Source organism: Drosophila hydei, unplaced genomic scaffold (assembly GCF_003285905.1).
Source record: "Drosophila hydei strain 15085-1641.00,03,60 unplaced genomic scaffold, DhydRS2 tig00000152-arrow-arrow-pilon, whole genome shotgun sequence".
Classification (NCBI taxonomy): domain Eukaryota; kingdom Metazoa; phylum Arthropoda; class Insecta; order Diptera; family Drosophilidae; genus Drosophila; species Drosophila hydei.
The window spans coordinates 1-56,506 of record NW_022045679.1 but is presented as its reverse complement, the minus strand read 5'-3'; the positions used below and the strand labels follow the sequence as shown (position 1 = coordinate 56,506).

At 37.0% G+C, this 56,506-nt stretch overlaps 2 protein-coding genes and 1 long non-coding RNA gene across 3 annotated transcripts; all 3 read left to right on the top strand.

Annotated features, from left to right (window-relative positions):
- The first annotated feature begins 769 nt into the window (after positions 1 to 769).
- Positions 770 to 15,830, top strand: LOC115482938 (apolipophorins-like). Its single transcript, XM_030223308.1, is given in 30 exon segments — positions 770 to 848; positions 1,548 to 1,592; positions 1,595 to 2,283; positions 2,285 to 2,299; positions 2,423 to 2,589; positions 2,653 to 2,674; positions 2,676 to 2,890; positions 2,948 to 3,443; positions 3,445 to 3,781; positions 3,839 to 3,910; positions 3,913 to 4,164; positions 4,167 to 4,973; positions 4,976 to 5,047; positions 5,050 to 5,142; positions 5,145 to 5,536; positions 5,628 to 5,971; positions 6,032 to 6,242; positions 6,297 to 6,655; positions 6,716 to 8,684; positions 8,755 to 8,913; positions 8,979 to 9,506; positions 9,508 to 10,523; positions 10,585 to 11,203; positions 11,311 to 13,576; positions 13,640 to 13,809; positions 13,877 to 13,975; positions 14,034 to 14,593; positions 14,658 to 14,858; positions 14,917 to 15,607; positions 15,668 to 15,830. Coding segments are annotated over 30 exon segments (12,993 nt in total). The 5' UTR covers positions 770 to 772; the 3' UTR covers positions 15,719 to 15,830.
- An 868-nt stretch (positions 15,831 to 16,698) lies between these two features.
- LOC111598799 (titin) lies at positions 16,699 to 17,437 on the top strand. The gene is made up of 3 exons (XM_023314216.2): positions 16,699 to 16,754; positions 16,817 to 17,038; positions 17,105 to 17,437. The coding sequence occupies exons 1-3, from the start codon at positions 16,743 to 16,745 to the stop codon at positions 17,369 to 17,371; spliced, it is 501 nt and encodes a 166-aa protein (XP_023169984.2). The 5' UTR covers positions 16,699 to 16,742; the 3' UTR covers positions 17,372 to 17,437.
- A 23,196-nt stretch (positions 17,438 to 40,633) lies between these two features.
- On the top strand, positions 40,634 to 41,063 carry LOC115482937. Its single transcript, XR_003944173.1, has 3 exons — positions 40,634 to 40,658; positions 40,752 to 40,800; positions 41,031 to 41,063. It is a non-coding gene; the product is annotated as an uncharacterized LOC115482937 (long non-coding RNA).
- The last annotated feature ends 15,443 nt before the right edge of the window (positions 41,064 to 56,506 follow it).

The following is a 56,506-nucleotide window of genomic DNA, read 5'->3' as shown; positions in this document are numbered from 1 at the left end:
TTCTCTTAGCTATGCTCCGATTTGTGCCCACTTATTGCTGGAATTAATGATGGAAGGGCTGCAGCTGTGTTTGCAGTGAGAGGATTTTGCTTGTTTTTATTTTTGCTGAGCTTTCTTTTATTTATTTTTTTATTTCGTGTGTTTTATGTTGAATCAAGTAGAAATTCAATTGATTTGCTTTGGCTTCAGCTTTGACTATGGCAAAGGCGAAATACGCAAAGGGTTGTTTAATAGTGGGCGTCTCTTTCTGCTACGCCCACATGCATATGTTGAGCTTCAAAGGAAACGAACTGCTTAACCAACAAGTGTGAAAGCGCATAAATAATTTTGCAAAATTATTTGAAATAAAATAACCGCTTTTCCAATTATGAATGCGTTGCACAAGACATGCTTCCAGCAATGTTGATTGCCCCTTCCAGTTGAACAATCTAAATAATTAAATGAAGTCAAAATCTTCATTTTACCTAATGAACTTTACAATGAGAAATTCGATTTGTTCGTGTGAAGGGGTCAATCAGTTGTAAAAGCCAAAGAACAAACCGCAAATTTTATTATGCACAAATGCAATTTGCATTGTAAATCAAATTTTAATTGAAATAATCACATACATAGCCAAAGTCTGTCAATATTTCAATATTTTAATATTTATGTTAATAAAATTTGTTTGCCTTGCAGATTACAATTTTACTGCAGCTGTCCCATGTGCGTGCTAAGCATTTCGCCAATATATAGAGCTTAAGGCAACGTTGGTACACAACCAGCCACGCCCATAATGGGCGCAACCAATTACATGACGGCTATATGGCTGCTGTTGCTGATCATAGCAGAAAGTCAAGCAGCAAGAGAAAGTAAGTATGAATTTATTAATATAAAAAGGCAATAGCTTAAAAAATTAATAAAATGTAGCTAATTACATTTTGTTAATTAAAATAATTGAGAAAATAAAATTATATTTACAATTAAAATTAAAATGAAGTTAATTAAAATTACATGAAATATCACTCAAAATAAATAACGATTAATTCAAATATCTAATTTTATACATTTAATTATTTCAAGTAACAAATTTAATAAATAACGATCCGAATTATCAAAATAAATGTTAAATAGTTTGAATTACTCTAACTCTCAATCAAAATATATATGCATAAATATCTAGTAATCACATTTAAGTAAGCTATTCGTAATTACTGCAAATTAAAATTAAACTAATTATAAAAAATATTTTTTTTTAAGTACATAAATTTATTTGTACAAGTCAATTTATTTAATAAATGACTCGTCAAAAAATTTAAATTTTATTATTTTGTATAACTTATTACATTTAAGTAATGTTATATTATTTGATAACAGTTTTCAAATAATATGAGGTATTTTAATATATCGATTAAAGATATTTACAATTTATTATTTATTTACAGTAATAAATGTAAGTAATTAAATTAAATCAAATAAATAACTATTAAACATTAATATCATAACTATTTTATATTAACATTACAAAATTTGCAAATATTTCAAAAATATATTTGATCTGTCACTCATAGATCCCCTTAAGGATCCGCGAATCTGTGGTCGCCCCCAATGTGAGACGATAATCCGAAATTTGGCTATGGAGAAAAGCTCTATAAATATGACTATACGGTTTCCGTGCGCACGGAATTTGCCGGATCCGGCGACAACAGCTCCGATCTATATTTGAAAGCGAATCTGGAGATATTCTTCCCTAAGGACTGCGAAGGCTACCTACGTATCAATACAGTTAATCTGTATGATTCGCTGCAGGAGGCGAGCAATGAGAGTGGCGCCACGGAGGAGAAACCTGCCAAAGATGTTTACGACTACTATGACAACTTGAGCGCCGAGTCCTCGTCCGATGAACATGCGTCAAACGAGTTTGAACATCTACATCCCAAGAGCAGTGAATTGTCTGTTGATCTAAGCAGGAATCTGTTGCGCTTCGCCTTCCACGATGGTCTCATAAGCGAAGTGTGTCCCACCGATGATGAATCGCCTTGGGTGCTCAACTTTAAGAAGGGCATCCTGTCAAGCTTTCAAAATACCATGTTACGTTTCGATGTGGACTTCAATACCACCGAAACGGATATATCGGGCGAATGTCAGGTACAATATTCATTGGAGTCCACCGACGACGTCTATGTAACCATACGTAAGACAAAGGATATATCCACATGTCGGCGACGCTATGCTACCCACTCGGTGCTGCAAACTACGCCGTACACATTCCGAGACGATAAAACCATATGGCCCATACTGAATTCCACAGAGCTATTGTAATGTAAGTATATAAAAATATTCAAATGTAGAAAAACAAATTTGTTAATAACACTATAAGCTAAATGAATCATGAGAATCGCAAAGAAAGGTCTTATTTAATCATGTTTTTATCTATTAATTTCAGTTGACCATTGATAACAGCGTTTACCGCGATATCAACTGCTTGGAGAGCCATTTGTTGGTGCCCTTTTCGAATGGCAGCTCTGGCGCATTGACCACGACACGAAGCTCACTGCGGCTGAGTAGTGAAGACTCTTACGGCTTAAGCGAATTTCTGGATAAGAGTAAGTTGTGTGTTGTATACAAATTTTTAAATGTAATCTCAACTATTTTCTTCAATTCATAGATGTCGAGTTTTGTTGAGCGGCGTTCTGCGTTTGATCTTCGATCACACACCACCTGTGAAGCCCAGCCATGATGAGATCAAAGCGGCACGCGACCATCTAATGCAAATGTGCGTTGTGGGCTTTCCTAACATTCAACGCGAGTTTATAGATGTTTTCACAAACTTTCTGCAAACGTCGAAGAGTCTGGACTATAAAACGTTGACTGTGCTGCTGGAGCGTTCAGCGAGCATTTGCGATCAGGGCAAGTAAGTAGCACCCAAAAACACAGTAAGATCAGACTCTAATTGATTTATTGATTACAGAAAACACGTACTGGAGTCTCTGCCCTATATTGGAAGTACTGCATCGTATCAAGTAATGCGCGATCAAATAGTAAATGAGAAATTAACTAAGGAGATGGCGCACAGCTGGATGAGCTCGCTATCATTTATCACGCGACCGGACGAAGAGACATTGGAAACCTTTTATACCATACTCGACTATGCTAGAAACAAACTGGATCCGGAGTATACACTGGGTGCAACAGCTGTGGTGCACAGCTATTGCAAACATCACGATAATTGCGACGAGGATCTCAAGGTGGCACAAATTATCAATCTGCTGGAAACCGAGTTCCTTAGCCAATTCAAGAGATATCGCGGTGATCGCAAGCAACGCGAACGTTTAATTATACTGTTGAAGGGTCTCGGAAATATTGGAGTTATATCCCCTGGATTTGCAGAGCAATTGCAGTTGATCATTGACAATAATGGGGTACCAGTAGACATACGCTTGCAGAGCATACTTGCCTTCAGGCGCCGTCGACTGCTTCAAGTATCGCAGCTATTTCATGGATAAGTATGCCGACTACATGTTCAATTCAGAGCTGCGTATCTACAGCTATCTGCAGACGATGCGTTGTCCGGATTATATATCTATTGGCTCCATCAAATCCATACTGGATAATGAGCAAATTAATCAAGTTGGCTCATTCGTTTGGTCACATCTCACCAATTTGGCCAAATCCAATTCACCGGTGCGTATTGAAGCGCAGGGCTTGCTCCTAAACGATGAGCTTGCTGACAAGTTTAAGATGGATATACGCAAGTTCTCCCGAAACTATGAGCACAGCCTGTTCTTTGATGAGTACAATTTTGGTAAGCGAATGTGCTCTAATCGTATTCAATCAATATTTAATTTATCCATATTTTTAGGCACCACAACCGATGCAAATCTCATATTCGGCATCGATTCCTATCTACCTCGAATGGCCAGTGTCAATTTTACCGCGATCTGTTTGGCCAATCTGTTAACTTCTTTGAGTTTAGCGCACGTGCCGAAGGCTTCGAGGAGTTAGTTGCAAATGCCTTTGGCCCGCAAGGCCCGTTGAATGGTAAACTGCTGCGCAAGAAGCTCGCCTTTCTAAATCGCTGGCTGGGCAATGAGAGCGCCGAGGATGATGATACTTTAGATAATCTGCTCAATTTGGATAGTTTGCGGCTTAAGCGTAAGGCAGCACAAAGCTCAGAGTCCGTAGAAGATGTGACTACAATTTCGAAGATGAAATTGCTGATGCTCCTCGATCAAAACGCGATGCAGATGCTACTGCAACGGCACGAAAACAGGGCATTGTGCGCAATGTTGACCAATTGGGCTATAAGCTGAAGTACGACTACAACAATCCGCGAGCACAATTTGGGCTGCGCGTTTTCGGCAACGATCTGCGCTACTATAACATCGAGTCCATGTCGGAAGTGGCGAAGCTAATTACGGAGTTCAATCCGTTCTATCAGGCGCAAAAAGTACTCTCCGGCAAGACCCTCAATTACAGAAAATCGCGCGTATTTCTCGATGCCTCATATACCGTTCCGTTAGCGGTGGGCATGCCTCTGGCTATACATGCATTTGGTGCCTCTTCTATTGATTTGAGCATATCGGGTAATTTGGATAAATTGGACGTTGATTGGCATTTCGATGTCCAGGGTCACTTCAAGCCCTCTGTCTCTGTGGATGTGATAACCACAATGCAAACGGACATGTTCTGGGGCCAGTCAGGCATCAAGGTCAAGAGCAATTTGTACTCCAACTCGGAGGTGGAGGCCAATCTGAAGATGCGCGGCCGAAATCTTGTTTCCTTTTCTTTCAACCTGCCGCAGGATAAGAATGAAATCTTCAGTGCACGCTCTGAGCTGCTGGTGGTTAAGCGTGATCAAGAGATGCCACAGGCGGGCATCGCGAAACGCAGCTCCAATACCACATGCACCTGGCCCGTGCTGGACAAAGCAATTGGACTGCAAATGTGCTCTCACTACAGTGTACCAGATCTGAGCAATACAACAGAAGCTTTGCCCAGTTATTGTTGGCGGGACCGCTCAACTTTAGTGTTATACTCAAAAAGTCCGATTTGACGGCCAAAAAATATGTATTGAATACAACTGGGATCAGCAGGACGACGACAATAACATTACGTTGGTATTCAGCACGCCTGGCTCCCAAATTCCTCGCATTCTAGTGGCTAATTAACAAGTGTACCACATGCCCTAAATGCATCTGTTGCCTTTGTCAATGGCAAAAACCACGCATCTGCTGGATGCAGATATAATAGCAATCCAGATTACAGACGTCTCGATGTCTATCTGGACACTAATGGCAATCGCTCACTGGATCTTGGCATGGAGCTGCGACGCTATCAAGACTTTACTGCCTGGATCTATAAGCCACGCATGCTTTTGACCATCAATGGTGTGAACATAACGGGCCTGGTCGGCTCCATCAAGATCAATGAGAAGAATGGCATCAAGCAGCACGACATTGATCTCTCCTTTGAGACAAAGAAGCTGCAAGCTCTGGTCAGCGGTAACATTGTGCAAAGCGAGGTGACGACCTCAACGAATATGACTGTGAACTATAGGGTAAGTGCGTCTGAAGGAACCCGCAACAGGAAGAGCTTAATTACCTTTTAGGAACTGCCTTCGTAATACTAACCACCAATTCCTTTTGTAGTTCCAAGCCTCCAAGATCGAAACCATCAACTTTGCTGGACGTCTAGTCAACAACGGCGATAAGTCGAAGACAGAGTATCGTGGAAATGTGAAGCTACGCACCACAGCATATCCAAAGCTTAACTTTGCCTCAAATGCTACCTGGCTGAGCCTGCAAGGACATACCGAAGGCTTCTTAACTTACAACAATGCGCCCGACTATGTCAATCCTAACTACACCAGCATGATTAGAGTTATTTTTGCACGCTCCAGCTCAGAGAATATTACAATTGAAGGCTCACGAACGCGTGCCAGCTTGGAGTTGAAGCTGCCCAAAACAAACATCGACTATCGCATATTGGTTAAGTGCGTACATTTTTTTGGCTATACGCTGCGAACTTTTCATATATCTTCTGTATTTCGTAGGCATGAGGAACGCAGTAAAAATGGCACCGAGCACAATGTCATTGTGGGCCTGAAGTATGCGCCCGAAAAGGAAGTAACTGGCCTCTTCTCCGTACATCTGCCACGTCGCAGCCTCTTTGCCATTGATGCGTATATGAATGTGTCTGTGCCCGATTTCAATTCCTGCACGGCTAGTGTGAAAGTCAACGAAAAAGCGCCCAAGGATTATATGGTTAGTAAAATATTGGCAACATTATACTTTGACTCTATATCTCTTATTTTTTAGGTGTTTATCAATGGTTCTTGGTTTACGGGGCACTCGATAGCTGTCAAGGGCAACTACAAGGATCGTAGTTCGCGTTTGCAGGCGCTGCTTCATTTGAAATTGATCGTGGAAAGTCCGTCGTTTGAGACGACCTCAGTGAACATGGTGTACAGACGCAATCAGCTGCTGATCTTCTTCGATGTGCAGAGCAAACACGGCAAGGATCCCTATGGACTGACTGTACAATATGCATCCAATGCGCACAATCGCAATTCCAATGCCGAGGTGCGTCTAAAGATTAAAGAAAAGGATTACTGGATCAATTCGAAATTGCTGTCAGAGCAGCCCAAGCTATTACAGGTGGAGATACACATGGACAAGTAAGTTCAGTGCTTAAATCTACATTCAATTTAAACGTTCATTAATTAAAATTTGCTTAGACTTCGGGATATACACATTAAATTGGGTCTCCTTAACATTGACAAACGCAAGGAGCTTTCGCTGGATCTGAAATGGGATGCCAATCGCGATCCCTCAGAACGCTTGGGCCTGCTCATGGAGTACAATAATCCGGGTAATAAACATTACGACGGCAATGTGATGATAACCTATCCGGAACGCACAATAAACTGTGGCTTCAGCACATATACGGGTGGCCCCACATACTATGGCAAGGCTCAGGCCTCCTGGAGCATCACAGAGGCCATTGAGTTCAGCTATAACGCAGGCATTATGCCCGGCAAGGACCTTCACAATTGGTTGCATGCAGAGGTCAATACACCTTTCGACGGCTGGCGTACGAATACACTGACAGCTGGAGTCTACAATGTGCAAAATCTGATATTGATCAACTCAACGCTATCGTGGGCAGAAGATCAAAAGTTGCAACTGGGCTATAAGAGCGATTACGATATACACGATCAGTTGGTTAGCTTTGATGTGCGATTTGGCATCAACAGCACCATCAAAGACATACCCACCATTAATGTGAAGGTTGCGCACTGGCAGGATCCAAAGAAAATCGATACAGATCTTTATCTTAGCTACAAGGGACAAAACGATACCTTTAACACCTACAGTGTTAAATCCATCTGGGATGTAATTCGCAATCAACGTTATCAGAATATTTCGGGCACTGTCGCCCTGGTCAGTCCATTCGAAGGATATCGGAAGGGCGGGCTGGCAGCCATGTTTATGTTAAACAACAAGCGTGAAGTGCAAGGTGCAGCCTCTTTGGAGTTTGATGTACGCGAATTTACACTCACGATGGACGGCTATGTGCGGAAGTTCACGGATAATATGCTAATAATAAATATCACAACGCCCTTGGAGAAGTTCCGCACTATTCACGGACGTTTCGGCTTGAATGAGAAGAAGCGACACGCTGTGGCAGAGGTGCGTGCACCAACTGCTGCGTTGGGTATCGAGGCGCTGGCGGATATCAAGAATTTACTTGACTTTGATGTTAAGCTCAGCGTGGCTACGCCCATTGAAAGCTTCCAGCAAGCGGCCGTGTTCGGTCAGGTTAATACGGAGCGTGTGGACATGCGCGGCATATGGAACAATTCAACGTTGGGCTTCACTGGCGTTTGGCATATGAAAAATATGACAGACTTTGAATACTCGTATTTCGTTTTCACACCTTTGGCTGGGTTCGAGGAGAATGGCTTCATTGCACAGGTGCTTAAGCGGGAGAATTTTATATTCAAGCTGCATGGAAAGCTCTCCCACTATAAGCTGGGCGTCAAGATCAATGGCCAACCCAAGCCGAAGCTGGTCAATCAGTTGAGCAATCAAAAGATGTTGTTAGATTTGCACTTTGATGATGACTTCCAACCACCAAAAATACCGGTTGACGAAGAAGCCGAGGCAGAGGAAGAGGAAGATTACCTCTCCTACTTGGTTAATTTCGAGGTGGACACGCTAGTCTGGCCCACCATACTTGGCGAGGTGGATATGCAAGAAAACATGGACTTCTACTTTATACTGGGCAATGTGCATCTACCCCAAGGCCGCGTAGAGTTCAGGGATCGTCTGTACTTCCCCGACTATATTAATGTGCTCAACGTTCTAACCGTGACCACACCCTTCGACATAGCCAAGGACTTCAAATCTGTGGTGGAGTATCACATTGATTTGAATTTCAATGCCTTCTATCAGCGCGTGTTCTTCATGATAAACGATGACAAAGCTAAGGTGCAGCAAATGGGCTTCGAGGTTAACTACACCAAAGTGGTGGATAATGTCAGGCCCAAGGCTTACAATGTCGAACTGAAGCTAATTACGCCCTACAAGCAGCTGCCCGAAATTAATATATATGGCAAGATCGAGCTGGATGACAATGCCTACAAGGGTAACATTACCTCGATTACAGCACACACACATCTGTCTATGGCCGCTGCTGTGGAGGTGGGAACTGCTTTTCCTCTTGATCTTATAAATTATATAAATTATTATATATAAATTATTTTGTGTTTAGAATGAAGACAATTTCCTGGAAACATCTATTGGCATTCTGCTCGAAACGAACGTTATACCGCACTACGCCTGCAATGCCTACTTCAAAAAGGACTTTTCTGCAGTGGACAATATTATCGACATACGCTTTGAAGTCACCGACAATGGCGTGGTTAACAAGGTAAGTCGATCGACCAGGTTGGATCAATATAGTTGTTCATTCACTCATATAACGATTCTCTTTAGCTGCAAATCGAATCGGATTGGCATACAGATCCTGCTTATTATGTCAATGTCAATGGCAAGGTGCATACTACAATGCTGCCACTGCAACTGGCCTCCACTTCAATTAGTGCCACAAAGGGGCCCAGTCCTCAGTTAAACTTCGATCTGAACTTCCTCAGTCGAGATGGTCAGAGCATTGCATACGGCACGCGGGCCAATAAGAAACAGGATGTGTTCAATGTGGAAGTGTGGACACCGTTGAAGAACTACAGAAACATCTCCATGCACGGCAGCATTGTTCGCAATCCACAAGATCCGCAACGCTACGATGTGATGGGAAACCTGTATCGCAATATGGCCACCTATGACGTGCGAGGTGTGGTTCGCATGAAAGATACCTTGCCAATCGATGTCACACTGCGTGTTCAGCCCAAGTCAGGCGGTCGCGATGGCGTCATTGAGCTGAACATCAATGAGGCGGGGCCGAAGAAAATTCGGTTCTCCTTTAGCGCCATCGAAGATGGCAAGATGTGTCAGATATCTGGTGGATTATAGCGTCAGCGATAGAAATGGACCCATGGACTTCTCTGTGTTGGTTGAGAGCACAGAACCGGAAATCGCTCGTATCAATTTCTATGGCAATCTGAAGGCCGTGGAACAGGGTCGCCTGGTGGGTGATGTGAACCTGCAGACACCATGGAAGCAGTTGGGCATTGATTCAGTGCATCTGCACTCCGAAGTGGGTGTACGAAACGATGGCGGCAAGATCGTCGGCGAGTATCAAATTGGCAAGTATATTGGACGCGGCAGTTGCGTGTGGTCCTGGATACTGGCCGAGAATATGCAGCTAGTGCTGGAGAGCTATATGGAACGTCCCAAATCACAGCCGCGCATCGTGCACGCCAGCGCAAAATACTTGAATCCGGGCAAGACATTCCTGCAACTGCAATCAGGTGGCCGTCTAAGTGTCGATTCTAAATGGAATCTGGATGTGAACGGCAGCTTGCAATACAAGTCGTCCGATGACCTCCAATTCGCTGTGCTCACCCAGCTGCCATTGCCTGTGGGCGATATCCACAAGCTGAGCGGCAGCTATCGCGGCAATATTATTAGCAAACAGCTAAACGCTCCAGAATTCTACATTCAGGGCGGCTATGAAGCATTGGAGGCACAACGCAAGCTTTCAACGCATTTCAGCTATCACAACGATACGAAATCTCTCCAGGGTGTGGCTCATGTGGGTTGGGGCGAAAAGAAGGATATGTCGGTCATCGAAGGCGACTTCACCTTGTTGCAAAAGCAAAATTATCGCCGAGAATTCCAAGCGAAGTTGACAACGCCCCAGTTCAAGGGAGAACACACATTCGGACTGAGCGGCCACTACGACAAGTCCAATGCGGAATATCTCAACTTGGTCTGTGCCTTGGATTACCCAGCAAGTCGTCGCATAACCGATTTGGATGTGTCCTTCAGTTCACTGACCAACATGCATGGTGTAATCAACTCAACCACGCCTTTCCTCAATATATCTTGGTTCAAAACAGATTTTGAATTCACAACAAAGAGGTAAAATAAAAGAAATGTGCTTTAACTATATATCAAAACTAATCCTGAATCTTTCACACAGTGGACAAAGCTATCGCTACGTGCGCTGCAACTGGCCCAAGGACAGCGCCTTCTTTAAGTTGAAGAGCAACTATGACAGCGATAGCACCAATCACAATTTAAATGGCAACATCGAAATTGAAGTACCATTGACCACGAGACATCGGGCGGACATAGTTTACGGTCTGCAGGAACGTGCCAACCTGGATTCGGGCAATCTAAAGGTTGTCTACAATACGCAACAAATATTGGATGGCAAGTACAAGCGTGTGGAGGTGAAGAAGCATCCCTTCTACAAGGACACAACTGATATAACACTGGAGAACGATATGAAGCCGCTGGGCATACACTACGTTAGCACGAGGGATATCCGCAATGCAGGTGCACCGAAGGACATCAAGCACATTGAGGTCTTCGAGCTGCGCAACACAAAGAATTTCAATCTAACGGGAGAGCTGCATGCGTTGACCACTGCCACTGCTCAGGAATTCAAGGTGGTGGCCGTACATCCAAATCGTGCCGTTATCTTGACCACCCGGTACGAGAATGTCAATCCACATGTGGTCAAGCAGCATGCCAAGATCGAGCTATCGGAGACAGCCTGGATAGGCTATAACTTGGAATTGGGCAATTTTAGCACGGTGAGCAAATACTTAGCTTAGGATGTGTGGAACCCTATTTAAAATATAATTGATTTCCATATTGGCATTATATTTGATTTTTGGCTAATCTCTTTGTATTATTTTAGAACGGCAATGAATCTCAGCGTTACGCACTGGAACTCTTCTATCCGAAACGCAATCTTTCCTCCGCTGGCTGGTATTATCTGACCGATAAGCAATTCAATGCTGATCTGCGTTTGAAATGGGCTGGTACTGGTGCTCACGAAGAGTCCAGGAAGATCCGCAGCAACTTCCAATGGAGAGCTGAACCATTGCATAGGGGCGAGCGGGATCATCAAACATTTAGCTGGACGGTGGCTCATCCGTACCTCGAGAAGGACATCAATTGCAAGGCCACGTATTACCGTGGCTTGCAGGATCTACTTAAAACTCATTTGACCATTGACTATTCTAAGGATCCCGCACAGTTGATTACGCTTGGCGCTCACCTGCGCGATTTGTACAATGAAAAGGGATACACGAACTATACGTTGAAGATCTATGGCTATCATCCGGCATCGGAACTGGACGTTGAGATGAATGGTACGCTGGTGGCGCGGCCTTCGTACTATAAGACGGAGTCAACAGCTCACTACAAACGCGACTATTCACCCTTGTATGGCAAGTTTTTGGCTCTGGTGGATCTGAATAAACGTGAGCTGGAGTACGAGCGTCGCTCGCCCTACCACGCCGTGCGTCTTTGGCTAGTGCCAACTGTAGAGTATCCGGTATACGGCCTGAATGCAACTATTTGGGACACACCCGACACCAATCACACGGGCTATGTCTATGTAAATCTAGTGGATCGCACTGCACGCATGGATTTCAATCTGACTGAGGACGCCAGCCAGAATTTGCAAATGGTGGGCTATATACCCGATACTCGTAGTGGTTATCTGGACATTTGGCGCAATTATGAGGAAATACGCATCATTGATGTGAGCTCTTATCTGAAGATGAACCATTCTCGCCTGATCACAGGACGCTTCCATTGGCGTCCCAGCATTAGGGACGAATTGCGGGAGAAAATCGAAAGCATGAGTAATTCGCTTTACACCTCCTTCTCGGATGGCATTGATTTCTGGATCAAATCTCTATACACCGAGTCAGTGGAATCGATGGGCGTCATCTGGGGTACAGCCAAGGAATACAACAAAAACTTTATTGACGATATTAGCCAGCTGAGCGTATTGGAGGAAGATCTTAACGATTTGCGGCTTTTTGTCAATCAGTCGTACGAGGCAAATGATTTCTATATCAAAAATGTGGTCAACTTTACGCTGACCATATTGGACGAGCTGGCTATCAGGGATCACATCGAGTCGGTGCCAAAGATATTCTCGGAGCTGTGGCATGCCATGGGTGATTCGGGCAAGGCGCTGCGCAATAGCATTGTCTGGCTCATAGAAACCATTAAAACGACCTACAACAATGTTTTAGATGCCATCACTCGCTTTTTCCATGGCGAAAGTCTAACCTACATATCGACGCTCATGGGAAAGGGCATAGAGAAGTATGATAAGTTCGTCAAGGAGCTGCACATCAAGTTCATAAAATACATTGAGAATTTGTGGAATAAATTCTGGCGTCTGGCGGAGACCTATTGGCTGAGTGTACTCAAGCGCCTCGAGCCGCACATGTTCAAGATCATCAGCTTTATAGAGACCACACTCTGGGATCTGAGCAAGGAGGTGTTTGACTTCATATACAAACGGACCAACGAACTAGCTGAATCGCCCTATTTCAATAAAATGTCCAGCTTTACTGCCGATGCGGAACGCCTGTACAGGGATATCCAGGCGAATGATGCTATTACGAATATTAAAAAGTATTCGACGCTGGCATGGAACTTCATCAAGGAGAAGTATTTCAAGCTGGTGCCATTTGGAGCTGAGCTACATGAGGTACTTACGGAAATCTGGCAGGAGATCAAGGAGCTACAAAAGATCGAACAAGTGCAGGTCGTGGTGCAAAAGTACAACGAAATTGTAGCCAAGTTGGAATGGATAGCCGATGAGCTGCAGCTGGAGTATCGCATCCATCAACTGTATGGACTGTTGCGCAACAAGTTCCGAAACTATGCGCTGAATGCTCTGGAAACGGCGGACATGTACAGGGAGGCCAAGACGAAGTTCATCTTTGATCCGGAGGTGGGCATCATTGATCTGGAACAGAAGCTGCCCATGTCCTGGCATGCATTCAATGAAACCCCCAAATTTGAGGAGATACCCGAATATAAAATGCTGTCCAAGGTGAACAGCTTCCTCAGCGAAACCAACTCCTCGATCATCATGAAGCTGTACAATATGAGAACCCATCTGGATCCGAAGACCTGGCTGCCTCCCTACTATTGTATGTAAAGCGTAGCAGATTGGCTGAGAGTTGTATTATAAAGTTTACATTACAAATTTTCAGCACGTGCTTTACTCATCGATTCACGTCACTATATGACCTTTGACCAGCGTTTTGTGGGCCTCAATTTGAATTACGAACAGCTGCAAAATGGTGGACGCAATGGACGTTGCAGCTATCTGTTGGCACACGACTTCTTCAAGCGTAACTTCACGCTGTTGCTTGAGCCAGCGGTAAGAAGAGACTTGCTCAATTCTTTTGCCCTGACAGATAATATCGTACAATTGTATTTCTCTTTAGGCCCAGCCCCTGAATGGCCGCGAAGCAGGAGATTTGCCTACGCGCAAGCTGAGCTTCATTGCAAATGGAGAGCTTATTGAAATAGATCTTGGCACTGATGTAAGTAGAACATTTTATAGATTCTGTTCAATTCTTTGAATAATTTGTATGCCCCCAGCACATTAGCATCAATGGCAATCCCCAGCCCATATTACCTCTGAAGCTGGGCGCTGTTAACATTTATCGTGAGTTAGATATTCTGTCCATCATCTCGGATACACAGTTCAGTCTGCACTGCAATGTTCAGTTTGATCTCTGCTGGTTTGAGGTGAGCGGCTGGTACTTTGCCAAGACAGCTGGATTGCTGGGCACGCTCAATAATGAACCCTACGATGAGTACACAATGTCCAATGGCTTGATAACGGCACAAACACAACAGTTCACCGATTCCTGGAGTCTGCAGCGTTGCCAGCAGACACAGTTTGTCAAACCGTTGCCCAGAAGTCCAGAAGTGTTGCAGATATGCAACAGGTTCTTCCGTTCGGGCATTTTGTCTGCTTGCAGTGCTGTCGTCGATTCGGCGCCTTTCTACGAGATGTGCCTGGATCTGGGCATGAAATCACAGCCCATACGCCCGGGTCATCCAGCTATAAAGGGTGCCTGTGCTGCTGCGCTAGCCTACATCGAGACTTGTACCACGTTCAAGGTGCCCATGCGTGTGCCGGATCAGTGTGTGTTGTAAGTGCAGAGCTGATACCTCAGACAATCCGCTCACGCTAAACATTTGCAAATTATTTAACAGCTGCCAGCTGGCAAATGGTTCGTATGTGCCGGAGGGCAAGTTTATAGAGCTCAGTGGTGCGGATATACCGCGCAGCAGCGATGTGGTATTCATAGTGGAGGCTAAGTCTTGTAATCAGAACCTCAAGGAGACCAAGAGCATTATGAGTGTCGTGGCCAGCATTGAGGAGCAACTGCAGGCTGCTAAGATAACCAACAATCGGTGAGCAATATTTCCCGGGGCTTCTCTAGTTTATCGTTTAATTCTGTTTCCCTTCTAGCTATGCGGTTGTGGCCTTTGGTGGCGTTGAGCCTTACGATAAGCCGCGCAGCATTATCTACGAGCGTAATGTGTTTACATCCAAGCCCGATCAACTGGCGGAATACTTTGCGCATATCAACACAGGAAATGGCACCAGCAAGGATATCCTGCTTGCCATTTCAACGGCATCGCGTCTGAACTTCCGGCCAGGTGTATCGAAGACCTTCATTTTGCTCTCGTGCAGCAGCTGCTCGCCGAAGGACATGCGCTTCGATTACACCTCCATATTGCAGTTCATGCTGGAGGAGAGCGTTAATTTGCATATTTTGGCGGACACCGAGTTTGATTTTGAGCGCACCAAGAAACTGCGTCACTTCTTTGGCTTGGACAAAAAGCTGGTCTACTCGAAACGTTTCCCCGAGGGCGATGAGGAGACGCGCAGCCAGGTGCACATACCCAAGAGCAACTTAGGCATTTGCACATCACTTGCGCTGGAGACAAACGGATCGGTATTTAGTGCACGCAAATTGGCGCCGGAGCGCAAGTATCCGATTATGCGATTTGCCACTATTTTTGCCAAGCGTGTTGCACAGAGTGCCAAGCCCATTGATGCACAAACCTGTGAGTGCTCCGGCCACAATTCGGGCGTGGCGTATGTAGCCTGTTCGCCACAGGAGTTGCCTGAGGATAAGGGCAATCTGGATGATTACGTAAGTGGTCTTTGCATTCACTAAAGGAACTTGATTCCCAAACTGTTTTTCTCTTTTAAGGACGTTTTCGACGACTGGGAGTGGGAAGACGAGATAGATAAAGAGACATAAGCGAACACATTTAATTAAGTTTGTATTCGATTAGTTAATTAGTTAAACGATGTAAAGTTTTTGTCAAATAACTAAACAATATTTTGTAAAAATAAATAACATAATGTCGAAAATAGAAAAGGTAATATAATAATGGCAATACGTGGAATACGCGGTCTTCGTGCAGCTATATACACTTCGCTTTGACGCTAACCTACATTTGAGGAGTTTTGTTTTCCCCTTTTGTGTTAGTGGGTAAAATTGCAGTTCATTAAAACATTTCCTGACTGAACTTTATTTACAGTTCCTCAACGTGCCGACTTGAGTGCATAATTCTACGTTAGGCAGCCCAATGATTAGTATTTCTGGCTCAAATTACGTCATGGTTAACCAGTTTTTTATGTTCCCTGCAGCAGCAGCAGCAGCAGCAGTGCCCATGCCCGCGGGGCAACAAAGCAATGCAGCCCATTTCCTAGACAACAACAATTGGTGCTTGGGCAAATCTCAGGCGACTCTCAAAAGTGGTCTGACTGGCTGCAGTGGAGCGTTGGCTTTTGGTGACTATCACTTTTCGCCTGTGCGGGTTACGGTTGACGGAAACAATCGCAGAACTCAAGTACGTGTAACAACCTTAACCCCAAAGCTTGCATAGGTCCAGATTGTGCCAGGAGGCAGACCAGAGCAGGGTGGGGCCACATTGTCTAAGCCCCTGAGGCCATTCACTTTGCCAGCAGCGAGTTAGAGAGAGAGAGCTACGAGATACTTGATACCCACTTGAACCCAATTTGTTGTTATAACATTTGCTTGGAAAAGCACAATGAAAATTATGCGATCCGAATGGTAATGCAATACTTTCTATTTCAATGTTATGGTTACATCAACTAAAGACCTGACCAATAGCATTGGGCAAATCTTTCACTTTTGGCCAACGCGATGCGACGGCTATGACTATAAAAGTCGACGGACTTATTGCAGCTACTCGTATTGCTTAACTGCTATTCGGCGCGTGTGGATCAAACTAATAAACACAATCTCAGCTCACAAAATGTGGTTACTTGTAAGTGTATCCAAAGCAAAGCGCTTTCCAGACAACAATATTAAGTTTTGAATCCTGCACAGCTTTTAGTCTGCGGCATGTCGCTTGCCTACGCCTCGCACTCCGCTGAGGGACACTATGAGGGCGGGAGTGGAGGAGGTGGTACGGGTATCGGCAGTGGCACGAGTATCGGAGACTATCACCACCAACATACTCCCACCACGTACTCGGAGACCTCGAAGCATGTACCAGTCCATGTCATTGAAAAGGTGCCATTGCCCATACCACATCCGGTGGCTATACAGGTGAGTCAATCGCAACTCTTTATGACAATTTGAATTTTTATTAAAAGTGCTTTCTGTATTTACAAGGTGCCGAATGTTATACGTCTGCAAATCCCAGAACCCTACGCTGTCCATGTGCCGGTGCAGCAGGAAATTCAAGTTCCAGTTTACAAAATAGTTCCCGAAATAACTGAACGTAAAATTCCGTACACTGTGGAGAAACCCTATCCCGTTGAAGTCGAAAAGCCTTACCCCGTCGAAGTGATCAAGCACATCAAAATTCCAGTGCCCAAACCATATCCTGTGCCCTATACCATTTACAAGCATGTCCTGCACAAGGAACACGGCTGGTAAAGCCTTCACCAGGTGTTTAACTTAGTTCTAGAACTTATGGCAAGCTAATTTTTTGAGCCAGTATTAAAGACGATGTTATGTTGATGCAAATGGAAAATGTTTTTCTTCTTTTTGTGGGTAAATTAAGTATTAAGTGTGATTGCAGATGATAGATGATAGATGATAGATGATAGATGATAGATGATAGATGATAGATGATAGATGATAGATGATAGATGATAGATGATAGATGATAGATGATAGATGATAGATGATAGATGATAGATGATAGATGATAGATGATAGATGATAGATGATAGATGATAGATGATAGAGAATAGATGATAGTGATAGATGATAGATGATAGTGATAGATGATAGATGATGATGTAGATGATAGATGATAGATGATAGATGATAGATGATAGATGATAGATGATAGATGTAGATGTAGATGATAGATGATAGATGATAGATGATAGATGATAGATGATAGATGATAGATGATAGATGATAGATGATAGATGATAGATGATAGATGATAGATGATAGATGATAGCTGATAGATGATAGATGATAGATGATAGATGATAGATGATAGATGATAGATGATAGATGATAGATGATAGATGATAGATGATAGATGATAGTTGATAGATGATAGATGATAGATGATAGATGATAGATGATAGATGATAGATGATAGATGATAGATGATAGAGATAGATGATAGATGATAGATGATAGATGATAGATGATAGATGATAGATGATAGATGATAGATGATAGATGATAGATGATAGATGATAGATGATAGATGATAGATGATAGATGATAGATGATAGATGATAGATGATAGATGATAGATGATAGATGATAATGATAGATGATAGATGATAGATGATAGATGATAGATGATAGATGATAGATGATAGATGAGATGATAGATGATAGATGATAGATGATAGATGATAGATGATAGATGATAGATGATAGATGATAGATGATAGATGATAGATGATAGATGATAGATGATAGATGATAGATGATAGATGATAGATGATAGATGATAGATGATAGATGATAGATGATAGATGATAGATGATAGATGATAGATGCTGATATAGATGATAGATGATAGATGATAGATGATAGATGATAGATGATAGATGATAGATGATAGATGATAGATGATAGATGATAGATGATAGATGATAGATGATAGATGATAGATGATAGATGATAGATGATAGATGATAGATGATAGATGATAGATGATAGATGATAGATGATAGATGATAGATGATAGATGATAGATGATAGATGATAGATGATAGATGATAGATGCTAGATGATAGATGATAGATGATAGATGATAGATGATAGATGATAGATGATAGATGATAGATGATAGATGATAGATGATAGATGATAGATGATAGATGATAGATGATAGATGATAGATGATAGATGATAGATGATAGATGAAAGATGCTAGATGATAGATGATAGATGATAGATGATAGATGATAGATGATTAGTGATAGATGATAGATGATAGATGATAGATGATAGATGATAGATGATAGATGCTAGATGATAGATGATAGATGATAGATGATAGATGATAGATGAATAGATGTAGATGATAGATGATAGATGATAGATTAGATGATAGATGATAGATGATAGATGATAGATGATCGATGATAGATGATAGATGATAGATGATAATGATAGATGATCGATGATAGATGATAGATGATAGGATGATAGATGATAGATGATAGATGATAGATGATAGATGATAGATGATAGATGATAGATGATAGATGATAGATGATAGATGATAGATGATAATGATAGATGATAGATGATAGATGATAGATGATAGATGTGATAGATGATAGATGATAGATGATAGATGATAGATGATAGATGATAGATGATAGATGATAGATGATAGATGATAGATGATAGATGATAGATGATAGATGATAGATGATAGATGATAGATGATAGATGATAGATGATAGATGATAGATGATAGATGATAGATGATAGATGATAGATGATAGATGATAGATGATAGATGATAGATGATAGATGATAGATGATAGATGATAGATGATAGATGATAGATGATAGATGATAGATGATAGATGATAGATGATAGATGATAGATGATAGATGATAGATGATAGATGATAGATGATAGATGATAGATGATAGATGATAGATGATAGATGATAGATGATAGATGATAGATGATAGATGATAGATGATAGATGATAGATGATAGATGATAGATGATAGATGATAGATGATAGATGATAGATGATAGATGATAGATGATAGATGATAGATGATAGATGATAGATGATAGATGATAGATGATAGATGATAGATGATAGATAATAGATGATAGATGATAGATGATAGATGATAGATGATAGATGAGATGAGTCTTCAAAATATTTAATATTAAATTATATTAACAAAATATAAATCAAATTTAATATGGAAAAATATGGAACTTGAATATTCAGAAAAATTTATGGTTCACATCCTGGTTAGGTTATTTGCGTAAAAGCTTAGTTAACTAGTTGGGAGCTCAGCAAATTTGAAATGAAAAAATCCTTAAAAACTTGCGCCTAGTGCAATATTTCCCTTAAAATCCAATACTTCAACCCCAGCAAAGTCTCCAAAAGCTGCACAAGAAAGCTTCCCACAAAAAGCTGATATTTAACTGTAATTGTAAAGCTTTGACTATAAAATAGAGCTCTTCATAATAAGTGGACGCATTACCACAAAAGTGTGGCAAGTAACGGTAAGCACAAAGGTGCGTACATTCACACTCACACTTATACACACACTCTCTCGCTCTCTCACCCACACACCGACACATGTGCATACACGTGCTGCGTGCGCTTGTAAGTTCGTTAAACTTTGTTGAATCCACGCAGATTGACGCCCCGACTGTCAGAGCGACTGCCTCGTCCATGGTTACAGCTATGTTTCCCTTTAGCCGATGACGTGCTTGAAATGTGCGCACACTCAACCCCGACCTCATTCCCTCCCAGTCCCGTTGTGAGCCATCCAACCGGCTGGGAATGTGCAGCGATGTTAAATATCCCTCATATGTCCTTGATAGAGGAAATCGTTTATCGTCTCTAGCTCTCAGCAATTGTGCCAAGTTTTTCCATTGACAGTCAAATGGCAGCCAAAGCCATCATTGATTTTCATATGTTGCCTACTCGAAGGTGCACTCATGCTTTGTGCTCTAATCAATGCATCTGTCAGGCAATACAATCGTCAGATTGTCAGTCAGTCAGTTTAGTAATCCATCCGTCAGTCTATCAACCAGTCAGTGTCCAATTATTTATGCACTACTTGCTCGAAATGTATCCAATGCGTTGTTGCTCACGTTGTGTATACGCCATGTTTGTCTACGTGCTCTAAAGTTAAAGCTTCAATCAGAGGCACATGCGGGCACTTTACACACATACACAGACACGCTCTCTCAACATAATCTTCTGTATTTGCTAAGCGAATGAATTTCTTTTATAACCTTAAGAAATAGTACAAATTTGATCATGTTTCAAATGATAATATTATGCCACGTTTCAATTTACATTCCACGATTGATAAGCTCCAAGTTAAGGCAGCTAACAATAATAGCTCCAATCTTGCATTCTACAATCTTTATTTAGTAGGCAGCATTCATTGACAAAGTTAAGGATCAAATCAATGTTATTCAACAGCATATTCCATAGATATTGCTACATACTAGAGTTCAGTAAATGCCCTTAGAATATATATTTAAGATCGAATTAAGCTTATTCCCTCCAGCTATAATTATACATCATAGCTCAGCAAATTCAGCAACAGCTAATTTTTCCCAGAGCACATAGCTTATTGTCATTGACTTTGCCATCTCATAAAATATGCACAAATTGACATTTTCACATTTTCAGGTTTTCATATTTTACATATGCATCAGCTGGACATTTAATGATTTCAATGGTCATAATTCAATTGATTGTTGCATTCGTCCAATCGTTTGGAAAATTGCCTAATTGATTATTCAAATAATGGTAGCCCGAATAATACATTAATTTATGTGTGTGTGTGCGTAGTCAAATGTGTTCAAAATGGACAAAATGTGGCTTATATAATCAGACAGGAGCTTTCAGGTATGCCAAATAATGTGCAGATGGGCGGAAAGGCAACGAGAGCGATTGACCGAATGTAAATTATAGCAAGAAAATGTTCATGAACTTCACTGAATGGGAATTAACTTAATGAGGCGAGTTAACCTGAATTTAATTTTCAACGTTTTCTAAAAATATCAATGTAAGCAAAAAATATTAAAATTAAAATTATGAATGATGTTTAAACTGCACACGAAAATGTAATAACAAATATAGTTTTATATAAATTAATATTTAAACTAAAACAAAATGTTAAAAATATTTTTAAGAATTTTAAGGTCATTTATATTCGTAACTCAGTTTCTTCATGGTTCAATTAAAACTTAAGGTTTATTTATGCTCGGTATGGAAAACCAATATTATCTAACGCCAATGATTAACCTAACATGAATAGTTTGACCTTATTTCTTTAAAATTGGGTCTAAACAGTTCTTTATTGTTATCAAAATGAATTTGTTATGCCAATTTAAAAATAATAACATACGCCTGGCCTGGCAAAGTACAAATTGAGCTGTTGCCACATTTGGTATTACAAAGATCCCAAAGCGCTTAGCCAATGAGTTGGCAGCTCAAACCAAGTCGGGCAGGAAAATTTACAAGGCTAAGCTCACGGGATGATCAAAAAAACATACAAAAAAAATTTATATATATGTGTATAAATGAAAGATGCTGAATGCGGCACATGTTTGTTTGGCAAAAGTTTTTTACAGCGCAAATATTTCGTGGAATTAATTTAAGCTAATTGATTTTTATGCCAGAAGCTTTGCACGTGCCTCCATTGAAATTTATGTTCGCCTGGCAGGAAGCTGTCCGCCGACCCGCCTGTCCGCCAGTTCGCCTGCCTGTGTGCCTGCCTGATAGATAGATAAAAACAGGCAGTTGAAACGGATGCTTGCCAGTCAAATAGTCAAACATATCGACAGGCGGAGGTAGACAGACAAACAGACAGAGGGATATGCCTAAAGAGACAAGAGATAGAGAGAGCGAAAGAAAGAGACAGAACAGACAGAGAAGCGGAGAGTAGGACAAGATTGCGTTGGGTGCTGAGCTGTAATGAAATAAATTTCCTTTTCAGATATACACACTAACGATACACAGACACACACAGTGGCACACATGTGTCAACTGCCTTTGGCAGGTGGAGGGCGACCTGGCTCCGTGTCGTTTTGTCTGTGGCTGTGCTTGACTTTGATGAACTTCCTTGAGGATAGCATGGATATAAATAGCAGGACAGTGTGTGCCAAAAGTATGCTGCCAGCGAGCACTCAAACCCGTCCGAAACTGGCTCAGCACAGAATAAAACAAAAAAAAAATTAAAATAAAAACAAAATAAAATATCGCAAAAGTATTATTAACGGCAAATTAACTAATTGCTCAATGAGCGTTGAGCGTATTAATTATTATGGAAAAATTGCCAACATATTGTTATTTTTAAACATGTCAAAGCGAGCACCTACTCGACTCCTCGCCATGCCATACCACACCACGCCACGCCCCTCTCACATTCTACCCATTCGCCTAGATTTTAGATACTGTTCGTACGCGTCGGCTGCCTAATGAACTGTTAAGTGGTGTGGATCCAAAGAGTCCTTTGATGCCCAGCCCTGCTCCTCAGCAAAATTTGTATAAAAAGAGACTCTCACAAAATTATTGATTATTTAATTTTTGTTTCTCCTTTTACTGAATAGATACGATTTAGTACCCAGCGAGCATTTGCTTAACCAAAAAGTTTCCCATTTTCAAACGATTTGCGTTTTCTTTCCCTAATTAGTTTATAAACAAACTGTCGTTGTCATATGTCCCCCGAATCTGTTTTACAACAAACTTTCCTTTGTCAAATCTAACTAGTTTGCGAGTTGAATTAATGTGGATTTAAGGGCTTTATGTGAATTTAGCTTAAGTACTATGCACTTAATTGGGAATACGTTTAGTAAAACTTATGTTTGTGTGCGTAAATTAAAATAAGGTAAACTAAAAAGAAAAAAGATAATTAGCTTTGTCATTGTCGGAATTGGAATTGTCTCTTTTTTAGGCAGCTTGTTTGAAGGCGTAGTCAACTAAATAAAGTCTATATATATTCTCTAATTACGATCAACAGTCGAATCGATTTAGCCGTGTTGCTCTGCACGTCTGCTGGTATAAAAGCTTCTATTTCGATACTTATAATAGGTTATAATTGCTTGAGTTATAGTATGTATCAAATAATCGAAACCTTTTCTTGTTTACATGTAATGACATAGTTATTATTGGCTGGGTATAAAACAGCTTAAAGCAGTAATAAAAATCATATGTAACTCTTTACGCTTGCATTTTATATAGTAATCCATATATTTTCAGATCGAATTTGAGTCTAGAATGCAATATAAATAAATATAACATCATTAATAATAATTTAATAAAAATATATATATTTATTTATTTATTTAAAAATACTTTATGCAGCTCAGGTCAGTCAGGTCATAACTCTAGCTGCTTACCGACAAGCAAGTTTCCTCTTTCTTGAGCCACTTCCCCACCTCGAAAGCGGGCGTTATCCCATATTAACATTCAAGGTAAAGCCCTGCTAACTGACCACATTTATTCCACTGTCTCAGATTTCTATCAAGGTTAATTTTCGTTGTCTATCTACAGCAGCTCTCATTTAATAATTTTACTTATATATAAAATTAATAATAATAATAAACATAATATGTAAATGAAGTTTTTGTTATATATAAGAAATAAATTAATCAATTACTAGCCAATATTTATCTGATAAGCAGCTATGAGATTTTATTCATATAGTTGTTAGTTATCAGGATTATATATACAAAGTGCAGATGTTATATTCACTTATCGCTTTTCAATATTTGTAATTTAATTAGTCATAATTGCTTGTAGCTTGAACAGAGTAGTCCTTGCAAGCCCAGAGAGTAAAGTTCTTAGCCAATGATTGATAAGGATATACAAAGAACCTCTGACTTTATGCTGTTTGTAATTTGCTTGCTAACAGGTTATTTACAAACAACAATTTGTATCAGTAGAAGAAAGCTATATATAAATAAAGATCAGAGTAAAAAACCATTTCGTAAGCTTCATTTAGTTTTTATGGATATAGAACCAAGACAAGTTTAAGCCTGACTTGCATCAGTGAAACCAATTGCCATTAGTATTTATATATAATTTTGAATAACACTACAGATACTAATATTTACTAAGGTCTATGCTCAGTATGGCTTGAGAGTGACTGAAGTTGTATTCCACATATGTTTTTATACCTTGTTTCTTCGAATAACTACTATAGACATGGTAGCTGCAGCAGCTCAGGTCACATATTTGCCATGTTTAAATCTCAGGAGAGAAAAGGCTGACGTAGCAACAACTAAAGAACTTTGCCATATTCCAATTATATATGTTCACTGTGGCTAGCTCAATGTACGGCCAACAGAAAATGCTGCGAATTTTATATGACCAATTGCGATACCAAACTGTCAGAGAGGCGTCCCAGTGCTGCGCCTGTGTGGCCATAAAAAGTAAAACTAAAAATAGCTGCGCTGCTGGTACTTGAAGCCAGAAACCAGATGCGACATAAAAATGTGCAAAAATATAAATCAATGGCGGCCAACTTGCCTAATCCCAAAGACAGGCGGCAAGACCAAAAATAACAACAAGAAGAAGAACGAGCAGAAGAGCAAGAAGAAGAACGGCAATAATAATGCCTAATGACAAATCCCCAGGCGCTAGTCAACAAGGGGCTGGGTAGGCCGGGCATGTCAAAGTGGTAGGCCATTAAAGTCATAAAAGTCGCGTGGACTAAATTAGAAAGAATTTCTTGTTGCTGTTGTGACTGGACCGCGGCTTTGCCTGGCGCGCTTATTTTTGATGTACATAATTTTAAATGACTTTCAGGAGACGACCTAAAACGGCATTCGGGTGTATACACACATCCACACACACATATACAGCCACAGCAGGCCGCTGGCTGGAAGCCCAAAGTAACAGATAAGATTAGACGCCCAAGACCAATGACAACAGGCGGCATTCGTCAAGATGGCGCAAGCGACAGAACGAGCGACACGAAGAGCAACAGGAGGAGAGGCACAACGAAGCAAGACGAGGCACGAAGGACGAGGGCGCGGACGCCAAAGGCTGAGGGCTCTTGGGAGACGCCACCACGCCCACTTTGAGTGTGCGCGCTCGTGTATGCCGTAAGCGAGTCAAGGTTAAGCCCCAAAATTGCTCAGCTGCCGTTGAAGGTAGCTCCACAGCTCCACAGCTCTGCAGCACCGAGTCCTGTGGCGGGGTGATGCTAAACGTAGCAGAGATAAAAATTTTCGGGCTTGGCGCGTGGCAAGGCGAACAGCTGGCTGCCTCGTAATGATTACGAGACTTGCTCTGCACAATAACCAAACAAAAAAAAAAACAAATAAACCGAAAAGGTGCAGCTAAACACAGGCACAGCCTCTTGAGCTTGTGGAAAATATGCGTACACGGCCCAACGCCCATCAATTGGAAGCCCATCCCCGTTCCCATTCCCTTGCCCACTTGGCACTTTATCATTGGCACATCGTTGGAAAAGTTGGACAGTATTTATTGAAATTATGCCAAGAGAAAAGCGAAATTTCTTTTCACTGAACCAATAAAGTATAGCATTTACGATGCTGCCTAGAAGTAGACAATGATTTCGTGCCCTCCCCAACAGCAATGCGCTTTAATGAGCATGGAAATGGCTTACCCGTCGTATACTTATTATAATAAATACGTCATAAAATATAATGGATGTGCCGCAGCCGCCGGTTGATATATTTTTAATATGTAAATCTGGCAGCCGTTGGGCAAATTTTCACATTTAAGCGGAAAAATAAAACACAATAATGCCAAGCTTGAGCAATGGAATAGGAAGTCACGCCTAAGCTTATGTTTTGCTACTTGTACAGCTATTGAGCTTAACTTTAAAGTTAAAGCAGTCTTGAGCATTAAATTGAATTCATGGCACTATGAACACTAAATATTATATCTATCCATTAAGCTGTAAACCTGAACAACCGAGTGGAGCTCTTGGTCAGCATATGCAGCTATCTAGACTGACTTATTGCTTATTTTATTCTATTCTACAAGGTTTCAAGTTTCCTCTGCGGTTGTTGTGGTTATTGGTAGCCAGATTAGAAGCGAGCTTGCATTAGCTGCAAATCTCTCTTCGTATCCAGAGCTGTGACGCTGTAGGAATCACTAGATCCCTTTATATTACTAAGTTTCTCAAAAGTCCGTCAGCTCCAATCCCTCTTCATATCACTTGTCTTATGCAAAATTAAATAATTTTGATGTGGGACCACGCTATAGAGTCTTATAGGCAATGTGAGTCTTATTATTATTTTTCTATTATCGACATGTCATGTCTTAGTTCTGTAACGATGCCATTCTCCAGAGTACTTCCCTACTGTATCCCAGTCTATAATGCAACGTTTTATCAGGCTAATGTTAATTATATTTAATTAATCTTCCTGTTAGCTAACTTGCATTGTTAACCAGAAAATAGCATGCTCATATACATGCATTTCTCGGTATGTTTCTTGTTTCTGTTTTACAATTTTTACCTTGCTCCGAACTCTCTCGCTCGTTCCCAGAGTAGCGCCTAGCAACGTTACCATCACATGACAATTGATCAGCTATCTTGTTTCTAGGGATCCCAGCAATATATATGAAATGATTGACTCGAAGCCCGAGCACGATGTCATGGATTATTAGTCTCATTGTCTCCACTGTCATCCTAATAGTAATCATCATAGACATGATCATTTTCATTATAGTTATCATGACCATGAGCATTATTGTTATTATTATTATTTTGGGAATCAGCTAAATAGCGATTTGGGAGAGTAAAACATTTTCGGGTAGTTGGGCAACTACATTTGTTCAAATATGAGCATTACATGACCGGCCTCCTCATTCGGGTCTCTTTATCTGCAATGTGTACGCCTATTCAACTGGACTGTGGGAAAGCACTCGATAGCTTATGACCATGGGGGATAATAAAAATACAGATAAGTTATATTTAGAGGAAAATATATGTTGATAGAAGAATTTTCCTAGTTTATCAGAATTAGAATTTTTAAAATTATAAAATTATATATAAAAATAGACAAAAAAGGCCGACCGAGCTTATTGCCTTGATCAAAAGTGTATTTATACCATTTTGCCATTTGCCCGTTACAGCGTTATATATATCACTCTATACTATACATTAAAACTAAATATATATATATATATATATTCAATTTTGTTTATACATGTTTTATATAATTTATATTTTTTGTGATATTTTATGAATCTTATCAGAGCTTTAGTAACTTTTTCAAAATGTTCTTAAATTTATTAAATATTTCAATCTGAGATAATGTTGTAAAGTTATTTCTGAATATATGTGACTTAAATATATTTCATGTATTTACATATTTTTGTTTTATATATTTATAATTTTTAATTGAAAATAAAGCGAAATTGAAGAGAAAACAAATAAATTTAGTTGAAGACATATCTGGAAAATAAAAACTATTTATTGCCAGCATTCAACAATTGCTTAAGTTCTGCTACGTTCAATTCTCTTTTCACACACGCTCATACACGGAAACACACATCCGTCCATTTGTTTTCGTATACATTTTTTCCTTGTTTTTTTGCGGATTTCTGTAAGGAACACCCGTGGAGCGGCGTATAGCCAAAATCTGGCGCCACGTTGCTGTTGACTGTTGTCAAAAATGTGTCGGGTCCTTTCCATTTCCATTTTCATTTCAGTTTCAGTTTGTTTCTACTATCTCGCCACGTCTATAGAGACACCTTCCTCTCTCTCTCCACCTCGCCGCATTTGTGTCATTGTCTATGTCAGGCCGAGTTGCGTGCCAAAATAGAAAAATATATAAAAGCGTAATGTGCAAGTGAAAGTATATAAATCAAATGTATGTGGCAATATATATATATATATATATATATATATATAATATTTGCTATTATAATTTTGCAAGTATATACAGCTCTATATATATATATATATATATATATATATGTATCTATGTATATACACATGTTTATATTATGTGCGTGTGGCGCATGTAATGTCTACGTGTTTGCCATATTTAAATATTTTGTTAAATGAGGGACACATAAGAGCTTCACATCCCATTTCAACCGCATCAAGGACCACCAATATGAAGTGCGGCATTATCATTTAGATATTTGCATATGATATATGTATCTGTATCTGAGTATATTCTCATGCATGTTTCCAATTGCGTATGTGTGTGTGTCTTTGTGTTTGCGTTGCGATGGAATTAAAAGGCAACCTTGAAAATGCCAGACACGTTTTCATATATTTGGCATAAGATAAATGTTTGACACACACACATGCACACACAGGTACACACCCTCACACATCACGTAGTCCCGGCTTGTGGCTTAAATATAGATGTTAAAGGTAAAGCACAGTTTTGTGGGTTTTTTTGTTGGTTGTTTGTGGGTTAGAACTTTGCAGTCTTTGGCAGTGAGCAATGCTGCCAATTTAACGTTTGAGCGGCTTTCCGAGTGCCTTTCATTAGTTTATTTAGGCAGAGAAACCATAAAAACAATTTATTTCAAATACATATATATATGTATGTATTTTATCCACTTGGTTAGAGTATTGAGATTTATAGATCTTTTCTTATGTCAATTGAAATTTTGCAATAAAACCCTAATAAAAAGACAAAAAACTTTTCACCTATAAACAATTGGTACTAATATGTTATATTAAAAGTAAATATATTTATTTTTTATTTTTATTTTAAAATTTAAAATGTTGTTTAATAAATATATATATATATATATATATATATATATATAAATAATTTTGCTAAATTTAATTTTACAGTGAACTAATTTTATATACAAATTTCTTCTTATTGATATTTATTTAACACATTTTCGTATTAAAAATATGGTTAGTTATAAGATTTGTCAATTTTTTTAAACATTGTCATAGAAGTCATAAAATGTATCATATTTTTAGTAATTTGATGAGAAATACTTAGGAATTTCCGATTTCTAAAATGTCAGTGAACCATTACAATTAGTAAACTCTTTACAATATCAGATATTAACTAAATTTGTTTTGCATTTCATAACAGAAAAATACCTAAGAATTTATGCTGTCTTAAAAGTTGAAAACGAAAAGCAATTTGATAGTTGTTCAATACGACATTTATTCAATTAGTATTAAACATTTTTTGAGATATAAACTAGCCGGCCTTTAAAATAAGTTAAGTTAAGAAACACTAGAAGCATTTTCAACTAAAAAAAATTATAAACTCTGTCTGCTATGAAAAATAAACAGTTCTTTAACGCTGTAAGCCATGAATTGAACCAATTCAAGCATGAAATTTCCTAATAAATTTCGTACAATGACCCGAACTTCAAATCAAGCGAACCGCATCGAGTATCGAAGCTTAACACATTTTTCTGCACTTGCTCGACTGTCTCCATCTTGGTGAAGTTTTTCTGCTGCTGCAGAGCATCAGATTTTCATCATACTTTCAATAGTTATTACCATCCGCTTTGTGGCTGCCAAACAGAATTCCTGGAAATATAAAGAGAAAATCTTGGCAAATGGCTTGCCATATTTTATGCCTGGCAGAAAACTTGCCGTCATTTTGGCTTTATGTTCTTAGCTCTTGATGACAACAAAAAAAGAAAATGCAGAAAAAACAAGAAAACCAAGAAAAATAAAACAAAAAACGTTTTCACTTTATTTTCTTTGTACGCTGTTCTTTGTGCACCGATTGCTGAGTATTGAGTCGTCTTCTTCCATTTGGGCCTGCGTCAGTGTGTAACTAATCAATGCTCATGATTTTTGCGGCCCGCTACAATGGGGCTGGCTGGCAGCGAAGCAGCAAATATAAACCACAGAAAAAGTTCTTTCCCTTTAAAATGTTCTCGGCCGTCGTCGTCGTCGTCTGTTTTGTGTGTCCTTCAGTCCTGTGTGGGTTGATTGCGTAGCACTTTACCTTCATCAGCAGCCCCCAGCCGCTAACTTTCAGCCTCCAGTGAGCCAGTCAGCCGTTTCAACTATCAGCGCTGAGTAAAAATCGCTGATGCAAAGAGCAGAAGAAAAAAACGGAAAAATTTTCCACGGCTGCTGCTGCTGCTTCTGCTACTTCTGTTTCTGCTTTTTCTGTTGCAGCTGCCAAAAGGTTGTGTTCGTGACCTTTGCCATGGCGCTTTTCGTAGTTGTCGCCGCATTTTGCGCTTGGCATTTCTTTGCCTTGCTGCTGATTTGGCAGCTCCATTCCATACCCATACCCATCTTTAAAAACACCCACGCACACTCCCACACATACACACACTCGCCTGCTAGTTACACGCTTGTTTTAGTACGTGCCAGAGCTGAGCCACTTGCCTGCACGCACATTTACTTCATATGTATATACATGACCAAATATATATACATTTTTATATAGACATACATATATATATACATGTATATGTATATACATATATATATGCTTATATCCACAATGTACTTGCCACTTGTTCAGCTGCCAGAACCAGCTCATAAATTGCATGTTGCGTATACGCAGCGTCGCCAAGCGCTAAAAAGTATGCTAGGTTTTTTCTTGCCTTGGCCATCAACTTGGCTTTTACAAGAATTTCCGTTGCAAATTTATAACTTTTTTATTGTTGGCATTGAAGTGTGAAAACGTTTAGAGCAGTTGAATAGTTGACTTTCAAATCAAGTGCCGAGGTCTTCAAATGGATAAGTCGTATAAGCTATAAGACTATAAGGTTCTACTTTAGACTTTAAAAAATATGTTTTAATAGGAGTGAAAAGAAAGAAAGAAAAATGTCTTAAAATTTATCAACCACTTGAATTTAGAGACAGTTTTGTGCTATATTTGATTTTCGAAATAATCAAATATATTAAAATACCCTGAAGTTGAGATACAGCGGAAGTTTTTAGAGTCTCTAAGTAGTAATGCAGTCAGAATATTTTATATTCATAAAACCAACTTATGTTATATTAATAAATTTTAAGCGAAATATCCTTAAAATAAATATATATTAATAATTAAAATGAGTTTCGTTTCCGCCAAACAAATATGGCTCAAAAAGTTGTAGTTTACCAACTAAATTATAAATAAATTTTATATAATATATATACTATAAATATATATATATCTATATGAAATACATATGCACCGGTCCTGCACAGGTGTTGTTCATATATTTAGTGCTCCGGTCAGCGTAGCTCTGTTGATTCGTTTCTGTTGGCCCTTTTCTGTGGTTTGCTGCTAACCGGTTTAACCTTTGCAAAACATGTTTTGCGTACATATATTATTGACATTTAATACGTGCGTGAGTTTTGGTAAACCACAATTTATTTTGCCCATAGCTGAAGCTGTGTGTCCTTGTGTGTCCAGCAGGCGACCTTCGGCCATAATTAAATTAACTTTTTTCTCTTTGTTTTGTGTTGAATAACAATTGGATAATTTATTGTGTCAGCAGTAGTTGGGCCAACCTTGTGCAACGAAAACGGTTTGCCAAAATTGCTTTTTTGCTATTTACAATTTGAAAATTGGGAATTGGCAATGGACAATTGGCAAATTCCGTTGATTGTAAATCAAGTGGCTAACAGCTGCTGCTATCTGCTCTGAGCTTAAAGACAAATGTCACATGCAGACGGCAGAGAACATTTTACTTTGCCTCCTTGAACTGATGGACGACAATTCGATTCAATTCGATCACCTGCTGACACAGGTCAACCGCAAAATTGATTTCCTAATTGTTGCTGAAGAGCTGTTGTCTTTGGTCTTATATGTGGCTTGAAATGGAAAGGATTTGCATGCACAATTGATGATTGATTTCAGCTTCAAATTGCTTGCCAAATCGACTTTGAATTGAAGCCTTGGCTGCTGTTGATCCATTTGGTGTTAGGCAAAGCCTCACTAGTCATTGCATCATCAGCAAGGCGACAACAGTAGTAAATACCTTTGGCATTGTCCTGTGGACTCATTTGGGGCTTTTGTTGCGTCCTTCACTGTGGCATATTTCGGGCTGCCTCGGCTATACTTTATGGGCATTACGCGGCTGGATTCTGCCTCTGATAATTGATATTAAGCCGAAACGAGCGCAACGGGAGTTCGAGCCAGTGGCAAAAATAAACAAAGTTATTTTCAGCGTGCGGATTTTCACAGTTGCGTGTGCAAATGCTTAATAATATTTTTTTACGAGCGCTGGCGCCATCAAAACTAATGTTTTGACTCACACATAGACGTAGAACGTACAGATCTGTCAACAAGAATAAACCATGTGAACAAGCTTGCTTGACAGACTATATATCCTGCAAAGCTAACATATATTTAGTTATAGAGCAGCCCTAAACCTGCATTACTTTTTTCAAAAATTTGGAAAGTTTTCTCAAACAATAAAAGATAGTATTTTTTTAAATATTTATTATTTAGTATATCCTCCCTTTTTCTAAATAAAATCAAGCATACTCTTTGATAAATAAATAACTTAAGTCTTCGCCAACTTCACTGAGTGAAGCCGTATATATATTTTAAATATCTTTAATTACACTTCACTGAGCGAAATCGCATATATATTTTAAAGTGCATATCTTTGATTACAGGGTATAACTTCGTCGAAGATTAAATGTTTCTTGTTATTGCTGGCTTTTCACCAAGCATTTATATAATGGGCTCCTCCATAAACTTGAAAGGTTTTCATGCACTCAATTAAGTAGATTAACAGGCGCGTGCAGTTAATGTTGTGACTCATAGCAGCTCATATCATGTATTCAAGCATCTCAAAAATCTGAAATGTAACTTAAATAACAAATTTAATAATTTTTACAATACATATTTTGGCATTTTATGCTACAAAAAAAGCAAGAAGAAAACTAATTTAGTACTTAGATGGTATTTTTTAGAGTTTAACAAATTTGAGTTAGCAACACTAATTTATTTGACAATCTATTTAACAGCTGATAGTTGCTTATTGTTAAGCTCGGTTCGACATTTTGTTATGAATAGACTTATAACAAAGTAACGTGTGCAAATTATTGAATATTGTATCAAAATAATGGCTCTGTGCGTCAAACTTATCATGCATATCAAAAATGACCTATTCTATAAAGTTCTTTTTATTTATATTAAAAGTATATTTTATTGTTTTGCTATAATTTAAGCTTATGGAATTCTAAAATAACACATAATATAAATATGTAAATTCATTAAATGTAAAAGTCGATAAATTAAAGTTAAGATCAAGTTTATTTGAATAACAAGTTAAAAACATGGAGATTTACATTGTATATATTATACTGTAATCAGTGTATACTCTCTCGTGATTGAAATGTACTCTACCTTAATTATTAGCACTTAAGACTCGACAAACAATGTTTCCCATTTTATACAGAAATTCAATGTTGTAATAGGCCTTTTAAGCCGAGCACTCTATATATAAAAACTAATTTTATTAATCAATCAATCAGCTGCCAGACCCGTTGCTGACCGAACCCAATTCAATTTAAGCCCTATGCCCACAGTTTTACCTTTCAGGCCAGCAAAACGGCAACGCGTTTGTCTTTCGAATTGTGCGTAAACAAAGTGCAACAACAAAAGAGGCAACAGAAACAAAAAGTGCATTGGCGACTACAATGCTGAGGGATTGGCATGAAAAAGGGATTGGGTGTGCACACGTGTATGTGTGTGTGTGAGTGAGTGTATGTGTGAGAGGAATAGTTGTATAGAGGCCTGGCATACGCATGTCCTTGGCACGCTTCAATGGTTCGCTGAGTTAAGCTTCAAAAGCATTTTGCAGCGACTGACGTTGGCCAAAGGCTCAGTTCGTTCCAGCCTCGCCGTTGCCACCTGCCCAGGCTAGCCACATACAGTGTCAGGTTAACTCTAATGACGTCAATGGGCGGCGTTTGTCAAAAGCATAGCAACTTGTGCCCGCTGGCCAAACGAAATTGGGAGCTGGCATCGGGAGTGGCAGCTGACGGTTTACGTTGTGCTCCTGACACGTTGCAACATAACATGCAACAGGCCGCTGCCGCCACCGTCGTCGCCGCTCAACACGAGATGCTGCAAAAATGCAACCAAGCTGAAACTTTTCGTTGACGTTGTTGCGCTGAAAGCCGCTCAAAAGTGAACAAAAAACTTTTCCCTTTTTCATAACTTGTTATTCGGAATTTTTCAGCACTTGATAAAGTTTGAAAATTGCTGTTGCCTAAAGCGTGAACGAATGTGCTGAAATATTAAATAATACCTGCTATTTTTTATCAGAATTTTATCACAATATATGAGACATTTTTCTGAATTTTCATTAAATATATAAATATATATATATAATATATATATATATCTCATCTCAAAGACAGAGTATTATTTTTTAATTCTTTTTGTTTTATTTACAATTAACTTGCAGCTTATTTTCTTGGAGCTAAATGTATATATATATAAATTTACCGCATTTAGCTCTAAGCCATATTTAAATATAGACTTAGTTAGCCTTATTTGTGTATACTCTATAAAGTTCAAGCTCTTTAGGTTTAGAGTCGATGTAATCTTATAAGCTTTCGCGTATTAATTTGCTTTACTAAAATTAAAGTTATATAAGGTTTATTAAATTATTAAAACTGAAAATATTATCAATCTATTTGGCATAAATAGCATAAGTATCAAAAGTGAATAAAATTTCAGATTGTTTTATCAGAAGTCGAACTTAATATTATATACTAGAATCTCTGGTTTTCTGATATATACTTTATTTAACAATTACGTAAAGTAAAAAATATATTAAAAATATGTAAATATATAAATAAAAATATAAATAAAATGTAGAAATTTTGTTTTTCATTTTATTTGATTAAAGAGTAATTTTTAAGAGTTATAATAATGATTACTTTTTGACTAATTTGCATTTTCTTTATATTTTCGTTATATTTCAAATATAATAAAAAACTTAAATTAAAATATAAAAACTATATATTTAAACTTATGATAGTAAATTTTAATTTTTAAGCTTATGAAAAGAAGGAGCTCAGACCATGTAAATCGAGCCTTAAATTGCTATTAGATTGTGTTTAAGTTTATAGTGTAACTATAAACAATTGCGCTCCGACTTATATGGTCGATTCTTTCTTCGTATAACGAATTCTTAAAAGTAACCTTAATATTTCAATAATTAATAAAAATATAGGATGGCTTCAACTTTCCAATTAAAGGTTCTCGCGTCACTATGAAAACACTTTTGTGCCGCAACCGTGTTCACAAAGTGTCTTTTGGTGCCAAAAAAGAGAGAAAGAAAACTCAAATGGCCATAACAAATTTAGTGCAAACTGGAAGCCATTTGGTAAATGGGAACGTTAATTCAGTTGTCCATTCAACATTTTTTGTGAAATGACCAAAAAACTGCGTCGCTGCACAGCTGGCCAAGGCTTTGGCCGGTTGCCTTGTCTATGGCTGTGTGTGTGTTCCCTTTCAGTTTTCCATTCTGTGGCCTCCATTTTAGGGTTTCCCATTGAGTGCGCAATTAAATGCGCATTTGCGCAGCAGCTTTTCCCTTTGCCCTGCGCTTCTTATTTTATCATTTTTCTTTTGCACAGCTGCATTTCCGTCCCAAACGAGTTTGCTTGTTTACGCCACTTGGCCAAAGGTGGATCTCAGTCTTTCTCTCTCTCTCTCTCTATCCATCTTTATCTCTCTTTCCCTTTTGGTTTTGTTGTCTGCTCTTGTCTAGCTGTGGGTAGTGTCTGCCGTTGAAGCGATTCATAAAATTTGCGTCATTCGGATTTTATTTTTAGGCTACGGCGCACATCTCTCTGAGCCTTTATGCACAATAAAAGACATGAACATTAACATTTTCCCTTATTTTATTGTTGCCTACTTTTAGGCTGCGACGCAAAAAATACTTTCGATCGGAACTAGAGTTGGGGGCATTCCATTCACGAAAACTGCGATTGAACGGTTCATTTAAATGAACTTATAACGTGAGTTGTGATCGATATGTTCAATTGAGTAGATCATATGTGTCTACGTATCTATCAGAAACGTACACAGTTAATTATATATATATATATTGTTGCCGGAGAGAAAATAATTAAATTATTTATTAAATATTTAATAATTAAATAATTAATATAATGCAATCAAATATTTTTATCTAGGCTTCATCTAACAAGTGAACAATTGAACAATTCCTAAAAAATAAAGTATGGGTTTTAGTGTGTACGGCTCAGGACCTGTTCACAGTTTAATTATACTGCAGTTCATGAACAATACATAATCAAATGATTGATTCGGTTCATAGAGTGAAAATATTAACAAATTTAATTTAACAAATTTAACTGGAATTTCTAAGACAGACAGCATTCGATATTTCTTAACTGACAGATAAATAGCAACTTATACTAAAAGTTTTATTAAACATGGCATTTCAAAAATTAAATATATTTATATTTTTTAAAGCCATTATAAAAAAATTAACCATTAAAGTCTTGTATTACCCATACATACACATACATTACACAAAATAATTTTTACATAACAAATAAAATGATTTTGTAAAACTTTGTTCTTAGATTTATTTTTACTTTTGATTACAAACGCAATAAAACAAAATAAAATCTTTCGCTCATAATTGCCCTTGAACTTTAAATCGGACTATCTTAGTCTAGCTGGTCAAATGCCAAATTTATTGTGTCACTCTTCGGATTTCCGTTGCCCTTGTTCAGTTTCGCCTTGAAATGTGCAGCAAACATATTGAAAGGCAATAATGGCTAAAATATATGACCAGCTGAGCCCCCTTCTGGTAATGGGTAATGGAGATGAACAGAAGCGAGACAGCTGAAATGGAGGTTGGCAGACAGCTTGCCTTGGCAATCCGACTGCTGCAAATGATATGGCAAATGGACTAGAGAGCATCGTGCGCTGAAGGCGTAAAATGGGCCAAAATGGGGGAGGCCCAAACGAAATTTTAGATTGAATTACCTACGCTGAGCTAGTAGCTGGCAGAGCGTGAAATTTTCAATTGCACAATTGCCACAACGGCTGAAAGCAATTTGTGACTTGGAAAATACGGTAAGTAAAGGTAGCTGAAATTAAAACGCAAGGCATTAATTAATTGCTTATACTCTACGAATTTTTAAGGAACATACATACATAATTAGGTTAAATAAATTGTTTTAAAATAAAATAATTATAAGAAATATGAAAAATTTGTTATAAATGTTGCTTAGATAAATATAAATGTAATTTAAATGTTATGGATTCTAAAGCATAGATATATATAAATGAATTAATATAAACTAATAATAAAATAAAAATATATAACTTATATTATTTATAATCTATGCACTAATGTATTTGGGTATGTAACAAAATTAAATTATTTTTTTAATGAAAATATATAAATAAAATTAATAATTTGAAATAAAAATCTATGTATAAAATATTCTTTATATATTTTTTCATCAATAAAGTTCTTGTTGCACGTTTTTAATATTTTCTGTTTTAAAAAGCCAAATATCTTTTAAAATTTAATTATTTAGTAGAAGTCCCAATATATAAATATATAACATGAAACATAAATATATAAAAAAATTTATAAAGCAATTACATCTTTTGGTGAAATTATTTCTCCTTATTTATAAAAATAAAAATGCTAGATTTTGTAGTAAATATGTAATTTAAGGATTAAGACTCAATTCAAGTGATTTTATATCATTAAAATTTACAAAATTAAATTTGTCAATTTTGATGAACCTTTAGCTAAATATAAACAATATGCTGAAGGAATTTATTAAGCTTTTCAATTAGGACTGGCATTTATGACCGAACACTTCGGCAAACACAATGGGAATCCTTTCAGTAAATTATGAATATAAATCGAACTGCCTTCGTTACGTTTTATTTATGTACTTTCGTTCTCTTTTGTCTCTTGGCCAAGCTGTTCTCATTTTTATGTGCCCTTTTCATTGCTTTATTTATTCTCAGCCACAAAATGCTGCATAAATTGGAGAGCCGTGCGTATGTAAAATATTTTCAGCCCCCAACAACCAGTTTTCCCTCATTTTCCCCATTTTCCGCCATTTTCATCTACTGCAATTTGCAGTTATTTTGAGGTCTGCGTCTGCTGGTCATAATTTGCAAAATAAACCATCATCAACATGCCTACTTTATAGAGCATACCTAAAAGGGTAAATTGGAAATAATCATAAATCTTTGGTAATTATTTGGCGTGGAATGACTATGCCTAGCAAATTAGTATTTATACATATTTCAAAGGTATTATTAAACATTTAACATAGTTTAAGTAATGGGATTTCAATTTCTATTTAGATTTTCTGACATACCAAATAAGAAGCAAATAGCTTAAGGAAAAGAAAATAATAGTGTCAAATAATATAAATAATAAATTCTAAAAAAAATATAGAATTATTTAATATTTGATAAGTAAATAATAAGAATATTAAATAAATAATAATGTAATATTTGACTATTTGAATAAATAAAATGTTTCTATTTTATGCGTGCTTTTTACCTTTAAATTTTTCAATATATTCATTAATTTGCAATTTTAAATCAACCTTCCTTCCGTTTCTCTTAATCTTTGAGGCACCCAAAAGTAAACCAAGAAGTCATAAAATTGATTGTCGAATCAAACATTACTATTATTCAAAAAATTTGTTTGTTAGATAATTTCAATTTTGAGAGAAGCCCAGTTGTCATACATTACTTGAGCTTCAATCGCGCTTTTATGTAATGTAATGTACATATATATAAATGTACAATTTTTTTTTAAATATATAAAAGTTGGCTTCATCAAATATGTGAGTTTACTAATCAAATTCAAAGGCAGGCATTGGTAGTTCGCAGATTTATAGTTCTTTGAGTTTGAGTTCAATATAAATAAGAATTAAAATATTTACAACTATATATAATATACATGATATATATGATATCTTTGTTGCTCAGCTCTTTCAACAATTCTCATATATGAAAACATTCCGTGTCTGCATTTATAGGATATCTCAACGGCCACTGATGCCATTCGCTGCTTATTTATATAATTTCCATAACTTGGAAAGTTTACCCATTTGTGCCCCCAAATTTGGCGCCCGGCTTGTTTGTTTGTCTGCGTTTTGTTGGTTGCCCAACACGTGCCATGGATTGTCGGAGCCTGTGGCGCCACCACCCCAAAGTACAGAAAACTTTATGGGAAAAACGACTTCAATTCATAGCCACGGCCAAGGCTTTAAAGCAGTTACAACGTGCTTAAGTCGAGCGTTTTATAGGCACACTAAAATTGGCTTAACTATGTACAAATGGCAAGAGCTATGCACTGCATATGCAGTTTGTGGCTCTTATGTCGTTATGCCAATCCGATTGTTGCACAAGCTGCCATTGCAGCAGATTTTTGGTTGCTGTCCTTGCATGTCGTGTACATTGGCATCGTGCACTGATACATCCGCTCTGGCTGCAACGTCAGCGGACTTTTGCATCCTTCCTCATACAGCTTACCTTGGCCCAGCCAAATGCCAGCTGTGGTTGCATCCTTCCATTGCCATTCTTAGTGCGATTGCTGTTGCAGTCAGCTTAAGTCGTTGCCTCTGTCCTTGTTTGCCTTGATCTGATTGCTTCTGCGTAATCCTTTATATGTTGCTATATAAATTATTCCCTTTGCATGGATATTTTTCTTTTTGGCCGGCACTTCGTATCCTTGCCTTCTCTGATTTATTGGCATTTGCATTATCTATCTGCCTCTTTTGGGCAGCAGCAAATTGATTTCTGTAAATTATGTCAGTCTATTTTCGTTTTGCCTGAAATGTTTTAGAAGAAATTTATTTGCCAACAATTTATGGGGATCCAAAGTTGATTTAAGTGGGGTCTGATTTTCTATTTGTAGTTGGTTAATAATTTCTTTTTCCTAAAAGTAAAAGTTATTGCATAATGCTCAGCCAAAACAGTGGGTACGGTGAGACCAAATTGTTAAAATTAAGACAACAAATAGGTATGCATTTTCAACAAGTTAGCTTGAACTATAGCGTGAATGTTAATCAAAGTTGAAGCGATAGTTATATTGTAAGTTGTGCGTTTATATTTTATTTATACATACAGTACAATATTTTACATATTTTTTCTTTCTTTTTGTGACAATGATGGCTACGTGCAAAGATGAGTATATTTAGATTGAAATTTCAAGTTATTTTTTGATGACATTGATGTAGGTATATGTATTTGTATATGTCTGTCTATCCTTATACTTATCTATCTATATAATCATCTATCTATATGTCTATCTAACCAACTCAGCAAATTTAAAGTGAAATCTGCAGTTCATTTGTTAATACAAAAATAAATAAATTAATATAATTTCTATAAGCAAATATTATGTTATAAGTAAATATATACATGGCTTAAAAAATATTATAATTTAATACATTTGCTCTTTAGGTATATACCAAACGCAACCATTGCCAACCATTCTCATTCCCGATGGCCAGGTTAATTAAATTCATGCATCTCTGTAGCTATGACAACTTTGTAGAGTATTAAAATGTAAAGTATATCGCAAACGATTTACTTAATTGCAACAAAGGACATTTAATTTATTTTATTATTGCCAGCTAATTGCTTTCTAACTGGAATTAAATATATGTACGATACCTGTACCTATATCAAATGTTTTTCTTGGAACTCATTTCCAAGTGCTCTAATGGACTTTGCTGCATTCCACCTGTTTGCTAGCACTTGTCATTCGTTTGGCTCTTTTTCTCTGTGTGTATGTGTGTCTGTGACTTTTCCACAAGCTAACATGGTCTTATCATGTATTCTGTTTCCTACATCTTGTCAACCGTATGTCTGTCTGTCTGTCTGACTGTCTTGCTGTCTATATCTAGTTCACTCAGTTGTCCTGCTCTTATCTGTGTGCTAGTTTTCACTGGGTGCCATGGCACAAAGTCCTTGAAGCGTAATTAGTATCGATTGCTGGCAATGACTTAGGAATATTACAAATGCTAACACACACCCACACAAACCACTCAAAGCACACATACACGCAAAGAGAAGACATTTACGCTTACTGTGCGTAATTGTTTTTTCTACATTCTCCCTCTCTCTCGCTCTCTTGAGACGTTACATTTGGTTATGTCATCGGCAAGAGATGCAGCTGTAGCTATAGCTACAGATACATACATTAAGATACGTATGCTGTCTTTGGCTTTGCAATTTGTCGCCTAATCGTTAAATTAGGCGCTGTCGAGTGAAATGCGAACAAAAGGGGAAATGTAATTTTCGGCCCAGACCACAGCACGTCATCAAAAGTGGCTTGCATCATGGCCAGCATGCACTTAGTGCCGTTCACTTCGCATTTCGGCCACAAAATTTAATTTGCCCCAACCGACACTGAAGGCACAGTTTTGGACATATGGACAAACGGCTGGCATTGACACTGGGGATAGACGAGCAGTCATTTGCGTCAGCGTCAGCGTCAGCTATCTGTCCTGCCAGCTGACAGAAAATTCAATTTGAAAATTTTGCTCTTGCTTGAGTATTGTTTTTGTTGTTGTTGTTGCTGCTGTTGACCAAATGGCTGCAGCTGTTGGCAACATCAGCATCTACGAGGCAAATAGCTTGACCGGACAACTTTATTTTACATTTTCGTCTCAGACTTAACTAAATTTGAATTAAATAAAACAAAATTAAATTAATTGAATTAAACGAAAACTAAAATGAAACTAAGCAACTGCGTTACATTCACTCGTTGTTTAGAGGAAAAAATATATAATAAAATTATTTTTCAACAATGTATATGATCAACGTTTGGAAGCAGTATATATATTTTTAGTATATATATTTTTAGTATATATATTTATATATATATATTTTTTTTAGTATATTTTTTAAATCAAGTTATATAGCACGATTGAGCTTTGGAGTTACTTTGTGAGTTCTATATAACTATTTAGCCAGTGTCCGATAGCTTATTTGATATGATGTATAGGTTAAACTAAACATGACAAAGCACCAGTGACTCTATTTCCGATAACTATATTTTTATACCAATAAAATTTTTAAGATATTTAATAAAATTTTCTATTTAATCATAAATTGTTTTATGCCTGCCAAATATGAGGAAATAATTTTTGAAGAAAATCTAAACGAAAATCTAGCTCAGCTGTTGACACATGGCTTGGTCAACATGGCTTTAGTTTTCAGGAAATGCATCGTTTATTAAAAGTTTTGCTAATTCCTAGCATAAAATTATCGCACTATTTTAATATAATATGTCACATATATATAGCTGTACAGTTAATACATAAATAAATATGTAACTATAATTACATTGCACACAGCAAAGAAATGAAAAACTTGTTAAGCAAACATCAAATAAATATTGTGTAAATATACGCGTATAAATATATTTTTTTAGTTAACATTTATATTCTACCTACATATTTGGCCATAAAAATAGGCACAATATTTTTATTACAGTTTTGCTTTTTCGCACTTTAACAATCAGACGATTTGACCTTGTAACAAATATGCACAAATTGCAAACGCCGGCAACAACAGCAGCAGCAACAACAACTACAGCAAAAAGCTACAAAATAAAGAAAAAATAAATAAAAATTGCACACAATCCACACGACAACATCGTGTATCTGTATCTATAGCCGTAGCTTTTGTGTGAGGCGCTAGTCTTAATGCTTACATAAAGTAGCGTGTCGAAGAGCTGTACAGAACTACAAAATTAAAGCACAATGAAAAACAAAACTAATACATTTCGAATTGTAGATACTCTAGTCATTCTTGTTTAAGAAATATTAAATTTTTTTGATTTTAACATAAAACGTAATAATATTTTGAGGCCTATCATTATTAAATCCTAAATAAATAATTGAATAAGCATTATAAATGTAAATTTTTGACTTTTTAATTATAGAAAAAATAATTGTATACATTTTCATTTTTTATTTATTAAAAAATGATTTCTTATTTATTGTTATTAAATATATATTATATTTAAGGAAACTTCATTTAAAAAATGTATTGCAAATTCAAAGTATAAGTAAATTAAATTATTAAATAAATTTCATAAAAAAAATTTAACAAAAATATATAAATAGTAACTGTAAATAATTGAGAACTTTTTATTCTTAATTAAGTTTCATTTAAAACTAAATTCAAGCTGCAAGTTTTACTAACTGCATTGAGCTCACATATAAATAATTTTGCGCCCTCAAACTAAGTTAACTAGTCAATTGAGTATTCGATTCCCTATACTCATCTACTTTTACAAAGGCAAAGATTAGAATAATTCGAGTTTGATTGAAATCTATGACAGTTTTGGGACTTTGCTTTCTCTACATTTCGACATGGTTGTTAATATGTTAGCAATGTAGTTCAAGGTGCGTTCAATTGTCAGAGGTTTTGAGTTCAAATATCTTGATAAAGGGTTGTAACTAACGTTGAAGAATAATGTTGAAAGCAAGGCCTTTATTGTTATATACTTATAACGTCAATTTATATATCATTATTACGTTAAAAATAAACTTTAGCATCAACCGAAAGAGACGTTCTTAACTCAATAAATTATTGATCAGAACGTTGACATGATGTAGACAGTCTATATTTACAGTCAGTCAATACAAGAAAGACAATTGTACTTAAAAGCTTTTTTAATATTTAGTACTTTTTTATAGAACTTTCAATCAATAGAATAGAGAGCTGTCTCGCACAGTTGTATCTTCCATTGACCCTCTCAATTTATTTGCACTTATTTTCTCTCTCAGTTTTTCAACTTATATTCATGTCAAATCACGTTAAGCCGAGTCAAATGTCAATCGCCCGTAAGCGTATAAATTTGATGCCAGTTCACTTGGCGTATGAGTAATGTAACTTAATTAATTACGTATACGTGCACAGGCCATTGAGCAAATCACTTGCTGTACTCAAATACTGTTATAAGAACTAGAACTGCAGCAAAAAGCAACAATTATACTAATAACTAAATAAACTGTGAGCACTTAACGTGGTTCACATAACAATGTCAAAGTACGCTTCAGAGCAAAATTGAGAATAATGCAGAGTATGAAAGAAAGAAGACGAAAATCACAGGCCAATGGTGTAGGAGTGGGGGGCAGCAAGTGGCTGCCGCTGGTTTCGAAGCTACCCACAACTGCGCAGCTCAACATGATACCCCAGCAGTGGGTCGCAAATTTTAAATTTCTTAAGTGCAATTTATGAAAGGCGTCTAGTGAAGTCTTCTAGAGTATGTCTTATTAAGTGGCCGGCACTTGAATGTCATTTGGGCTTTGCGAAACGCGGAACCCAACGTATCGCCGGGCATTTTGAATAGTTAATTTTAAAGCTTAGCGAATGTCAAAGCAAAGAATTGATAATGAATGGACATTTCGTTTCTTTTGATTGCGCCTGCACTTAATCAATTGGCTTTATCAGAGATTGCGGGAATCAGGCATATGGGTTAAGGTCTACAGTACTTTAACATATTTTGGTTCTATGCCATTTATTGGTTTTTATTAATGAAATAATAATGAATAAATAGAATTTTATTATCTATCTAAATCACATTGAATGGGCTCTGAATTAATTGAGATTTCTTAAGGTTTTATTTAATTTTTTTTTAAAAGACAATTATTAGAAAGCAGGCTAATGAATACTATAAAATATTAGATTCGCCAAGATAGATACATGAGAATTTCATAGTAAAACAATATTTATTATTATCCGAAATTGTGTCTTATATATATAATATTAATATATGTAATTTATATATAATATTTATATCTTATATTTATTTCGTTAAGCATTTCGTGACTAAGTTATAATATTATATAACGGATTTCCTGTAGTCAAAATGTAAATGCTGTTGTATGTAATATATAGAGTACGTGTCTGTCTTTATCGAATAGAATTCTTATTTCATTTTTAAATTAACTGCTTATGGTTCCAAAATTTTATTTTTTTCTTTTATTGATGAACATGAACACTTGGGAAACTTGTAATTAAAACAAAAATGCTAATAATAATATAAAAATTATATATATTACCTCAAAATTAAGTAAATACATTAAAGTCAGGTTCAAACGAGTAATAATAATATTCATTTACGTTACACAGTCGTTTAAAATAACTACTTTATTATCTGCCACATAATTTATAGGTTTATCTGTTTATCAACGTCTGTCTATCTATTTTTAGTCAATCCTAATTGCAACTCTAAAGTAAATTAGCTGTCAAACTTTGGTTCTCTAGCTTAAAAACTGTAGAACTTACAGTTTTACTCAATTTAGCATCCTAATGGGTATAGATGAATTTACTATGCTTCGAAAGTTGATTTTTTTTTTTTCAAGTCAAGTCTGTTACCTCATTAATTTTCGTATTAGCACTTAAGTTTAAATATATACAGTATTTTCAATTAGGTAAGCCTCTAGTGAGCGTATATTAAAATATTTAAAATTTCAAATTTTATAAATCATCATCACATCTGAAAGTGTAGATGAGTTACAAATTTTTCCCAATCATTGAACAAAATGAATACACTCTTTTAATTTTCTGAACGGGTATCACAATGAAACATTAAAATATTCACCATTAACTTGGATCATTTAAATATTTAAGCTGACTTTTCATAGGAAGCTAATTATAAATGTTAATTGTAGCTTATATTCAGTTTAGAGTAACATTTAATTCATAATTATATTATTACATGGAGTATATGTGTTGCCCCATTTATTGCTCTTCATTTTGTCCAATAGGAATCTGACAGAATTGCATGTAAAACGTTCTCGCGCATTGGCATGTGGTAGGTCAAGCTTTCGACAAGTTTGTCTATAAGCTATGCTGAAGCCAGCTGTTCTTGCTTCACTTTAATCACATACGATTATTTTTCTTTTTGACAAACTGCCCACTGTGCGTGCCGAAGCAACAAACAACAGCAATTTGTACAATAAAATTTTTGCGCGACATTTCTTAATACAAACGTATTTCTCAACGCAACGTGAGCGTCATACAAAAGACCAGCAAAAACGACAAATAAATACAAAAAATAATAACCGAGTGAATAAATGAAACGCAGTCGAGAATCGAGACTGAGACTGAGACGGCGACTGTGACTGGGGGACTGAGTGCAAAAATTGTAATGTCAGCCAGTCAAACAGCTATTCCAGCAGGTCTTCATAATGAATTCATATGCGGCAAGTGTATCTTAATATCTGTGTGTCAGTGTGTATTGCTGTGTGCTGAGCCGGTCAAGCTCAACTCACACACATTTCGTTGCCATTTTTGGCAAACTGCAGGTTACGCACTCAACATATATATGAAATGTTGTTGAAATGTTTAGTTGATTTGTATTGAAGTTTTATTTATGTCACATTCTGCCCACGGCAAACAAAACATTGAATGGCGAAAATTTCAAAAAACAAACAAAAACAAAAACAAAAAGATACCAGACTACATTTCTGACAGGCATTGTAGGCGTGCATTTGAAATATTTGTGGCGCAACTCGAACCACTTACTCAAGCAACAACAATAATTGCACGCCACTCGACTGCAATTCCGATTGCGAATTCTGGCACACAACCAACCGCAGTCACAAATCAAAAGTAACTAGCTCTCTCTACCCAAGAGCCACTCTGCCCCTGCCCACTGCCCACTGCCCCCTGTCCCATTCACATTCCCCAATTCAGTTTGAAGACCATGAACTTTGAATCAAATAGCGCTTAATAGCATTTACAAATTGCTCCTCATTTTGTGTAAAGAAGGCGGTTTAAAAATAAATAATCTAGAGCTCAGCTACATACCTGCAGGTACAGATATATGCATATATATATATATGTATAAATATATAATGAGCGCATTTACAAAATTAGAGCAAGCTGCGAGTTATACAATAAAAACGTGAGAAATGCTTGGAGAGTAGCTTAAAGCCATTTTACAGTTATAAATATAAGCAGATGACTTCATGCTTAAGAAAAAATTCAAAATACATATAATATATAATTTTTTATTTATATATATATATATATTATTTTTTTATATATATTATTTTTTATATATATTATTTATTTATATATAAGTATAACAAAATATTTGACACAATATTTCATTAGCAAACTGTTGATATTTAGCTTCAAATTATTTTGCACTAAAATTGTTTATATTTCTTTATGTTTTTTATTGTTTTATTATATTTCTCACGCACTTAATCTTTCCATATTATAGTATTAGTATAAGCCTACGTTCTTAACTCGAATTTGCAAGTTCTAATCCAACAACGCAGCAACTCACAGTCCAAAAAATTCGCCTTAAGTCATAAAGCACAATTACAAATACAAATACGAAACAAGGTGTATTAATAGCTTTATGCATGTTTATTTCTTGTTGATTAGCACAACATATAATTTGTTAGATTACTTTTAGATGTTTTACCTTTTCAAAATAGAATGAATCCGCATTAGCTCCAAGCTCTGTTGTGTAACTGATTACTGAGCTCTACTGCAATTTACAAAAAAGAAAACAAATTGAAAATAATAATAAAAACAAATCTATATATGTTTTTCTTTCGGACGTTTTAGACGCGTTTGCAAGTAATCTAATCTAAAGCAAATAAAAGCCAACACACAGGCACACTCAAGTGTGTATATGCGAGTGTGTGTGTGTATAGATAGCTTGGCTTATATATGATTTTCGCTTGTTGCTATTGTAGGCGTTTTAAGTGGGCGCCGTTTTCCGCTGCTTATATACACAAGTAAAGACATATATGAATATAAATATATATCTATAGATATATATATATGTATTTATATAGTGTTATATACTAATATATTTTGGCAAAGCGTTGAAAGTGCTTAACGACAATGAGTGATTGATTTTTAATTGAATATAATTATGGAATACCACGAAACAGATAAATCGCTAATAAGGATGAACCTTATAGGAATCGATATATATATATATATATATATATAGATACGTAAACATACATATTTAATTAAATGGGTCGACGAAAACGTAACCCTGTGAGAAATCGACTGACTAAAAATTCGTGCCAGCAATAGGAAATCGACCCTGAGCGGGCAAACTGCAGCAAACCACCTGACTAAAGCAAAAGCTACCCACCACTCGCCACTCGCGCCTCAGCTTTCTCTCTCTCCTCTTTTCTCTTTCTCTCTCTTATGCACACACAGTTTACCACATTTCAATTTCCGTTTTGTTTTACGGCTGAAAGCTCAATTTTCATTTTATTGATTTCGATTTTTATTGTCAACAACAAAAAACAACAACGACAACTGGCAAATGGAAAACAGCAAAGGCTCAAATGTAAATGCTGAATGGTAGTTAAATTACAATAGTAACAGTAACAACAACAACAACAACCACAAAAGTTGATGTTCAGCAATCGCCAAATGACTTTCATCGGCCTCATAAATTGCCAAATAAATCCAATCAACGTGGAGCTTAGCTTAGCTACAGCTAGACTGCATTCTGACCAAACTCCAAACTTTTAGGTAATCCATCGATTTTAGCTTAGCTGCAGCACAATAGCTCTAGAGAGTGGAGGAGGGAGTGGGAGAGAGGGAGATAAATGTGAGAGAGTGAGAACCTTCAGGGTCAGATCTGTGCAAAAATAATTGTGCCTTGGGCGCTTCATATTCAATTACAAAACTTTTGTTCGTTTCAGCTGTTTTTCGGTCTGGCATTTGCATTTTCTTTTAATTTCGCTCTCGCATTTTCCTTATCGCGGAAATGGTTGTCCAGCCACTGAGTTCTGTTCTGTTTTGACCGCCTACTGACAGCCCCGCCTCTGGGCCGCTGGGCAACTGCGATTGTTAAGAAGATTAGCGCACAGCTGGCAAAACGCCGACAGCGAATTTGCCTTCGTTGTTGATATGGAAAGTTTTTGACTAGATATACAGATATATACAGATATATAGATATATACACATATATTCACATATATGCATCGATATCTAGATATTGCTGTTGCTTAGCTAAAAATGAGTATATAGAATTTATTTAAAATGAGAGCGCTAAAAAACAGAAATTCCTCTGCGATAGCAAAAAACTACAAAATAGTTGAAGCAGAGGATTTTAGTATATAACTTATTTATAAATATAAATCACAAATTAATAAAATAATATATATCTATACATTCCAAATATATAATGAAATGCAATTACATTATTAAAGAGCAACAAAAAAAATAATAATATATAATAATAATAAATTAAAATAAATAAATAAAAAATAATAATACGAATTAATAGTTAATGTCAAATTGAGTGCAAAAAAGAGAAAAATGTATTAATGAATTGTTATTTATTAAAGAATGAAATATAAATGTCACTCAGTGTCAATGGCTGATGTCTTATCATTCATGCTCTATTGAGACCTCAATTGGCGTAATCTGAGCTGAGCTGAGCAAATCGATATAGCAATTAGAACAAATGAAGACAGTCATAAAATGTGTGCGATTCGCATGGACATCTTATTTAGTATACGCAATGTAGGCCTGACCAAGTGTGCCGAGGTCATTGACACTGCCAAGAGTGTGACGCAGTATTTATAGAATATCCAGAATTGAGGAAATTGTCAAGATATAAGCTTACATTTTCAGAATGAAAATGAGGCTAACTGCACTGAATCACGTGCTAAGGTAAATCAGTAATAAATAAATAAATATAATAAGCTGTTTACTTTGCTTATAGATTTGACTGATTGCCAATCAACTCGAACTGCGATTGAGGCAATATTTCAATAAAAAAATATAAAGCACATGAACAACCTTGAACAATTGATTAAAAGAAACCAGTAATGAAGGCATTAATAATGTATTTATAAAAATACATTAACATAAACAGCGATTAAGAAACATCCAGCTAGAAGTCATGGATTTACAGCCAGTCAATGTCACCAGCTAATATTTCAGATACTTGGAATATGATTAAATATTTCTAGCATTTAATTCTCTCATAGTCCAATATTTTGTCAAGCCTTCCATTTCCAACACCCTTCAGCTACATTCATGAGCAAGTCGGCTTATCAATAAACATAACTCGAGCTCTTTTGCTCTATTTATTGGCCACAGCAGGCGTCGGGGTAAAAAATAGCTGTCAAGTGGGCACTTGTTCCATATTAATGGGTAATTTGTTGCCATTTATGGGTGTGCCGCATGGAAATATTATAATAGAGCGCGCCCCCTTTTTATGTCGCAGAATCGCAACTAATCAAACGCATTACTCATACGACATGTGGGTGGCTATTAATGTACGCAAGCAGAAAATACAGAACAGTTCGCAAAATATTGCTTAACAAATTTCGCTTTTCGCCTTCGACCCAATCAACTGGCATGTGAAGCCGTTAAAGAAGAAGCAGAAGAAGCAGCAACATTTATATTGAACGTCCACTTAGCGCGAATGTATTTAGTTTCAAGGATAGCAAAAAGGATAACAGTCAAGAGCGCCGCACGTGGACAGGGCGAAAGGCGCGGGCCTGTGGTGGGGCCTGCCCATTTTGTTTATATTTTTTGGTCAAGGATTTTGAGGTGTGTTTGCCGCTGAAGCGCTAACGCGCTTGTCTGCCAGCTTGTACGTTAGTTGACATTACGCATACGCCGCATGCGACAGCGAGCAGCGCAACGCATATTGATTCGTTGTCGTTTAAATTTTATAGCGCAACCGCATCAAAATAATTGACTTAATTAAGTATGCAAGCGTTCAATATGTGGCCTGCCCATGGCATCACCGCACCATCGTGGCCAGCGAACTGGCCCGCCCCTCTCCCCTGTTCATTGATTTATTATCGGCCGACACGGCTGTTGCAGCCAAATGCCATTTTTCATCCTGACGCCACGACGGAACGGCAGCCGGCAACAGCTCAGGCTGCACACCTGCGTGTAAATCAAATAAAGCTGCCAGCGAGCCAAAGTTTAACTTTTGCTTCATTTGTTAAACAGAATCCGCATACGAATCGGGAAAAGCATATGCTGCACAGAAGGTCGCATCGCCAAGGCCAACGCCAACCCCAACGCCAACGCCAACGACGACACCCAACGCATCCTTCTCAAGCTCTCATATGACGCTAATGGTCTCGACTGGCGCTGAGTTCCCTTTGCATGTAATTGCCACTGAAAAGGCACTTTTGGGAGCAGGCGTCGAATAATTGAGTGAACGCCGCCCACCGAAGAGCGCGTAAAAATCACTACGAATTACTACTAGTCCACTCATGTGTGCATAGATGGATGCGAGCGAACGCAGTTTAAATGGATTGAATGGGAGTTTTTAAGTTGAGCCGAGTTAAGTTTGTTCTGATAACTTTATAGCTCTAAAGTTTTTTCATTTATCGATTGACTTTGTAAATGCACTTCGAGTTCAAAAAAGGCGCTTAGAGCTCAATATTTGACTTGAATGTTTTTGTGTTTGTATTTTATTTTAAACAATATTCATATTCAGTTTTAATATTTGTATACTCATTGAGAATGAGAATTTAGAGTATATTGAGTAAGTGTAATAAACAGAAGGAAACACTACCTCTAGCTGTATTAGAACAGCGATCTGTGGTGAGCTCAGAAATGGCAACTCAATAAATCTGCACTTTGCTGCATGCTGCATTACACCAGCTTAGACTGAACTATTTATTTATAATTGTATATAATAGCTTATTGTCATGGCGTTTCATTTGAGCATGGGGCACATTGGTTTTCGTATACTAAATCATGTTGGAGATACAAATGCACTTCTGTAATTCACTGAGGGCGTGAGTCTTATATATTTTTGATTAGGATGAACACTTGAGTCGATGTATACCAGTAAACACATCTCGATCGTGGAACTTATGCATAGAATGCATTTAAAATGTTTCTTTCAATTAATCGATAACTTTTTAAATTTCAATCAATCGATTAAAAACTTTATCGAATTGCACTTAATAAAGCGCAGTTCTTACGTCTATCTTTCTAGTCTCCAAATTTGTCTTTAAGTTTCATGTTTATTTGATTGAACTTTTTTTTTTGTATATCGGGATTCCAGCTGCAAACTTATCAAAATTCTGTTCATTATATGTCAATTATAAGCATAAAAAAAGGTTACATTTTTTTTAAATTTCAAATTAATCTAGTAAAAATGTCGTACAATATGATTAAAGAAACAGATTGGACGTGGTTCAGGGTATTTTTTAGTCTGGCATACCCGACTCTAAGCAAGCTAGAGTGGTTCATATGTTTTCATTTTATTAAAACTATGCTCAGCATTTACTTGATGCCTCTGAACCATGAATAATGCATAATTTACACGTGTGCGTGATTTAATCAATCGATTTGGGAACACATGGCCCGAATCGGGCTATATTTAAGACATTCTCATTGTGATTCTATTTCTATTTGGTTGAGTATTTATAGAATTTATAGTACAATTCACTTAGTACGCATATTTTGAATACATTGACGTGTGCGGCCTGGCATGTTTTCAAATTTATATGAATTGTCATTTGCTGTTGACTCTGTCAGTTTTAGTGGCTTCATGCGGTTCAATGAGTTTTATTTAAGTGACGCGAGCAAATGTAATGCGTTGTAGTATGAGATGTGTAAATTGTACGCATACTCAAGAGCGATGGTTGCGTATACTTAATTTTAGCATATGAATATTTATGGTAATTTTAAGAGCCGACAACATAAAAGGCCAGCTTATTATGTCATTTGTAAATCAGTCATAAAGCTATGCTTATGATTAAATCTTTTGAAGTAGTTTCTTTATTTATGCATTTAAAGTTCTTAGCAAAATTGTATTTCTATTATTTATTTGTTGTTTTTAAAATTTACTTAAATATGTTTATTTGGCTTTTTTCGCTTAGATTTCTAAATAAAGCTACAGCCACAGTTGATATTTGTGCACTATTCAGAAAGTAGCTAGCTCTACAAATCTGCGACAAATTATAATTATTTTTTTCTTAAAGCTAGTTAGAGTGATCTAGTAGCGAGAGTGCCCGACTAGCAGATGCCCTCAGCCCAGCGCAGACGTGCTATTCCAATCATTCTCTGTTCTTTATTTATAAAAACATAGAGCTCTGCGCAGTTTACTCAGAGACTGGGATTGGTCTTGAATAACTTTTCTTCTCTCTTTCCTAATCAAATTTCTACATCCAGAAGTGTCCAATTACTAAAATAGAAGTCTCTAATATTTACAAGTTCATAGTATTTTGTTTAAAAATAGGAAAAGGAGAAGGATCCAACTGGCTTATCATCCAGGTCAAGAATTATTATTATTATGGGGTCGCCACGCCTCCTCTGCCTGTTACACACAAAACCATTCTGCCCGGAATTTCCATAGCTTTAAAAACTATCATGCATAATACTATAATATTTTTACTAAATGTATATATATAAATCTATTATTATATATTATATATATATATATTATTATGAGTTAGGTATTCTTTCTCTATTACTCTTTACAGATAAATCTTTAACAGTTTTACTTTAATTAGCCCCAATAACAATTTGTTAATTAGACTTGAGCCCGACTAGCTTTGCTTAAGAGCCTCGTTAAGACTTAAACAATTAAATTAGCTCTATAATGCCGACCCACACGTTCAATTGCATCATCAAATCTAAAAAAATGCTGTGTCTGAATCATTGGAAAACCAGTTTAAAGCCGCGAAAATGCGCAGAAGAAATTTATTTAGAATATGTTTTATTCTATGTCAGGGTAAGTTAGTAACCAACGGCCAGGGTTCATTGTACTCTTTCCATGATCAGCCTTGTTTGAATACAAATTTATATTAGTTTTAAATGTATTCATTCTGTTCATATATCCAAACTATATCTGTAAGAAGAAACAACAACAGTTTAAAGATTTATAAGCCACGCGCCACACTGCCCAATCAATGTACAAAAATCCATAGTCGACTAATTAATGAACATTTAAACATTATTTTGATCTATCTAACAATGAGCTCATCCAACACGACCACGCCTCCTCTGATCAAATGGCGGCTGACATGGCCACAGATTACGGCAAATCGAATTAGAGAGGCAAACACGTTTAGTGTTCTCAACCGCATCGAGATCCAACTCCATCTCAATTACGGAACAGAACGGAAGCGTCAACGCCGCGGCATATGAGTGTTACAGGCCATTGCGTTTTCTTCATTTGCGAAAGACATTTGAGCAATGCTCAACAAGATAGCTGTAGGCCGACCAGATACAAGCTGCCTGCATGTGTCGACAGTGCGATATCTCGAAATACTCACCGTGTGTTAACATCATTTTTAATTAAAAACAAGAAAGGAATGATATTTTGCAGTTAATCGAAGAGTGAATACCCTCGGCTATATAAGCTATATAAATTTATATATTAATATAAAGCTTAACTATCTCAGAAAACTTTGATTTAATTGATCAATTGCATGCTGCAAATGTGTATGGCTCAGTTACATTATTAATGACGCTTTGGCCAAAGACCTATGCGAACAGTTATTAAATAAACGTATTCTTCTATAGAAAATATAGAAATTTTACTTTATTGACTGCAATTTTTGAGGGTGATTAAGCATCTTTAATTTATTGCGTTATAGCTGTTTTCTCATTGTATTGCATAAAATATTTACAATATCTGGCTTCTTCCCTTGAGTAATTATTGTTAGCGGTAAGAATGGCTTCATTAATATGCAAGACTGACTATGCAGATTCCAATATTTGTAAAAAATAATATAAACTTAAAATACTAGGAGGCAATTTTCTACTCTATACTAACTTCCTAATATTTGTTTTATGTAATATTATATAAACATATATTATATAAGTAATTCGTCATCATATTTTGATAAAATGTATTGTTTATTCATAATAATAAATTAATAAATGGCTACTCCACTTTTTTATAGAACTAAAATCAATCAAACTAAATCTAATAATAATAATAAATCCCGTCACTTAGTTCTTGTTTTGTAATCATTTTCATGGATTCTATTTTTCTTAACTATATAAAAAATAAATCCATATAATTGTTTTCGCTCTACAAAATCTCTCATTACTGAACTTATTGCTCAATCGACAGTCAAAAAACTAATAACTTATGAACATATTTTGTTTATATTGAGCAAATCATCTAAATTACATACACGTATACCCATTAAAGCATTCCTTTAGGGTATACTTTTCTAGGTAAACTTTGACCGCAACGTTATAAATTGGATGAGTAGTAATAAGTTTATTGCACTGTTAATGACAGCTATAAGAATAAATAATATATTATAGTTGCAGAACAGACAAATGCGTCTTCTCATAGAAGCTTACCACCAGTTAATAGCTTGTCTAATTTGTTTTGTTCTTTAAGCTGATTATTCACCTGAGGCATATTTACATAAAGTTCTTTGGCATTCATTAACATTGCATGCACCTCTATTCGCCTTTACCTGGTCTCTTATTTTAATTGAATTTCGGTTTCGACTCTGTTTGATTTTGCTAAATAATCACAAATTAATTGAATTGGCTTTTTCCACCGTCTTTATCGCTGGCACACCAAAAATAGTAGCCAACCCAAACCCCAACCCAAACCCAACCCAAACCCAAACCAAACCCAAACCCCAACCCCAAACCAAGCGCAAGAATTCTACCAAGCTGAAATCGTCTCATCTATTACTCCGCACCCGCAGCGACTTTGGCTTCTGGGAAAGTGCAAACAATTGTAATTTGCCATTACCATTACATTTGCCTGCTTTCTTTTGGCCAAGTTTGATGTTTTTGTTTTGCTTGTGCTGTCGCTAGCTGTGGGCCACGGCCCTTAATTAGTGGCCTACCTGAAAACCAACTGCGCCGGACCAAGCGCTCTTCTCTATTTATTATCTAGCTTTGTGCCACGTCGCGAATTATTTGATAAACATTCTTGACATGAGTCAGCAAATTTTGCG

Excerpts from the sequence above, each read along its gene's own strand:
- LOC111598799 (XM_023314216.2), top strand. Across the intron at positions 17,039-17,104 it reads CACATCCGGTGGCTATACAG|GTGCCGAATGTTATACGTCT; the intron begins GTGAGTCAATCG and ends TGTATTTACAAG.